The sequence below is a fragment of the Mustela putorius genome, unplaced genomic scaffold (genome assembly GCF_011764305.1).
Source record: "Mustela putorius furo isolate JIRA1106 unplaced genomic scaffold, ASM1176430v1.1 tig00003845_pilon_pilon_pilon, whole genome shotgun sequence".
Taxonomy (NCBI): Eukaryota; Metazoa; Chordata; class Mammalia; order Carnivora; family Mustelidae; genus Mustela; species Mustela putorius.
The window spans coordinates 82,699,901-82,769,570 of NW_025421998.1; the positions used below are offsets into that span (position 1 = coordinate 82,699,901).

The 69,670-nt window shown below is 47.3% G+C and overlaps 4 protein-coding genes across 6 annotated transcripts; 2 read left to right on the forward strand and 2 right to left on the reverse strand.

The window, feature by feature from the left end:
• Positions 1–10,625: 10,625 nt before the first annotated feature.
• Positions 10,626–15,844, reverse strand: GCC1 (GRIP and coiled-coil domain containing 1). The gene is made up of 2 exons (XM_004741838.3): positions 14,411–15,844; positions 10,626–13,512 (listed from the first exon to the last, which is right to left on the reverse strand). The coding sequence occupies exons 1-2, from the start codon at positions 15,440–15,442 to the stop codon at positions 12,217–12,219; spliced, it is 2,328 nt and encodes a 775-aa protein (XP_004741895.1). The 5' UTR covers positions 15,443–15,844; the 3' UTR covers positions 10,626–12,216.
• Positions 15,845–18,466: 2,622 nt separating this feature from the next.
• On the forward strand, positions 18,467–21,617 carry ARF5 (ADP ribosylation factor 5). Its single transcript, XM_004741839.3, has 6 exons — positions 18,467–18,676; positions 19,202–19,282; positions 19,635–19,744; positions 20,305–20,376; positions 20,899–21,024; positions 21,132–21,617. Exons 1-6 carry the CDS (start codon positions 18,610–18,612, stop codon positions 21,216–21,218), a joined length of 543 nt encoding a protein of 180 aa, XP_004741896.1. The 5' UTR covers positions 18,467–18,609; the 3' UTR covers positions 21,219–21,617.
• A 1,368-nt stretch (positions 21,618–22,985) lies between these two features.
• On the forward strand, positions 22,986–31,744 carry FSCN3 (fascin actin-bundling protein 3). 3 transcript variants are annotated; one of them, XM_045062954.1, is made up of 7 exons: positions 22,986–23,305; positions 24,233–24,929; positions 25,264–25,382; positions 27,838–27,997; positions 28,470–28,640; positions 28,950–29,155; positions 31,574–31,744. In XM_045062954.1, the coding sequence occupies exons 1-6, from the start codon at positions 23,165–23,167 to the stop codon at positions 29,153–29,155; spliced, it is 1,494 nt and encodes a 497-aa protein (XP_044918889.1). In that variant the 5' UTR covers positions 22,986–23,164; the 3' UTR covers positions 31,574–31,744. The 3 variants fall into 3 exon arrangements, with proteins under 3 accessions (XP_044918889.1, XP_004741897.1, XP_012906190.1); XM_004741840.3 differs by having other exon boundaries at positions 22,987–23,305; positions 28,955–29,155; XM_013050736.2 differs by lacking the exon at positions 22,986–23,305 and adding an exon at positions 23,608–23,662 and having other exon boundaries at positions 28,955–29,155.
• Positions 31,745–35,180: 3,436 nt separating this feature from the next.
• On the reverse strand, positions 35,181–39,344 carry PAX4 (paired box 4). Its single transcript, XM_045089744.1, is given in 11 exon segments — positions 35,181–35,219; positions 35,221–35,269; positions 35,609–35,769; positions 36,057–36,112; positions 36,564–36,633; positions 36,977–37,059; positions 37,272–37,397; positions 37,976–38,051; positions 38,325–38,540; positions 38,835–38,965; positions 39,332–39,344. Coding segments are annotated over 11 exon segments (1,020 nt in total).
• Positions 39,345–69,670: the final 30,326 nt, after the last annotated feature.

A 69,670-nucleotide genomic window follows, 5' to 3' on the forward strand; every position in this document is an offset into this window, starting at 1 on the left:
AGAAAGGGAAACCCTCTTACACTTTTGGTGGGAATGCAAGCTGGTGCAGCCACTCTGGAAAACAGTATGGAGGTTCCTCAAAAAGTTGAAAATAAAGCTACCCTACAACCGAGCAATTGCACTACTGGGTATTTACCCTGAAGATACAAATGTAGTGATCCGAAGAGGCATGTGCACCCGATGTTTACAGCATCAATGTCCACAATAGCCAAACTAGATGTTCATCAACAGATGAATGGATAAAGAAGAGGATACTATGCAGCCATCAAAAGAAATGAAATCTTGCCATTTGCAATGACACGGATGGAACTAGAGGGTACCATGCTGAGCAAAATGAGTCAATCAGAGAAACACAGTTATCATATGATCTCTCTGATATACGGAATTTTGAGAGGTGGGGGGGTGTTGGGGGGTAGGAAGAAAAAAGTAAACAAGATGGGATCGGGAGAGAGAAAAACCATAAGAGACTCTTAATCTCATGAAACAAGCAGAGTTGCTGGGGGGTAGAGGGGAAGGGATATGGTGGCTGGTTTATGGACACTGGGATGGTATGTGCTATGGTGAGTGCTGTGAAATGTGTAAGCCTGATGATTCACAGACCTGTACCCCTGAGGCAATTAATATATTATATGTTAATTTTTAAAATAATAAATAAATAAATAGGGGAAAAAAAAATAAAGCCACAGGGCTGTGAAGGAGATCCTAGAATGTGTGTTAATGAGGAAGTGCTCTATCACTGGGGACTGTAGGGATGAAATAGCCTGAGCGCTCAAAGCAGAGCCAGCCTGGGGCGTGAGGACAGACACCGCTAGAGCACATCCCCCATGGAGATTAGGGACACCGGCAGCCCTAAGAGTCATCACCCTCTAAACAGAGCGTGGTGGGCCACAGGGACGTATCAGGCTCACAGAGCTCCTCCCCTGCACCATCAGGGCCAAGGACTCTCAAGGACATTTATTCCCTTGAACAGGAAGTCTCTCCCATGTGGGGACACCATCAGGATCAGGGGTGTGAACCCTATCCCATTCTGTGTCCATCAGCACATTCTCTCCATAGGGACCAGAAATGCCATCTCTCTCCCTGGCTGGGGCCAGGTCAGCCTCATGTAGTGGACTTTCTGCTATTTGTAGTAGGGGAGGAGGAGAGGAAGAAGATCTAATACATGGGAGCATGAGGCAACCACTCTGAGACCTGGAGAAGGAACTGGGGGAGGAGAGCAAACCACCACCAGGAGGTACTTTTTCAATCTCTTGTCTGTGTCCTCTGATTATTCATCACCGATTTTTGCCTCTTTGACCCTCCTAGCACGCTTTTAGTAACGTTATTGAGGTATAATTCACATATAAAATGATACACTCACTTAAAAGTGTAAATTCAATGGCTGTTAAGGTTTTTAGCATATGTACAAAGCTCTTCAATCATCACCACTCATTCCAGAACATCACCCCCAGAAGAAACCCTGCGCTTATTAACGGTCACTTCCATTCTTCCCTCCCTGCTCCCCAGCCCCTAGCGATGACTAATCTGTTTTCTGTCTCTACGGATTCACCTGTTCTGGACATTTCACGTGAATGGAATCATACAATAGGTGGCCTTTTGCGTCTGTCTTCTTTCACTTGGCGTCATGTTTCCCAGATTCATCCACATTGTGGCATGTATCAGTACTTCATTCCTTTTTATGGTTGGATAATAGTCCAGTGTGTGGATTATACCACACTTGTATCCATTCAGCAAGCAGATGGAGAGCATTTGGGTTGTTACCACTTTGTGGCTATTATATGTACTAAGAGCCCTTGTATGGAAGTGCGTTTTCAGTTCTCTTGGGTATATACTTTGGAGTGGAGCTGCTGGGTCCTAGTTGAACTTTTTGAGGGGCTTCCAATGACTACACAAATTCTTTCACAAGAACAAAAAATGAATTTCTCTGCTATGGAAGCCAGTGTTCTTTTGGGTTTCGATATACATACAAGTAAGCCACATTATAACTGGTACCCTTGGCCATGAAGTCTCTAGTGTTTTGTAAATGGATACATATACACGCTTTAATTGCCAGGGTGTGTCTTGTCTGCCCCATAAGACTGGAAGTAATTTGAGGATGGGGATCGTGTTCTTTACTTTTTTTTTTTTTTAAAAGATTTATTTATTTATTTATTTGACAGAGAGAAATCACAAGTAGGCAGAGAGGCAGGCAGAGAGAGAGAGGAGGAAGCAGGCTCCCTGCTGAGCAGAGAGCCCGATGCGGGACCCCTGAGATCATGACCCGAGCCAAAGGCAATGGCTTAACCACTGAGCCACCCAGGCACCCGGGGATCGTGTTCTTATCTTTCTCCTATCACAGAGCCCGGCATTGTGCCTTGCCCACAACAGAATTAATTTAAATAATTCTGGTTATATGCATGGATGTGGGGGCTCAAAACTGGGTCTAAAGAACAGATTGAAGAGCTATGGATGAACCTTGAAAAGATTATGCTAAAAAACAAAACAAAACACAAGAACAGCTAGAAGAGACAATCATCAGCCTTCTCCCTCTAGGAGTGGTGAGAATTTCCTTTCTCCGCCCTCAGGCACAGGGCTGCACCTTTTATTCTACCATTTTAATTACAGGACACTTCGTGTTTTCTGTTGAAATTTATTTGGAGAGACACTAGGTGTTGCTGGTTTCCCATGTAAAAGAGTATCGCTAGGAATCATCCAGTAGTGTTGGGAGCCTTTATTACTGGGAAGTTAGAGGGAATTTTCATTTTCCATTTTTGCTTTTGCTAAAATTCTTTCCAGGTAAATTATTTGCCAAATATATACTGTGGTGGGCAGACTAATGTCCCCCCTCCCCCAGATGTTCGTGTCCTAATTTCCAGAACCTGTCAGGTTACAGGACAAAGGGGAATTGAAACACGGAGATGATCCTTGATTATCTCAATGGGCCTAATGTAATCACAGGGTCCGTGAGAGAGGAAGACAGAGGCAGAAGAGAGGTAGAGGAAGAGGTGACTCTGGGAGAAAGGTGAGAGAAATGTCACATCGCTGGCTTTGAAAATGGAGGAAGGGGACCAAGGGAACGCAGGCAGCCTCTCGAAGCTGGAAGAGGTGAGGAAACAGCTTCTCCCTGGAGCCTCCAGAAGGAACAGAGAGCCCTGTGGACCCCTTGATCTTAGTCCAGGGAGACCTCTCTCAGACTTACAACTTCCAGAACTATTAGATAATAATTTGTGTTATTTTAAAGTCACCAAGTTTGTGATAACTTGTTATGGCATCAGGAACAAATCAATACTTCTTTTAATATTTCCCCCCACTTCATCCTTTTAAGACTATGAATCTACTCCTACTTCCTTAGGAAGACAGTGGGATGGGGTTTAATTTCACCAGCATGTAGTTAGTTTGCCCGTGTATCATATTATCTCGTGTATAAAATGTCAGACAATAATAATTATGTTTTATAGTACACTTTTTAAAGATTTTATTTATTTGCTAGAGAGAAAGAGTATAAGCCAGGGGAGGGGCAATGAGAGAGGGAGAAGCAGGCTCCTCACTGGGCAGGGAGCCCAATGTGGGGCTTGATCCGGAGATCCTGAAATCATGACCTGAGCCAAAGGCAGATGCTTAACCGAATGAGCCACCCAGGCATCCCAATACTTTATACTTTTCTAAAAAACTTAAAATACACTGCTTGATTTTATCATCACAATAACTTTGAGAAAACTTGTAAACGCACTGTTTCCCCTTTTGACAGATTAAAAGCAATGAGTCACAGGGTAACTATGTAGCTCAGTCGGTTGGGTGTCGGACTCTTGGTTTCAGCCTGAGTTGTGATCTCAGGGTCCTGGGATCATGCCCCGCACTGGGCTCCATGCTCAGCAGGGAGCCTGCCTGAGATTATCTCTCTCCCTCTCCCTCTGCCCCTCCCCAAGCTGCACTGCACATGTGCGGGCGCTCTCTCTATATATATCTAATAAATCTTTAAAAACAAAAGCAAAAACAAAAGAGTGGGTCACAAAGTTCCCAGAGACAAGTGAAGACAAAATCGGTATCTTGTTTTTCTCTCTTTCAGGAGTGATCCTCAGCCTTTTCTCCTACTCCTTCAAAGAACTTGAGTCTCGGGGTGCTAGAAATCAAGAGCCCATTTTTCCTAAGGACATTTGTATGTTTGCAGGCATTCTGCCATCACACCTAGCACTTATGGAAAGAGTTCAAAGACATTAAGACTACTCGACTGCTATTGAGGGCATATCTCCTCTGCACACTGCACAGGGCACTAGGGATGAGGGCATAAAGAGTAGACCCACTCCCTAGCCTCCCGGTTCTGACATCGATTGAGGAATGCACACATACATTAAATAATTTCTGAAATGGGGAAACACTGGGCACTCACATTCACTTAGCAAGAAAACCGTCTCCAGATCCTTCAACAACTTTGGATTTGGGCCTTTTAAGCTTAGCAATGCTTTTCTAGAGAGGCATTGTAGGGTAATGATTAAGAACCCCAGCCCCAAAGCCGGACTTTCTGGGCCCAAATCCTGTACCTCCTGCTTGCTAGCTATGGGATCTTGGGCAGGTTACTTAACTTTTCTTTGTCTCAGTGTCCTCAGATGTAAGGAGGATGATGAAAATAATGCTTCATGGGGTTGTTTTGATGATTAAATAAAGAATAATTAAATTCATTGCAGAGAGAAGCTCTTAGATCTGGTCTTCCATACATAAAACGTAGTACCTGGCACGTTAGATTGCGACCATAGAAAATTGCTGTTGCTCTGGGTTGCATGCCAGCAACTCTGTGAATCTTCAACTTGGCAAACGCAGCCTAAGTGTAGTCGCTGTCTGTTCTCCAAAGTGTTGGCGTGGGAGGTGGGGGGTGAGCAGATGAAGGGGCAAAGGCGTGAGTGGCCAAGGAACCCCAGAAACTCAAACAAAGGAGGCCTCTTCCCTCTTTAATCACCACAGTCATTAAAACAGGGGAGGGGATACCTGGAAAATGAAACGCATTATAAAATAATCTCAAGTAAAAAAAAAGCCACCAAATTAGCACGCAGACTATCCTGTACATGCAGCATAAAGGCAAGCACTCCCGTGGACAGATACTGGAAAAAGAGCATCAAAATTAAAAAACCGGTTGCTGAGTCACACAGCAGGAATATGTTTGAATGTTGAAAAGTCATTTCAAATCGTGTTGGAATGTGGCTTAAAACTTGACAGGGCCAAGGGCGCCTGGGTGGCGCAGTTCATTTGGCATTTGACTCATGCTTTCGGCTCACGTCATGATCTCAGGGTCGTGGGATCGAGCCCTGCCTCAGGCTCCATGCTCAGTGCAGCCTGCTTGAGACTCTCTCTCTCCCTCTGCCCTTGTGCTCACCCTCTCTCTCTTTCAAGTAATCTTTTTTTTAAATAAAACAAATCAAAAAAATTTTTGACAGGGTTGAGCACTCACTCCATGATGAATCTCACTCTTCCTTGAATTCTTTGACATCCCCTCACTGGATTTCTCCTCCTTTTCTGGTTGTTCCTTATCTGTCTCCCTGTGCTCTTTTCACTCTGCCTACTTTTTAAATGTTAATGAAGCATTTAATATTAATGAAACATTAAAGGCCGCCATCCTCAGGTTCCTGCTGTAGAAGGAAACACAAATACAGAATGGATGGATAATACAGAAGCACTGTATGGAAATGGATTAGAATTGGACGTATGGTGTGAACTCATGATTTGTAAAGTGTGTGGGCATGTGTATAGCCACATGTGTATGTGAGTGTGTACATTATATGCATACATTTCCTATATGCATACATTTCCTGCCTGCTGTGAGGACCTAAAAACAAAGATACTCCAGTAACAACGGGCTGACATCACTCCCAGATATTGGTTTCTAACACCAGACTCCACTAAAAGGAACCAGGGATTCCCCCAAAGAAATCACTGGTTTCAGACTAGGGTATAGAACCCACAAGATGAGCCAGAAACACATTTTTATGCCAGAAATGATGGGAGGATGTCACCAGAACATAGGAGTTTGAAGGGACTTTTACCAAATCTGAGAAATTTGAGCCAAAATAATTTAGGAAAATAGTGAATTATAAACTGTGGAAAAATAGGAATCCATCAGTTCATGCTAATAATAAATAGATAAGTAAACTATTAAATAAGCGATGAAGAAGGCAGGGCTCTTTCTTAAAAAAAAAAACAAAAAACAAAAAAAAAAAACCAAGGACCAAAAGATAAAATGCTGGAGTTGAAAATCATTTTGCAACCATCAAGATCAAGAGAGTAATGATTGGATTATCATGGGTTGATGCTAAATTTAGGAGGGAAACTTTGATGAGGAGCAGGATATTTGCAGGGACTTAAAACATCTCCCCAGGGGCGCCTGGATGGCTCAGTGGGTTAAGCCTCTGCCTTCAGCTCAGGTCATGGTCTCAGGTCATGATCTCAGGGTCCTGGGAGTGAGCTGGGCACATCGGGCTCTCAGCTCAGCAGGGAGCCTGCTTCCCCTACTCTCTCTGCCTGCCTCTCTGCCTACTTGTGACCTGTCAAGTAAATAAATATTTAAAAAAATAATAATAATAACCTCCCCATAGATTGATTAGTACCAAAGCAGAAATACTAACCATGCAGTGAAGAAATCAGATATCTGTTGGGGTACCACAATTAATATCACCAATGAGGGGCAAAGGGATAGCATTTGCTTCTAGATGTGATATTCTGAGATTATAATATTCTGGTAGGGACTGGATCACCAGCATCTAATCATGAAGAAACATTAAACTCAAAGAGGGGGGGGTGCTGTATTATCTAAAAATGCCAATGTCATAAGAGATCATGAAAAGGCAAGGAACTATTCCAGACTAAAGAAGACTAAGGAGATATGACAACTAAATGCAATATGAGGCCCTTGACAGGATCTTTTACAAGAGGAAGACAAATCCTATAAAGAGTATTATTGAGTTGGGTGCCTGGGTGGCTCAGGGTGGTGTGGTGCTCCCTGCTCAGCAGGGAGCCTGCTCTTCTCTCTCTCTCTCTGCCCTGCCACCACCCCATGTCTCCCTCGTTTAAAAATTTAAAAAAAAAAAAAAAAAAAGTACAGGAAATCACTGTGCCCAAGGTCAGTGTGGAAAAAGTGCTAAAGGACCTCAGAGAAGGAAGCACCTGCATATGGCTAAGTATAAGAAAAATCGATATGGAGGAAGTGACATTCCAGCTGAGCTGGAAGGGATAAGGGTGTACTGCTGGGGCTGGGATGGGTGAAGGCAGAAGGAACAGTGCCAAGGACCCCAGTTTGGGAAAATGGAAACTGACCACGTGACTCCGCGTAGGCCTGCAAACCTAACACAACAAGCTTGGCCTCCAGACTCCTTCTAGTCTGGACTCAGCTCACTAAGGCCCCACACTCTGCCCCGCAAAGTTAGACAGGCTGCTGAGACAGGATTCCCCACCCCCGGGAATGGCCTGTGATATTCCCTAGACTGAAGTTGCAGTTTATTTATTTGACAGACAGAGATCACAAGTAGGAAGAGAGGCAGGCAGAGAGAGAGGAGGAAGCAGGCTCCCTGCTGAGCAGAGAGCCCGATGGGGGGCCCGATTCCAGCACCCTGGATCATGACCTGCAGCGAAGGCAGAGGCTTTGACCCACTGAGCCACCCAGGCACCCCTGAAGCTGCATTTTCAGAGGCCTGGGAGCTGTTGAACTTAAGAGAAAGACAATGGACCCTACTCTAGCTTAGCTAGTACCCTCCTCAGATACGACTGTTTGCTGTTTGCGTGCCATTACCAGCCCTGGGCCTTGGGCAATTAGTCTCCTCCTTCCCAGCCTCAAGGTCCTCATTTTTAAAATAGATAAGCTTCCCAAGATTGGTGTGATTAAGTAAAACAATATCTTCCCAGGTTTGGTGTGATTAAATAAAACAATGCAGGCCAAAAGTCAGCAAGTCTTCTTCATAGCAGGCACTGCACAAAAGGCCATTGTTGTTTCTACTTTTGCTTACAGCAACACTTGTGGGTAAGAAACACTGGAATTAAATTCCGAAAGCTCAGCCTAACTTCCATTCTGTCACTTAAATACTCTGGGGGAGGAGGGAAGCATCTAACCTGGTTTAGCACCTACTTTGTTTCGGGTACTGGGCTGGTTCTTAATGCACGTAATTTTTCTTTAAGATGAGGATAGAACCTGGAAATAGGTATCATCCCCATTTTAAGAAAACTAACTTCAGTAAGATTAATTTATAAAGTCACAGAACGGAAAGGAGATCTGATTGAGATTTCAACCCAGGATGTGTGAACCTCGTTCCTTGCTCCCCAACCATCAAGCTGAGGTAAGCAGGCTGCCTAGTGAGGCACAGAAGACAGAGGGGGAAGTAGAGGGGGTAGGAGATCGGTAAAGTGACCCATTTGTTAGCCTTCTATGTTTAATTCCCCAAGCTGTTTGCTCAGCTTTACTAGAACCTAGAGTTGGAACCCACTACAGCAATACCCAGCCCTCCTTTTGCTCTGTTGGTGATCCAAGTCCTAAAAATGAGCTGTCATCTAGAGCCTGGGGGACCAGGCAGCTTTATAAAGAAACAGTGTTGCCTGTTTAGCTCTCCAGCATAGCCACGTCACTTGCTGCAGTTTTACAGCTGGAGACTTTCTTTCCATTTGAACCCATCCAATTCAGCTTAGAGCTCAGTCTCTCCAGCCACAGAAGTCACCTGCGGAGACAGGCACTGACTCTTACAAGTCCTGAGAAGACAGCACACTCAGACTGAGCCAGCGCTGGGTACTCAGACCTGGTTTGGACACCTAACAGTTACATGACCTTGGGCAAACGTTAACACCTCAACCACTCTCCACCTGGTCTGTAAAAATGGACGACACAACACACGTGTGGAGTAAATGATGCAATGGGTATGAATGGCTCGACATGGTGCCGGTGCGGTTGGCAAGAGTTCCCAAAGACAGCCCTGCAGTGGCAGCTTCTCAAGAAAAGGCCAAGAGCCCTGGAGTTCTGGATAACAGATAGGGTCTTACATCTAGGGCATGACTGTATGGCTATTGATTCCCCAGAGAGTAGATACCCAACAAGAGATGGGAAGCAAGGAAAGCAGAAAGCCCTTAGAATGATCAACTTGCCTTCTCTGCCCCTTCTCCCTGCATTTGTTCTTCTCAGCAATCCTCCCAATTCCTGTGGTAATAAACAATAAGGTCGTCTCCTTACTTAATGTTGACACGCCTCATGCATGACTGTATCTGATCTCAATTCTTTTTCTCTCCCTTTCCTTTCTTAGAGTAACCAGCACTGGAAAACCAGTCAAGAAACTGGAAAATATACTTGGGAGGAAAATGTGGGGAGATAAAGACCTTGTGTTCTTCTTCTTTTTTTTTTTTTTTAATTTTTTTTTAAAGATTTTATTTATTTATTTGACAGAGAGAAATCACAAGTAGATGGAGAGGCAGGCTGAGAGAGAGAGAGGGAAGCAGGCTCTCTGCTGAGCAGAGAGCCCGATGTGGGACTCGATCCCAGGACTCTGAGATCATGACCTGAGCCGAAGGCAGCGGCTTAACCCACTGAGCCACCCAGGCGCCCCGACCTTGTGTTCTTCTTAAGGGTGGGGAGGCACCTAGCCTTTGCCTTTTCAGCAGGAAGTGTTCACAGGCTTATAAGTATTAATAGTTTTTTAAAAAATTATTAATCAGAACTTGACTTGCTTCTTTGCCTGTATGGTATCTTCTTAAAAGTCAAAAGCACAGGAATTATTAGTCCTAGGAAAGTAGCTGTGACCTTGGATCTTTCTGTGCTGTCCCAAACCACCTAGAAATCACAATCAAAATATGTGCTACAGGGGCGCCTCGGTGGCTCAGTGGGTTAAAGCCGCTGCCTTCGGCTCAAGTCATGATCCCAAGGGTTCTGGGATCGGAGCCCTGCATTGGGCTCTCTGCTCTGCAGGGTGCCTGCTTCCCTTCCTCTCTCTCTCTGCCTGCTTCTCTGCCTACTTGTGATCTCTCTCTGTCAAATAAATAAATAAAAATCTTTTTAAAAAATGTGCTACATTTAAGGCGATCACAATTAAGAGACGATGATTTTAGTTCAGTCTGAAATCCTGAGAAACTTTTCCAGAATACTGTAAACCCGGATTTGAAGCATAACAGAGCATTAAAAGACCTGATTACTTCTAAAGTTTCAAGCAGCAATTATGGAAGTTTCAAGCCTGCCCACCAAACCAAGTAGAAAGTGTAGTGTAGCTGCTTACACACACACCTAATTGGAGGTTGAAAAATTTGTTTTGTAATTGAGGTAGTTAAAGCACTGAGAGGTTCCTCTCTAGATTCAAGCTCATGGTTTGTTTGGGGTTTTTTTTTTCAAGATTTTATTTATTTGAGAGAGAGAGCAAGTAAGCATGGGGACGAGGAGAGGCAGAGGGACAAGCAGACTCCCTGCTGAGTGCAGAGCCTCATGAGGGGCTCGATCCCAGAACCCTGAGATCCTGACCTGAGCCGGAGGCAGGTACCTAACAGACTGACCCTCCCAGCTACCCCTCAAACTCATGGATTAATATATTATCTCCATCCTTTTTATTCACCACTTACACTCACATTCTGTGTATGTGTATATACATGTGTGTGCGCACACGTGTGCACAGGCATGCATATTGTTAAAAAAGCACGTTAAGTCAGGTTGTTCAGATTTAATGACTCTGTGGTCTGTTATCATTTGAACACATCACATCTGTTTCATTGAGTCTGCTGTTCCTAGACAGTCTAGGACATCCAGCCTCCCAATTAGAATATTTAATCAAAGTCTTCTGCACCCTAAACCCTCACAAAACAGCTGTGATGACATAACAGAAAAGATACGTATTAGTCCAGTCAGTGACAAACCATTGGTCTTTAGGGTCAAAAGATCTCTACAACCAGATCAAGAGCAGATGGAGGAAAGGGCAGAATAGGGGAACTGATATTGTCTGAACCCAACTTTTCTGAGCCCCTCCTTTCCAGACGGCCTGAAGCTCCCTTTCCTTATGTGCAGATTAAATCTACTTGTGCAAGACCAAACATTTAAAAAAAAAAAAAAAAAAACCCAGGAAGGAGGAAAAATTATAGTAATGCATGTAGAGAAGATGAGGATTGTGTACTGAAACTCTGTGACCCGATAAAGACATGGGCAAAATACCCTGGAGGCAGTAACCCATGAACACTCTGGCTTGCAGGGACATGAAGATTTAGCCAGAATGCTGTCCATGGGGGCAGCTGGCACCCCCAGCCCCTCGGCTGAACTTCCACCACATTCTTGTGAGGGTCACAGAATCTTCTAGAATCAGCAAATCCTCCTCTTCTCAGTCCCTACAAAAGCAGAAACAGCTGCGGGGAGGTGAGGAAGTTGTAAATCTCTGAGCTAATTCTTTGTAACTAGATAGGCTCAGAGTTTCCCAATCAGATCCTCCGCTGTAAGAAAGCCAGGGTTTTTTCTTAATGCAAATTCAGCACCGAGGAAAAGCTAGCAAAATCATTTACTCACAATCCCAGACCAAGCTGAGACAGACAGGTTAAGGCAGGGTCAAATGCAAGAGGCCCATGGAAACCCTATCCAGGCCAAAAGCAGGTTACTCAGGAAATCCACAGGATTGACATGGTGCTCGGGGCCCTCTACATACATACTACATACTTATAGGTATGTTTTGTCCAGACTGACCAGGCCGTACCTAGCCCCAGCTAGGTACCTGTTCCAGAATGGAAGAATCTGTGGACAACAGGGAACAATCGGTCACTATTTCAAACTTCCTGGTTCCTCTCCGGCCCTGATTTATGTCCCCAGAAAATTGGGGCAGCGGTGGACCAGACTCAGATTATGAGATGGGGCATAAACAGCCGGTCCTTGTGAGTATTTAGAAATAACTGAACTCCCTTTGGAGTCACATTAACTCCTGGTTCTGTGCTAGGAGTGTAATACTAAAACAGAAAGTCTTATTTTAAAATATTCTCACCACCTCCCCAACTTTGGCACCTCCCAGTCTTCATCTGTCCCCTGTCTTCCCTCACAAATGCACCATCCGAGTATTACTGGGACATTTTCGGGATCTCTAGGGCCCAAGGACAACGTGGCTTTCATGGCATTTGGCAGAAAATCCCATCCCACATTAAAGACTCTTCCAGTTCAACACAGTGAAGAAAAAATTATAATGTTAAGAGAGGGGGCAGCAGAAACCAGTCTGTCCCTTCCCCCACTAGAGGCACAGAGATTTCGGGAGTCCTCGAAAAGGGCATTCATCTCTTGCCAGAAGGCCACCAGCTCCCACCGGTGGGGAGGCGCGTGATGGCTTGCTTCTCCTCGGGACTGAAATGCAAGATGGTCAGGATGGCCGTGAGGGTCTGCTGGCGGCCCAGGCTGTCAGGCAAGGTCAGGAAGCGGTAGATGATGTTTTTGAGGTACTCCAGGTTGGCTCCCTCCCTACTCTGATCCCTGATGTTCTTCTCAATGTGGCTCTGCAGGGCGGCTACCTGCTCTCGGTGCCGCTCCCCGTCCTCCAGCAGCCGGTCCTGCAGCTGCCGAACCTCCCCCTCCAGCCTGTGCTTCTGCTTCCGTAGCGACGCGATCTCCACCTCCTTGCGGGCCAGCTGCTCGGCGTACAGGAAGAACGTGGGCTCGTTGGCCGCGGCCAGCTGCAGCGCCTGGGTCAGGCTGTCCGGGGCCGACACGTCGGCCGGGTCCCCGGGCCCCCCGCCGCCCACCGGGCTCCGGCGACCCGGCAGCCCCGAGGACAAGGCCACGGAGCGCAGCTGCTCCAGCTCCAAGTCCTTCTCGGCCAGCACAGCCAGGGCCCGGTCCCGCTGCTTGTGCAGCTCCTCTTCTAGGCGCAGCGCACGCTCCCTGAAGTCCAGCTGGCTCTGCTCCAGCTCCTGGCGGTGCGTGTGCTGCAGCCGGGCCAGCTCCTGCTTCCAGTCCTCGGCCTCCTGCCCGTGCTGGCGCTCGAGCTCCTCGCAGGACAGCCGCAGGGAGATGTACTTCTCCTTCAGCTCGGCGAGCTGTTCCTGGGCCTCCTCCAGCTCCTTGGCCAGATTGCCGTCCTTGGTGTTCTTGCTCTTGAGGACCACCTGGGCCCTCATCTTGTACCTCTCGAACTCCTCCTTCAGCTGCTTCAGCTCCTGTTGGTAGTAGAGTGCCGAAGCCTTCTCCCCGTCGGCAGCCTCCGAGCCGGCCATTATCTCCAGGTCACAGAGCTTCTCCACGTCCAGGGTCACCTGGCTTTTCCTGGCCGCCACCTGCAGCAGCCTCTTCAGCTGCTCCATCTTATCCTTCAGGACGTTGACATCCAGACTGGACTCCTCGCCATGGCTGTCCAGCGGGGAGCGGCTGGAGGCGGCGAGCGCCAGCGTCTTGTTCTCCAGGTCCAGCTGCAGGATGCGCTCCTTTAGCTTCTGGATAGCCAGCTGGTCCTTCTGCTTGGCTTTCTCATAGGTGCCCAGCAGCTCGGACAGCTCAGAGATTTGATTCTCCAGGGCCGCCACCCTCTGCTCTTCCACCTGAGATTGCTGGCGTAGCTGATCTTCCGCAAGGGCTGTCTGTAAGGCAAGGGGACAGATGGAAATGCGTCCAGAAAAGCCACAAAGGCCTAGAGCAAACTGAGAGAGCAAGAGAGGGGAGCAATGGGTCACAGGACTCAGATGGCTTGTTTTGAGAAGGGTCACTGGGGCTTTTCCTGTTGCTTTGGAAACTAACGAACCTTCCTATAACCTGGTGGGGTTCTGCTCCCAGAGATACATCACAGCAAACAATATTAAGAACCTCCGCGTATCTACTGTTGTTCTGCTCTAGTGTCTCCTGTCTCCTGTCATACACAAGGCTCACACGAGAACTGCGTTATCTTTGTTTGTCATCTGTTGCCCCAAATCCCAGTAAGAAATCACAGGACATTCTTTTCCTCTCCCAATATTCCTGGAAGTTCAAAACTCAGTTGGATTGCTCTCCATGCTGAAAGGAGCACTGTAAAATAGCACACCTTTCCAGAACAGGTTAACTGACTAGAAGCAATTATAAGAGGTTGCTTCTGAGACTTCTTTTTGCACCACCTCCTCCTCCCCGCAGCCACCCTACCTACAGGCGTATACCACTCCCTGTGTAAAGCATCTGCCTAGAGGCAGACACACTCCTTTCACTGCATAGCTGAAACTATACTGCCCCACAGAGCACAGCTGCTAAGATGCCAAGGCCAGAAGTTCAGAGGTGTCTTGTCCCAAACCAGCCTATACTGAGGAAGTCCACAACCTGTTGGAAGCACATTCTGTGGATACTGTCAACAGCACACCGCACCGACTTCCCAGGACTCACAGTGCAACCTCCTGAATAGCATCAACAATGGACACGGCAGCCACTTAGTTCTAATTACCAAAGGAGACAAAACCCTGATATTTCCCACTTTAGGCTAAATGACTAACATTTGAAGGAGATGACAGTAATTACCTTCCTCATTTCCTGCTGCAGCTGAGCCTGGAAATGGCTCTTCAGGCAGGCAGCCTCTTCCTGAAGCTCCCGCAGCCGAGGGTCGGGCCGATTCTTCTCATCCCGAAGAGCCTGCAGCTCACCTTTCAAGTCCTCCACCTCACGGGTCAGCTGCTTGGTCTGCAGCTCAAACCCTTCCATCTGACCAGCTGCATAAGCCCGTCCTGCCAGGGCTTCTCTGGTCTCTTCCAGCCGAAGCTCCAAGTCCTGGCGCTGGGTCCTCTCCTCCTGCAGCAGTTTCTGGAGCTCACGAAGCATCAAGGCATGGTCACTTTGCTCTTGGGCCCGATCATGCTGCTGGGTGATAAGTCGGGCTTTGGTTTCTGCTATCTGCTCCTGCAGCCCCTTCAATTCTCCCTCCAGACGGCCCCGCTCCTCTTCTGCCTTTTTACTGGTATCCTCTAAGTCCTGTTTCATCTTCTTCTTGTCAGCCAGGTAAGAAGCTTCCATGCGAGACTTCTCCTGGGTGACTGTAGCCAAAGAGCTGGTCAAAGTAGCCAACTGAGTCTTCAGCTGGTGCAGTCGTTTGTCCACTTCCCCACCCCCAGATGGTCCATCCCCACTGCTACTACTAACGCCACTCTCCGACCCGCTGGCTTCTTCGGACTTTGGAGGTGGGGGTCCACGAGCCGGCCTGTCATCCTCTACCCCAAATTCACCCTTGGTGCTGGTGAGACTTGCCGCAGTATCCAAGCTGGTGGCGGTCCCAGTGCTATCCTCGCTGTGAGTGGAACATCGGTCATCCACAGAGTCAGGAAAAGAGAGGCCTGGAGGCTGGACACCTGTGAGGCCCACATCTGCCTCATGGGATACCGACAGCACCTTAATGCTGGCCTCTAGAGCCTCCTTCTCTTTCAGGAGGCTTTTATAGGCGCGGACCACATCCTTAAGACGTGCCTGGTACTGGAGGAGCTGCTTCTTCTGCGTCTCAATGGTCTCCAGCAGGTCCTTCTTGCTCGGTCCGCCCCCGAAATTCATGCCAAACTTCTCCATGTTCAGAACGGGTTGCTCGACGTCGGCCAGAAGAGGGTCGCGAAGACCTTGGCGGGGGCAGTGAACGACGGGGAGATAACTGTTCCCGAAGGCGCTCCTCCAAGCTGTCGGAGACCGGATGCCGGACGCGGGGCAGCCTGCAGAAGCGCCTGCCGGGTCCTAGGCACCGAGAGCCGCGGCCAGTCCTATCCTAAAGGGGCGACGCCGCCACAAGAGAAGCACGCGGCCAGGAATCGCCTGTACTGTCCCAGAAACTGCTTCGCACTCGCCCGGGCCACAGCAGGCCCCACCGGCCCTCGGCCCACGGTCGGCCACGGGTTTAAATCCAGCGTACCCCCATCACGACTTTCTAAGTACAGCAGCCGGAGAACGGCGCTTCCGGGTCCCCTGGAAGTGACGACAGCGCGACGCAACAGGCTCCGCCCCCAGCGGGCGCGCGGTAGGCGGAGCTACTTCGGCGGGTGGGTGGGAGGTGGCCTGTTCTGAACCCAGCTAGGCTACGAACGCAGGGCAAGCAAAGTCGAGTACTCTGGAGTGTTCATGTTTTCGTGACGGCGCCCGAGCTTACCTTCGGGCTACGAGGAGCGAGGGTCGGGGGGCAACGCCGCACTGAGTCCTTCTCAAACACCCGGATGAGCGACGCTTCCCCACATTTGGGGCTCAGTATCTCTGTCCCTGAAGATCAACAAGTCAGACTCCCATTTAGACTACGAAACTGTAACCCTTGATAGGACAGTTTTGGCACCTGTTCGGTGTACAGTATAATAATTATTAGCACCCTTCCTGAGTTCTGCTGAGTTGATTCAACAAATATATGTGGAAGGCACCCTACGGCCATGACCTCCATCTTACGTGCCAGCTGTACTCCAGGACCGTCACAAGAGTTTTGTTATTTACCCCTTGCAGCTATTCTGCTCAGTGGGTGGAAACGCGAGACATGGGTTACATAACGTGCTCAAGGTCACACAACTAGGAATCCTATCTATATCTGTCTACCTCTCAACATATCAAGTCCTGTTCCAGGTGATCACGACGAAGAGACAAGGCCCTGCCCTCAAGGAGCTCCTATCTAGTGAGAAAGCAGAGATAAAAACACAAGTCCTGCTCTCACACCAGCATGTATGGGTATATTCAAAATGCTACAGAAGTTAAGAGGAGGGAGGCCTGTCTAGGGGAAGCAGAAAAGGTTCAGGGAAAATACCTGGGGATCTGAAGCATAAGTAGCAATTATCCATCTAACTAAAGATGAGGGAAACAAGCATTCTGGGCAGAAGGAAAAGATTGCTGGGACTCCTAGGGCATCAGAGAGCCTGGCTCACCCGGGGAAGCACTGAGAATCACCTCATAGCCATAGCTTATGGTATGTCAAGGAGGTTGGCAACAGATGGGCCAGGCACAATAGGTGGAGACACAAATTAAGGCATTTAGACTTTATCTTGGGCGCTAAGAAGACACTAAAAGATTTTAATCTTGGGTGGCATCATCCAGACTTAAATGAGCAAGAGCTCAAGGAGCTCAAGGAACAGAAGACTGGTAAGGAGGCTATTTCTGTCTTGAGGAAGAGATGGTAGTGAAACAGAGCAAGGACAGCAGGGATGGACAACAGGGATTGGCTCTTTTAATTAAAGATGTGGAACTGACCTGACTTCCTCACTACTAGTTCTGTTAATATACTGAGACTCTTAAACGCACTCTTCAACCTTGTAAAAAGCCTTCTTAAGAATGCAAGTCTGTGGCTGAAGAGTCAAGGAAAGTCATGGACTCACTCATACCCTGTGCCCAAAGCTGTTCTCTTTGCAGACTTTTCAGGTCAGGACAGGGAAGAGCCTGGAGGTCTGTTCATATAATTTGTCGTTCAAATAATATCTGTGGCCCAGATAAAATCCAGCTGCACTATGCAAAGCATTTAGATATACTGTTTCTCCTTTTGTAGAAAATAACAGGTTGTGAGGATCATTGAAGCTAAGCCCTCCAAAAAAGGGGGTAAAAGGCAGAACTGAGATTTGATTGAGACGTGGACCAACGGTACATGGTAGGCATTCAATCTTTGTTGAATGAGTGAATGAATGAAGGTTCTCTGATTCTCAGCTCATCTCACAATGTCCAGTCCATAAGCAATTGATCCTACAAGCCTACTGGCATGTAGGTTTCAAATCGCTTGACTTTGCTCCACTGAGCCGCCTATTAGATCATCCAAACCAAGTACTGTATTTGTTAAGCATTTATTAGGTGCCTGGCACTGACTCAGTCTCTATCGTAGAAGAAATTTAAATACCTGTCTTGCTTAGTGGGAAAATTACTTGTGAAGCACTTTTGTCGAGGGCGACAAGAGTTTCATCAATTCCTGGATTGGAGGACATTAAAAAATCCGGGTTCCCAGGTCTGTGGCAAAGTGAAGCGGCTTCAGAAAGGCTGCCTCGGTCAGCTGAAGGACATTGAGTCCGGGGCCCTTCCTGGCAAGGGCCTGTTTCTCCTGTATGCAGGAGTAGATTCTGCTGACTGCGAAACCAAGAAAGCCAGCTAGCGCTGGGGCACTTTCTTTTCCCACCTCCCGCACACTCCTCTCGGGATTCTACGGTCCCTTGAACCACCTGCAACGCTCAAAGCCCCTCTCTGGGCGCTGAGGGGGTCAAAGAGAAGACTAAGACGGGAGCACAGAGCTTCCGCTCCCCTAGGACGGCGGTGCATACAGTGGGTGATGCTAGTTCGCAAGAGCTAAACCTGAGAGCAGGGTGGACTGGCCGCGACGAACCAAAACCCAGGGGCTGGCCACTTAAGCTACGGGTCGGGGGCCGTTGTGAAGCACTGTAGACTCTCCTCGGCCCCGCTTGGGCTGCCGGTGAAGCAGCCACAGACCTGGCAGCGTTCCAGAAACCGGGAAAGACCGAGACCTCAATCCTCTTTAAAACCGGCGCGGGACGCCGCGAGGCTGCAGAGACTCTCCAAGCTTCAGATTTCGCCAGAGCCGGAGCCTGGGGGCGGGGAAGGGGCGGGGAGGGGGCGGGGCCCGGTCGGGGGCGGGCCCGCGATGACGTAGGGCGGGCCGGGACGCGCGGAGGCGGTGGCGGAGCCTCCTCCTCCTGCTGCTGCGCCCCATCCCCCAGCGGCCGGCCGGTTCCAGCCCGCACCCCGCGTCCGTGCCCGCACCCCCTCCCCCGGGCCCCGCCATGGGCCTCACCGTGTCCGCGCTCTTTTCGCGGATCTTCGGGAAGAAGCAGATGAGGATCCTCATGGGTGAGGCAGATCTAGCGCGCGGCCCGGACCGGAGCGCCGGCCCCCGCGCAGCCCTCCCGCCCCCGCGTCCCTCCGAGCCCAGCTCAGCCGGGTCTCTGACCTGGAGTCACCTGCCTCCTAACCCCCCGGGGGTCACTGCTCTCGGGCTGGTCGCGGTCTGCAGTGCCGATCCCCGGGCCTGAGCCCGGGAGCTGCGGGCCTGGGTGGGGTGAAGCTCCCTCCTCCCCAGCCCGGCTGGGAAAAAGGGAGGATTCCGCCCTTGGAGACGACTTTTAAAAGGAGCGCAGCCCTCCTCCTATGCCCTTTCCCCCCTAGCCATCTCCCGCCTCTCGCCCGCTTTGGGGCACGAGTTGGTGCTCACCACCCAGACTGCTCTTAAGGCCTCGAAGGTAGAGAACGGAGCGCACCTGCAGGCGCTTGGGCTCTCCGCCCCCGTCTCCATCGGCTGTCCTGGCTTCTCCCCTTTCCTGGTCTCTAGAGGGCTCCCTCGCTCCCGTCTCCATCCCTGTGCCCCTCTCCTTGCAGTTGGCTTGGATGCAGCCGGCAAGACCACAATCTTGTACAAACTGAAGTTGGGGGAGATTGTCACCACCATCCCCACCATAGGTGAGTTCTGAGGCGAGGCTGGGAGGAGCGGGAGGCTGGCAGCAGGCCTTCCCAGGGTTTGCTACCCATTCTGCCTGAGGCCCTTATCTCTGTGCAGGGAGCTGACCCTGACACCAGACACTGCTACCTGAGAAGTGGGTCACAGTTACCTTTAGTTGCTGCATGGTGCTGAGGCAGGTGTATGTGACCTAGCTGGGCCTGGTCTGTAGACTGACTGTTCTCTGGGGTTCTCTTCCCATGGGACTTGATCATTGCCTTCTGGTTTTATGTCCCCAGTGAATCCACCTAGATTTAGAGAGTTCCTTTCTTTCAGGACTTGGTTCTCATATTTTTTTTTTCCAATTATCTCCAGGCTTCAATGTGGAAACAGTGGAATACAAGAACATTTGTTTCACAGTCTGGGACGTGGGAGGCCAGGACAAGATTCGGCCTCTGTGGCGGCACTACTTCCAGAACACTCAGGTGGGGTGGGGCTCTCCAACCCCAGGAGAGAAGGTGTTAGGGCTACGACTGAGATGTTGGCCTAGGCCTGTCTCACAAGCCAGGGGGAAAAAAACCTTCACCTCCCATCTATCCACAGTTGTAGCCTTACCTCTCCTCATCCTTCAGGAATGCCTTTAGTTTTCTGAGACTTAGCTACCTTAGCTTCTGAGAAGCAGAACTCTGGGGCCATGCTGCCTCATTTATTTGTTTATTTATTTTTAAAGTCAGCTTTTTCTTCCAACGTGGGACTTGAACTCACAGTTCTGACTGAGGCAGTCAGGCGCACTCATGCTGCCTCATTTAGCTCTCGTCTGGTCTTTCCCTGGTCCCTTGTGCTTCTTCTAACTACACTGCTTGCCTGAGGGCAGAGGCTGTATCCTTCACATGGTGTCTCCGGTTGGTGCCACCGTGTTTGCAGAAGCTTAGTGAAAAGTTTTAAGATGAGAAGGTTTAGACACAAAGATGGGAAAAAGAAAGAGCCAGACTAGGGTATGTCCCAGCTGGGAGTGATGGCTTGTCCGTTCTTCCTTCCCTCCCAGGGCCTCATCTTCGTAGTGGACAGTAATGACCGAGAGAGGGTCCAGGAATCTGCTGACGAGCTCCAGAAGATGGTGAGCACCAAGAGCCCTGGGAATGGAGTCCCCGTTCAGAGACAGAGCTCTGAGATCTCTGAGCTGGGGTGAAAGTCAGGAAATGTCTCACAGGCCTTGACTGTGTTTCTCTGTGTGGACGCAGTCGCAAGGCATACCTCACTGTGTTTTAACTGGAGTCAGGTCAAAAAGCCCAAGATTGACTTTTTCCTTGAATCCTCACGTCTTCACATCCGAGGTGTTGGTGGGGAAAGGGGAATTATGTGTGGTGGAGAGAAACATCCTCTTAACATTCTTGTTTTTCCATTGAGAAACGTTGCCATTTTGACTAGGGCAAGTCATTTGAAAAAGGCTCTTTTTGGATTTAAGGCCAGATGGCTGCAAGCTGACTTAGGAAGCTTGTGTTCAGCTCAGACTACACGATATTACATTTTCCCCACAAATATGTTAGAAGGCAGAAAGGGAGGTTTCCCTGCCCAGCGGGAAGGGGAGGCCTGGAGACTCTGCCAGGACGCCGGCCTCCATCCCCTTCACCCGTCTCAGCTGCAGGAGGACGAGCTGCGGGATGCCGTGCTGCTGGTGTTTGCCAACAAGCAGGACATGCCCAACGCCATGCCCGTGAGCGAGCTCACCGACAAGCTGGGCCTGCAGCACTTGCGGAGCCGCACGGTGAGGGTCCCGCATGGCCCAGGGTGCCACGGGGGGGTGGGGGGGTAGGACGTGAAGGCGTCCCCTCATCTTCCTTGCTGCTGAGCTCTCTTTCCTTCTCCCCACAGTGGTACGTCCAGGCCACCTGTGCCACCCAAGGCACAGGCCTGTATGATGGGCTCGACTGGCTGTCCCACGAGCTGTCCAAGCGCTAACCCACCAGGGGCCGGCCCCTGCTGCCCAGAAGCTCCCGCGTGCACCGGGGACGGCCAGATTCCCGGACTCCTCAGGCAGTGCCCTTCCCTCCCACTCCTCTCCCACAGACACGGGCCTCCGCTCTGGCTCCTACCTGCATGTTCTCTCTGTCGTTGGAGCCTGGAGCCTCACTGTCTGGGCCGAAGGGGTCCACTCTCCTGCCTGCTGGGACCTGTGGAAGGGGGACTTCTCCAGGGCTAAGGCCCCTTCTTCCAGAGGAGGAGCAGGGATCTGGGTTTACTTTCTTTTTTTTCCATTTCGGGAGTCCCCTTGGGGCCAGGTGGGGAGGGAAGGTGAGGGCTCTGGTGGTGCTATGATGTGGCACTGGACATTGAGTAATAAATTTGCTGTGGTTTGTACATGGTGTTGTCTGTAGCCTAGAAGTGAGGGGGCTGGGTTGTTGGATACAAAGGGACAATGCGATAGGAAGGAAGCTCAGAGCCCTGGAGACTACAGAGCGACCCCCTCCCCACCGCATGCACACACCGGCTCCCTTCATCCAGCTCAGCTTCGCCCTCCTTATTCTTGAGGCTACAAGCACTCCCCAATTCCAGGGGGCCTTTGCTGAGGGTATCTACTTTCATGATTCTGTAAATCTCTTATATCCTGGGCCTTTCCATCTCCTAGCTACTTAGAATAGTGGTTCTTAAAGATTACTGTGAACATTAAAATTGGGGGGCAGTATTTATTAACAATAGCACCCCGAAGGGCACTTCAGAAAATATGACTCATTAAGACTGATCTGAAGCCCAAGAATATGCATCTTAGAAATTACACAGGTGATTCTGTCACTACTACTCTGTTAGCCTTATTCTATGAAACACCATAGGGTTCTTCTAATCCTTGGGGATTAAAGTTCCGCACCGTGTGAGGCAACTCTTTCTACCTAAAAGACACCTCTGGCCCTGTACCACCTCGCCCCCACAGCAGGAAGGGGAAAGTATGTGCATGGAACCAGGAGTGTAGGTGGTTCTCCAGGTGTGGTTCACTCTGCCCGTTCTTCGAATCCCTGCAAAGCTTAAACAAAACCTGCCCTTGCCACCGTTATTTCTTCTTGCCGTTCTCCTTTCATGGTGGTCAGTTTCTCCAGCTACTGGCCTGATTTTCTCCAGGAGCTTTGTAGGAAGTGAGTCCCAGAAGCTGTTGGCCAACAGGGACCCTTTGAGGGGAAGGGCTGGGATCCTTAGGAACAGTGAGGCAGGGGATTATGAGGAAGATGCCCAGGGCTCTCCCTACCTAGGACATTTCCCTTCCCCTGTTCTGAGCCAACCCTTCCTGATGAAAATGAGTCATTTGATCCTTGCTGGTTATTTATCTAGGGTTTTCTCACACCCCCTGAAAAGCATCTTCTGAGACATTTTGGCTTCATTCTCTCAAGGGCTGTAAAAGTTAATAAATTTTTCCTGGATATCTTGAACTCGAAATACACTTGAGTCCCAAGGGAGCCAAGCAGACCTCACTTCGTGAGGAGGAAAGAGGTTGGTTTTTATCCTGTGATTAAAGCGAGAAACAAGCAAAGAATGGAAGACACTTGCCTGTAGTCACAGGTTATCACTGGCCCAGGTTGGTGTTCTGATTCCCAGTCTTAGCTCAGCTCTGTTGGTGCCTGGAGTTGCACAGGGAGCTTGACGCCAGAGGCCCTAGACCCACTTCCTCTGGGCTGCGGATTGACCATGGCCGGGCCAGTGCCCTTTCCCCACTATGGATAAGAGGCAGCCCTCACAGTCACAATGCTCCCGGGTCACAGAGGCGCTGGGCCCTAGGCCAGCCTCTGCCTGAGAAATTCCCTCTGGGAACGTCTTCTGGTGGGTACTACAGGCCTGATTCCAGGCCCTATGGCCTGTGGAACTGCACCACTGGGGGGAAGGCTGGGCCGGACAGAGTCATCACCTGTGGTGCCGGCCCCATGGAGGAGGTGGAGTGGACTCGAAGACCCAAGCCTGAGGAGCTAAGGGTTGGGCTCATCAGCTGGGCAGGATCCTACCTCACTTTTGAGGCATATAAGAACACGGTCACTGCTACTGCAAAGGGCTTGGGCCGGAGACAGGTAACCAGATAAACCTGTACGGGAGTCCTCTTTCCTAGTGGCCAAGCTCTGGTGTGTGTGTGCGTGTGTGTGTGTGTGTGGTGGCTGAGGTACACTCGCTATCATTTTCCTAGCCTTTGCCATTACCAGCCCAAGACCCTCCTACCCCAGGCTTTTGCTCACAGGTCTCGATCCTTCCCTCTCCCCCTTTCTCAACCTGTTCCGAGAGGCAAAGCCTCAGCCCTTGCTGCCTTGCCTTCTCTGGCTGCTTTCTTCCCTCCACCCCAACACCAGGTGGCTGTGTCATCACAAAGAGGAGAGGTGAAGAGCCCAGGCTGGAAGGCAGGACTGTGGGCCTCCAGCGTGCCAGGGGCTGTGGTGGGTTTGGGGGGGGGTGGGTAGCGGAGCGCAGTGCAGTTAGGGATGGACTGATTCTTTTCGGTTATGGGTTGTGGTTTGGGAATCCTTATCCCTGGAGCCTGGGCCTGCCCACCCCAATGTAAGAGGTCTTGACTTTCTCCTGCCCTGCTGGGGAGGTGGGCTCTGGGGAGGGGAGTGTTAGTTAACATGCTCTCCAGGGGCAACAGTGAGGAAGAGAGAAGTCAAACTTAAACCAAAACACTTCTTAGAAAATTAGGCATTGAAGGAAGCCACCAAGTAACAGAGAAGGAGTTTTACCTTCAGTGAGCTGGGAGAGGCAGGTCCTTAGAACTTTTCTTGGGATCTTGAGAAGCGCCCTGATTCCAGTAGGAGAGGTCTCCTGAAATCTTTTGATCAGTTGGATGAGAGGGTGGAAAAGCTGGCAGTCTCTGTGGAGGCCGATGTGGAGGGGAAGGTGGTTGGTCGCCATGAAGGTCCTAGGGTGATGCCAGGCGTGATGGCATTGGACACCCTGGCCTGGTCATTCGGCAATACTGATCTCCTGCCTCTCCCTCCCACCGCCTCCAGACCTGGGAGATCTTGGTGAGCAATGAGCATGACGCACAGGCGGTGGTCCGACTACGAGGCTTGCAAGGCCTTTACCTCCTGTGCGAGGCAGACGGCAGTCTATGCTACGGCCGGCCCAGGACCAGCCACCACGGGTGCTTCCTCCTGCGTTTCCACCGCAATGGCAAGTGGACCCTCCAGTGCATAATTAGTGGCCGTTACCTGGAGTCTGACGGTGAAGATGTGTTTTGCAACTCCAGGGTCCTCTCAGCCTACCACATGTGGACCCCCCGTCCGGCCCTGCACGTCCACGTGATCCTCTACAGCCCTGTGAACCACTGCTATGCCCGGGCTGACCCCACTATGGGCCGTGTCTGGGTAGATGCGCCCGTTCCCTGCCTGGAGGAATGTGGCTTCCTGTTGCATTTCCAAGATGGATGCTACCACCTGGAGACCTCAACACACTTCTTCTTGTCCCACGTAGACCGGCTGGTCCCCCAACCCTCAGCACAGACGGCTTTTCACATGCAGGTGCGGCCGGGAGGGCTCGTGGCCCTGAGCGACGGAGAAGGAGGCATGCTGTACCCGCAGGGCACACGCCTGCTTCTGGGCCTGGGCTCCAATCCCCACAGGGGTGAGGAGTGGTTCGTCCTACAGCGATGTCCCACCTGGGTCAGCCTCAGGTCCAAGACTCGGAAGTTCCTCTCCATCATCTATGGCAAGTGCTGGGTCTAGGACAGCTGTGGAGGGAGGGAGAGCTGGCTCCTGGAAAGAGAAAAATGTATTGGAGAGCAGCAGATATTTTGGAAGCTGCTGATAAGGAGGATCCTAGGGTCCCAACAGGATCTCTTAGACCATGGAGTAGGGTGATAAGGCAGGGACAGGGACTTCAGGGAATAGCTTGGGTCTTCTCCAGGCTCCTGTGGTCTGCAGAAGGTGGTAAAGGCTGACGAGGGGAACCAGAGGGAACCCAGACAGAAGGTGTGGAGGAGGGGCTAAGACTGAGGTTGAAACCAGACTCTGGCTCCTTCTGACATGATCTTTCTCTGCAGATGTTGAGGTATGCGCTGCCTCTGAGCACATAACCCCAATGTCCTTGTTCCAGTTTGAATGTGACGATGAGAGCCCCAGCTTGCAGCTTCGTGCAGCCAATGGCTGCTACCTAGCCCAGGTGAGACCTTGGCCTTCTGAGCAAGGGAATCCTTCATTTCTGAGCTCTCCCATTCTAGACATACTTTCTCCTTCTTCAAGGCAGGTGACCAGAGGCTGAGGTGGAGGACGGTGGAGACAAGGGTGGAGACCCTGGTCAATTTTTAACCAATGGGCCCAATTTCATTCAATGGGGCCTCTTTGAAAAAAAAGAAGAAAGAGGGGCACCTGGGTGGCTCAGTGGGTTAGGCCGCTGCCTTCGGCTCAGGTCGTGATCTCAGGGTCCTGGGATCGAGTCCCGCATTGGGCTCTCTGCTTCTCTCTCTCTGCCTGCCTCTCTGTCTCCTTGTGATCTCTGTCTGTCAAATAAATAAATAAATAAATCTAAAAAAAAAAAAAGAAAGAAAGAAAAACCAATTTTACGGTGGCACAATTTATATACAATCAACTGCACTCGTTTCAATGTGCAATTCAAGAAGTTTTGACAAATGTATACACTCGTGCATGTATATGCACATCTATACACCCAATCACAAGTTAAAGATTATTCACATCACTACATAAATTCCCTCTTGCCCCTTTGTAGTCAGTCCCCCTTTCCTCTTGCCCTCTCCTCCACCCGTTACTGTTCTGTCGCTGCCGATTAGTCGCCTACTCTAGAATTTCCCATGAATGGAATCACACCATGGCACCCTGTGTATTCTTCCTTTCATCAGCATAATATTTTTGAGATTCATGATCCATGTATCTGTAGTTTATCCTCTGTTATTACTGAGCCGTTTCCCATACTACTACTCATCAACACACACATGATTTATTTATCCATTTACTTGTTGATGAACACTTGAGTCCTCTCCAGTTTGGGCTATTGTGAATAAAGTTGCGGGGCACCTGGGTGGTTCAGCCGGTTAAGCCTCTGCCTTCAGCTCAGGTCATGATCCCAGGATGCTGGGATGGAGCCCCATGTCAGGCTCCCTGCTCATAGTAAATAAATAAAATCTTTTAAAAAGTAGAGTTGCAAGGAACATTTGCATTCGAGTTTTTTTGTGGGTCTGTACTTTCAGTAATCTTAGGGGTAGAAATACTGTGTCACATGATAAATGTGTGTTTATATTTTTATTTTTTAATTTTTTTAAGATTGCCTTTATTTCCTTGAGAGAGCAAGCTAGAGAAAAAGAGAGAGAGAGAGAGAGAGATCAGGCACAAGCAGGGGTGTGGGGGGAAGGGTGGAGTGAAAGGGAAAAACAGACTCCTCGCTGAACAGGGAGCCCAACGCAGGACTCGATCCCAGGACCCTGGGATCATGACCTGAGCCAAAGGCATACATTTAACCAACTGGGCCACCCAGGTGCCCCATGTTTATATTTTTAAGAAAATGTTAAATAGTTTTCTAAAGTGAGTATTCTATTTTACATTCTTGCCAGCAATGTATGAGTTCTAACTGTTCCACTTCCTCATCAACACTTGATATTGTCTGTATTTTTTATTTTAGCCACTCTAATGGAAGTGCAGTGACATCTTAGTGTGCCTTTAATTTGCATGTCTCTTGTAATTAGTAACATTGAGTATCTTTTCATGGGCTTATTGGCCATATGTATATCTTCTCTGTGAGGTGTCTGTTCAAATCTTTTGCCCACTGGGTTTTCTTATGATCAAGTCATAAGTATTCTTTCTTATGTTCTAAAGTCAAGAGTTCTTTCTGTGTTCTAAAGGCAAGTTCTTTGCCAAATACAGGTATTGTGTTTCCTCGGAACCTGTGGCTTGCCTTTTCATTTGCTTAATAGTGTCTTTTGAGCAGCAAGTTTTTTATTTTGATGAAGTCCAGTTTCTCCACTCTGCACACGATTAGTGATTTTTTGGTTCCAATAAATCTTTGCCTGCCCCAATGTTGCAAAGACTTTCTCCTAGGTTTTCTTGTAGATGTTTTATGGTTTTGCTTTCATTTTTATGTCTTTGATCCATTTGAAAATTATTTTGGTATCTGGGCTGAGGTTTATTTCTCTCCATGTGGTTATCCAGGTCCTTTTTTGATAATGGACTCTGGGATATAGCCAAGACTGGGGAAGAGGGGGGAGCTGAGACCACAATATGTTTTCCAAAAAGGATGTGAAAACAGGGCACCTGGGGGGCTCAGTTAGTTAAACATCTGCCTTTGGTTCAGGTCATGATCCCAGGATCCCGGGATAGAGCCCCTCATCAGGATCCCTAGGGAGCCTGCTTCTCCCTCTCCCACTCCCCCTGCTTTTGTGCATGCTCTCTCTCTCTCTCTCTCTCTGTCAACTAAATAAATAAAATCTTGAAAGAAAGAAAGAAAGAAAAAAAGAAAGAAAGAAAGAAAAGAAAGGATGTGAAAGCATAAAGCACATGCCCTGGGAGAATGAAGAAAGTCTGCGTGTGGGATGTAGGAATAAAAACGATGGGAAGAAAGCTGAGATTTTGTCCTTGTTTCTCTTGTCTGCTCCCTGTAATCTCTTCAGAGGCGCCACAGAACAGTGGTGGCTAATGGGCACCCCATGGAGCCTGATACCTTCTTCCGAGTGCACTGGAATTGTGGCAAGATCATCCTGCAGTCTCCCAATGGACGCTTCTTGGGCATCATAGACAATGGCCTGCTGATGGCCAATGCCACCATCCCAGGTGAGGAGAGAGGCCCTCCTGCCAGGTTATCCCAAGTCAGTGATGCTTTCAGAGGGAGCTGGGCTGTAATAGAAAGAGCACTGGAGCTGGGGTCTGTGTATTTGCTGAATCACTGAATTTGCTGAATGACAATGAATTTTTGTCATTACTTGGGCAAACACATCTTTGAGCCCCAGTTCCATTGGCTCCCTTCCCAAGGGGGGTGCTTTCCAGTCCACCTGCCTCCCAGGAGTCTTGTGAAGATTAAATAGATTCACCACCCTCTCAAAGGAAGGAAGGATATTAAAACCTCTTGGGCTCTACACCCTATTAAGTGTTTTGACAGACATTTCATAAGTACCCAGCCCAAGATCTGGCACCTAGTAGGTGTTCAGTAATTGTTTAAATGTTGATAACCTGCAATTAAGTGTCCCTCCTCCTGGAAAGCATCTGGAAGCAGCTCATCCAGATAACTCCTCTCTGTTTCTTCCAGGCCCCAATGAGGAATTTGGGATTCGATTAGCTAACCGGCCCTTCCTTGTACTGCGAGGTCGTTATGGGTACGTGGGCACGTCCTCAGAGCATGACCTCATGAAGTGCAATATGGACCAGCCCGACTGCATCCACCTGCTGCCTTGCCGCCAGGGCATCTACCACTTCCAGGGTGAGGAGCTTCTCTTCTCCGTGAACTTCTCCTGGGTTCACGGTCTTGTCCTGCCTTAGCCCCAACTCGGACTCCAATGTCTTCTGCTCAGAGCCTACTCAGCAGAAAAGGAAAAATGGAGTTTCTCTTTGTTTTCACACGTCAAGGCCCCCCGAGTGGGTTGGTAGACCCAAACCCAGCCCTCCCACGTTTCCACAGATGGACCTGCCTACATAGGCAGTGGGGAAGTCAGAGGGGCTGGCGTACTTGCCGGGAGCCTCCTCTAGCCATCCAGTGGGAGGACTTCATCCTTCACCCTTCCCTCCCCAGCACAGGGTGGATCCTTCTGGTCAATAACATCCTTCGGCACCTTTCGTCCTTGGGGGAAGTTTGCTCTCAACTTCTGTATAGAGCTTCACGGGAGCAACCTGCTCACGGTGCTGGCACCCAATGGCTTCTATATGCGATCCGACCGAAGCGGCACCCTGTTGGCGGACAGCGAAGAGATTACCAAAGAGTGTATTTGGGAGTTTTAGGTAAGATCAAGTGGGTCAGGACTAGGAGGTAGAGGAGAAGGAGCTGAGGAGCAAGGAAAGAAGGGAAGTGGGTGAGCATGAGACCAAAACACACCCGTGGACTGACTTCTGTCCCACAACCGGATCAGCTCCAGACATTTATTCCAAATCCAGACTCTCCTCTCAGGGCTTCTGGAGACTGACTTGCTAGACAAAGAAGGGGAAATCAGATCTAGGTTTCTGACGATGAGACCACATTGACGTGTGTGCCAGCAAGCTTGAGGGGGACAGAATCAGATGTATCTCTCTGTGTTAAGATGCAGAGCTTTGCCCTACTCTTAGGGAAGATGGGTAACTTTGAGGGTATGCCTTCTAAACTATGCACTTTCTATCCCCACACCCCTGGATCCCTGGTGTGCTGATGGCTTCCAGATATTCATCTGCATCTCTGACCCTTCTCCAGAGCGCTAACCTCCTCTCTTTCCAACTTTCTGATTGACAACTGACTTGACTTTGTCCTGCCATCCTCTCAAAATCAGCCTCATCCCTCTCCCTTCTGCAGATGATTCTTCCGGTCCTTCCCCATGGCCATCTAGAGCGTTGCTATCCTCCCAGATGCTCTGGATCGAGATCTCAGCACCATCTCGCCTTCCTCCCTTTCATTCCCTTTACCAAACCCTGAAAACTCTTGGGTACTTCCATAACCATGACTTGAGCACTTGCTCCTTCTTAACTACCTTTGCTACCGTGTGAATCCAGGCTTTTCACCCAAAGCCTGCACTGTGATGAGGGCTCCCCAGCAGCACTCACTGCCTCCAGATCCGTCCACCCCATCATCTCTTCTCCATGCCAAGTTTGCTTTCCTAAATCATTCCCTGTTCCCAGGTCTTCAGGACACCTCACTGCTCTTTGCCCTGTTTCCTCAGAGCTGACCTCACTTCCCTGGCTTGGAAGGGCATGAGGATGTTGTGGGAAGAAGAGCTTTGGTTTTAGTATCACATAGACCTGGAACCTTGGGGAAATTGTTTTAACATTTCTAGGCCTTGGTTTCCCTATCTGTAAAATGGGAATAATAGCTACTTCACAGGATGGTATGAAGGTTAAGTAGCCATATGGATCTAGATATGGACCCCCACTATATATATTCACTCCTTTCTTGCATTTTCTACTGATTTCTTTTCTTTCTTCTTCTTCTTTTTTTTTAAGAGTTTATTTATTTATTTATTTGACAGACAGAGATCACAAGTAGGCAGAGAGGCAGGCAGAGAGAGAGAGAGGAAGGAAGCAGGCTCCCCACTGAGCAGAGAGCCCGATGCATGGCCCGATCCCAGGACCCTGGGATCATGACCTGAGCCGAAGGCAGAGGCTTTAAGCCACTGACCCACCCAGGCACCCCTCTACTGGTTTTCTAAACAAACCCTTTGCTAGGGCCAAAGTGGAAAAAAATCAAATGAAATTCCACCAGGCTTCTTTTCTTATCTGTTTCATAAAGGGTTTCAATGGAACTAAATTTTGCAGGCTCCTTCCAGGCCATGACATTCCAGTAGACAATGTATCATAGTGGTTAATAGCTCATTCTTAGACATTGAACTGGGTTCTCATTGGATTTTTATCAGTTAAACTTGTTTGACCCTGGAAAAATGAACCTCTCAAATCCTGTTCCTGGCCAATAAAAGGGGAATATAGTATATATCTTGTAGGATTTTGTTGTGTTATGAGAAATAATGATTATAAAATGTATAGTAAGCAGCCTGGAATCTAGTGCAGGGTCCTTTATCAGAAACCTTCCCCAATCCAGTTGAATTCTTAATAAATCTTATCTGTTGACTATAGTATCCCTTTGAATTCTGATGCTATCTTTTATACCATTAATCTGATTAAAAATAATTTTTACTGCCAGGGCGCCTGGGTGGCTCAGTGGGTTAAGCCGCTGCCTTCGGCTCAGGTCATGATCTCAGGGTCCTGGGATCGAGTCCCGCATCGGGCTCTCTGCTCGGCAGGGGGCCTGCTTCCTCCTCTCTCTCTCCGCCTGCCTCTCTGCCTACTTGTGATCTCTCTCTGTCAAATAAATAAATAAATAAAATCTTTAAAAAATAATAATAATTTTTACTGCCTTTGCCTATAAACTAGTTTCACATACATCAAATACACATAAACATACAACTTCACATTCATCAAGCATGGGACAAAACAGGACAGTCAGTCGCCTAAGTGTCTGACTCTTGATCTCAGCTCAGGTCTTCATCTCAGGATTGTGAGTTTGAGCCCTGTGTTGAGCTCCATGATGGGTGTGGAGCCTACTTTAAAAAAGAAAAGAAAAGAAAAATAATAATGGGACAAATCATTTTATTCTCTCTTTTCCCAGTTGATCTTACCAGATTTTTCCAGCAAATCAGCAAATCATTGACTCAAGGTTTCTGTTTCCTCTTCCCTTTCCAGGTCAATGGGATGCCACCTATGGAAATCCAAATCCTCCAGGAGAAACTACTGCACTAAACACAACAGGAACCCCAGAGTCAAGATCCATGAGAATATCTGTTACACAACTTTCCCTACCCAGTTTAGCAAAACACCTGTTTTGAGCAACAATACACAAAAGGCCACCCCCAAGACCCCTTGTGTGCATCTGACTCAGTACAGAATAAGGGTCTGGAGGTGGGTGGAGTCCAAGGCCCCAAGCCCCCTGCAAGTTCAATCCGGAAGAGGCAAGACCAGATGGTAACCAATGCTTCCACTGATCTTCCCCCATCCCCACAGGACCACTAGAATTTTTCCAGTAATCATGTGAGAAGCCAGTTTTGCCCTGAAGGATGCAGAATCCAGAAATGATTAGATGTCCTTTGGGTTTTGAAAGAATGAGGGATTATGAGTCCTATGGGCACAGGGTAATGATCGTGACACATCTTATGCATCGATAGCCTGAAATATACCAATCATCTCACCTTTGATCTTGTCAGTTGGGCAAGACAGGTACTTTCCCTGTCATCGCCCACCTTTTACAGGAGTTGAAGTGAGGGTCCCATGACTGGGAGCTCTGACTCAATTCTTCAATTAGGGGATTATAATGTCCACTACTCTTTCCATCAAAACCGAGCTTCCACAATGAACATCATTCTTGTACTGTCTTTATAACTTTGGCCTTCATCTATCAATCATCTGTTCTATCAATGTCTTCATTGACATAAACTTTTAAGTAATTTTATTTAGAAAGGAATATTTTAGAGGTGCCTGGGTGGCTCAGATGGTTAAGTGTCTGCCTTTGGCTCAGTCATGATCCCAGGATCCTGGGATCAAGCCCCACATCCATCTCCCTGCTCAGTAGGAAGCCTGCTTCTCCTTCTGCCTGCCCATCCCCCTGCTTATGATCTCTCTCTCTGTGTCAAATAAATAATAAAATATTTAAAAATAAAAAAGGACTATTTTAATCACTATCACAAAATAGGAGACTCACTTGCCGTAAATAGAAAGGGACCTTAAAAATAAATACAATGAAAACTAAGTGCTGTTATCAAATCCTAGTTAGATTTCCCTCCCCTGCCCAAACCTCAAAACCAGAGGTTCTCTTTCCCTCTGTTATAAAAAAGGTTAACAGTTGTTACAGAGGACCAAAATGAAAGCTTTCTCTTCAGTGCAATGAGATTTGAAAGGAAGTCAAAAGGGGAATAATATTCTCATTTCTGACTAAATATTATTTAAAGCAGTGTCTACATGCCTCCTGAAATGTCCTCAAATACCAACAGTGATGTCTGACCCCCACTTCGGGAAAATTGCACCGTACTATAATGGGTGCCTGGGTTTTCAATATGTTAAGAAAAGAAGCTAAAACCACAACATGGGAGAGGTTCCATTTGCATAGAGGAAAATGACCTCGGGTTTTTGTAAGTATGTTTCTCCTCAAGAGATAGAAAATAATTCTTTTATTTTTTTAGAAGATTTTACTTATTTATTTGACAGAGAGAGAGACAGCAAGAGACAGCAAGAGCAGGGGGAGTGGGAGAGGGAGGAACAGGTTTCCTGCTGAGCAGGGAGCCTGATGGAGGTCTCCATCCCAGAACCCCGGGATCACGACCCAAGCCAAAGGCAGATGCCGAACAACTGAGCCACCCAAGCACCCCAAGAGATAGGAAAGAGTTTTGTAAAAATTTTAATCTAACAAGCAAAGCTTTAGAACACTAGAGCCCAGGGTATCCCTTTCCTAGAGAACATTAAGAATAGACCAGAGATATGAGTTGAAATACAGTACACTCTTCAGAGAGACTGGACGTTGGGGTCATTTAATGCAGAATCTTTTCCTCAGCATTCCATAAATGCATATACAAACTTAGATGCACGAGCATTCATTTGCACGGAGATACACACACACACACACACACTCCACATAGTCTGTTACCCCCATTCCCCACAAGTGGCCATCCACCCTCCACTTGAATGTGCCCGGCAATGGGGCTTCAGTGGGCAGCTGCCTTCATTGCCAACCTCAGTCCTACAGCTGAGTGAATGGCTTGTTCCCAGACTGTACCGTGCAGATTGTCACCCCCCAAAACCTCACCCATTTTCCCGGGCAGTCTGTCAGCAGGGACAGGGGTAGGGTATGCTCCATCACCCTTGGCATTTCCCTTGAGAGCTATGCTGGCCCACAGAACTTTCTGTGCTGATGGAAATTCGAGATTGTTCTAGAATGTTTATCATCTGATACAGGAGCCAGGGGACACCTGTGACCATTGGGCATTTGATATGTAACTGGTGTGAATGAGGAGCTAAATTGCTCATTTTACTTAATTTTAGTTACATTTATATAGCCACATGTGACTGGTGGCTGGTTGCTGAAGAGCAAGGCACTAGAGTATTTGATGATGAGATAACTTCTGGGTGAGTACCCCTCCCAGATGGGAGAAACCAGACTTGCCCCCACTCCTCTTACCTGCTTCCCACCATCATCATTCTATCCCCAGCTCTTCAAAAGGGAACAAGCCTGGAGGAATGAGCCCCTCCCCCTTCAAGATATCCCTTTCTTCACCCCCTTTTCCCCCTATTCCTCTTTTTCCCTACATACCAACCCTTCCCAGGAGGAACCTAGAGGTTTCTCTTCAGGGAAACAAAATTGAGAAGACTTGGAACTTACTAGAAGAAGAAGCAAGCAAACCCGCCCCCCCCCACCCCAAGCATGAATAAAGGGACAAAAAGAGTATGAATAATGGCTTTTCCACTCTGCTGCTTTGCCAAAAATACATACACAATTAAGGAAGTAACGTGTATTTTCTTAGATTAACAAAGTATTGTAAATTTTCTTGGCCATTGTAGCTATGTAAGATAAGTTCCTTATTTGGGGGGAATGCCTTGGGTACTTAGGGTGAAATCCCATGACGTCTGCCATCAGTGTATGGCTGTGTGGGTGGGTGTGCCTGTCAGTGTGTGAGCACCCAAACACTAATGTAGGTACGTATTTACAGACCTACATAAGTAGGTATATATACAGACAGATAAATATATAGATTAGACAGACTGGATAGTTCCATAGACATACAGATGCGTTAAAGAGATGAGAGCTAGATACATACATACGTAGTTACATATATAAATAGATCATATAGATACATAGATTAGATAGATTGGAAGATGGGGGATAGAAAGATAGGAAGATAAAGATGGTAGGTAGCTCGATAGACATATAGATAGAGATAGAACAAACTTTATTGTTAAATACAGGGGTGGGTGTATAAATATTCATGGGAAAAACACCAACAGGAACTACTGCTAATTTAAAAAATGTTTTTATTCCTGCCAAGTCGAGGCCATTCAAGGCCAGTGTGAGTAGTGGGTGGGCACGGCTTCTCCAGCTCCTCCAAACAGTTGTGCTGCATCAGGGGCGGGGTGGGGGGTGGGTGCAGTGAGGCAGGGCCACAGGTGAAGAAGAGTCATAGGAAGGAGGGGGCAACAATAATGTGCTTGGGCGGGATGATACTAGGTCCTCCCCACCCCATCCCCTTTCCACTCTGGCCCTCCTCCCTCATTTCAGGTCTTACAGGGGTGGGGAGGAGGGCCAGGGTCAGAGCAAGACCTCAGGGGCACCAAGACTGGCAATGGGGGCAATGGAAGGAAGGACAAGGGTGGCAGAGCAGGACTGAATCCAGGGAGCTCAACTGCAGGAGGCAGGTAGCCTGCGGGGACAAACAGAGGGTGAGTTTGGTTTGCTGCTGTGATCCCACCCATCAAAGTCACTGGTGGTATATATATATATATGGATAGATGTATGGATAGATGATGGATAGATGTACTCAAATCCCAATCCCATCCTCTTTTCCTGCTAAGGCTGTCAGTGGTACTATAGACCCTGGGGGTGCTAGTCTCCAACCTTGTAAGCATGCAAGGAATGAAGAAAGCTGTGTCAAGATTCCTTGATGACCCCGACTGAAGATTCCTGCCCTTTTGTGGGTCAAGAAGTAAGCCCTCCCCCATACCGTGCAGCAGTGAGGCCTAGCTTGTGGATTCTTACCCCAGCAGGGCTTGAGAGAGGCCTGGGGTGGGGTGTCACTGAGGCACCTGTCTGGTGCTGTCCCCCAGCACAGCTGATAGCAGGAGGGACCCAAGGATTCAAGGGCAGGCAGGACCGCTGTGGGCACACTGCAAGGTGACTGCTAGAAAAAGCAGAGACCCCCCCCCTCCCCAACGCACACACACACTGTCAGTGATGGCTCCTATTCAGCAGACCTGGGGCTCTAATTCTGCCCCCGGCCTCTGGCTGTGTCCTGTACAACTCCGGAGGGCACCATGCACACGGTAGACTAGGAGGATGGTGCTTTCCAAAGTGTGCAGTGTAGGAACTTAGAACAGTCAGGAATTCTAACTCAGACCTCACTGAGAATGGGAGAAGCAGTGAGCTCTTGTCTTCCCAGGTCACCAATTCCCCTCTCTTCCTGGATACCTGTGCTGAAGTGGCCCCTGGGGAGGTACTTGGTAGACTCAGATCCTGGGAAGCACCTACAAGGTGAGAGCAGATCCACTCAGAAGGAGGAATGGGTCTAGGGAGTCGGGAGGAGTGGGGAGCAGCAGGGAGGTCCTAGGAAAGGCAGCAACTTCTGGCAGGGATGGGAGGAGATGGATGCTACAACCCTAAATGGCCTCCTCCCCAAGGCTGAGCCTTGGGAAAAACTGGGGAAGAAGGATGGTAAGCAGGGGACAGTGCAGACCTGAAGAACAGAGACTCTGAATGCAGAGTATCTAACACAGGGCCTGGCACATGGAAGATGCCGAGTAAATGTGTGGTGCATAGATGGATGGATGGATGGATGGATGGATGGATGGATGGATGGATGAATGGATGGTTGAGTAGATGGATAGGTGAGGGGAAGGATGAATGGATCCAATGCATGCATGGACGCATGGAAGGATGGGCGGGATGGATGGAAGGATGGATATGCAGAGAAATCACCTGGAATCTGCATTTCCCACTTGAGCTTCTCTTGTCGGCGCCATTTGGCTCTTCGGTTGGAAAACCAGACCTGGGGGAAGGTGGAAACAGCGTAGCTGGCTGTGCTCCTCAATCAGTGGTACCTACTGCTCTTGCCACACTTTAGTGGTCTGGACCTAGAGCGCAGACCTGATGCCCTCCCTTCCTGCTTTGGCCTTTGTTCTCTGTCCCCTGCCTCACCTCAAAGGCTTGGAGTGGGGAAGAGAGTGCAATCAGCAGAAGGAGAACAAGCAGGGTCTTGGGTCTGATTTCTGCTACAAACAAATCTGTTTCCACCTTCTTGCCCCCTTCTCCACCTCGCCGGAACCCAAAGTCTTCTCATCAGAGACTCTCCTCTTGCAGTCTGTGTGCACCGTGTGGCAGAGCTCACTCACCCTCACGGTATCCTCAGGCAGAGAGGTGGCAGCGGCCAGCTTTCCACGGGCCACTGAATCGGGATACTGCCCACGCTGGAACTCTGCCGAGATGGAGGCTTGCGTAGTAAGGGCACAGGGAGAGGAGCAAGGCCCGGGCCTCCCCCTCAGGCTCCACTTCCCCCTACTACAACCCTAAACCCCCTTCCTTCCCAAGCCAGGGCCACCCATAGCCTCGCCCACAGGCCCCAGGGGCATTGCTTCCATGGGTCACCCCAAGCACCCTCTAACCCACCATCTGCCCCCACCCTGGTACCTTTCTCCAGCGCCTCGGCTTGGTCTGGGGAGAAGATAGTCCGATTCCGGTGGCCAGTCCCTGGGTGGGGACCCCGGGGAGCCTCAGAGCCACCATGGGGAGTGTGAGGGGTGGGAGCCAAAACAGCTGTAAAGGGAGACAAAGGCTTGTGGTGGTTTGTGATCGTGATTCTTCTCCTATGATGTGGTTCCCAAGCCCCTAGGGCTATGGACAGGGACCGGCATGAGTAGAAGGGCAGAGCCATGCTGGTGGAATATTTACAGCTCCTTGAAGTTAACTTCAGAGCCACTGAGTGGGGGGCACAACCAGTGCCATGGTCAAGTGCATGCTTAGGGTTTGGGAAAACAGCAGCAAGGTTGGTCCAGGTTCAGAATGTAAAGGGTGCTCTGAGAAGCTGTGCATGAGGCAGAGGGAGGGTGTGGAAGGTCCAGTCCTTCCTCTTCCTCAGCAGATCCTGTGAACCTGAGGGTCAAGGGACCTGGGTTCTGTTCCAGAATCTGCCAACAGCTAGCTGGTATCCTTGGATAAGTCCATTTCCTTCTCTGAGCTTTGATTTTCTTCTGCCCGGAGAGAGCAACACTCCCTGCCAGGCCCTCCTTATTGTCTTTCCACGAGGGTGACAAGAAAGAACAAGAAAGGGCTTTGCAAACCGTAAAATGCCAATGTTTGCTCTGAGCATCCCTGGGGGCATCTCCAAGACCCACCTGGAGATCTGAACTGTGCCCAGGGCAGTCTCTGGTCCTCCTGGAGTGCCCGCAGGACACGGTTGATGGAGGAGACCTGGGGGAGTTGAGGTGTTGAGTGAGGAAATGGGGTGGGTAGACCCAGGGTTACATCCTGAATCCTTTCCCCAATATCCTTTCTCTCTGTCTGGGTCCCCACATCATTCCCAGGGCAGCCTCTTTTCTTCCCATGCTTTCTTCTCACTTTTCAGAAGAGAGCCCCTCAGCCCTGCCTCCTCAGCCTGGGATGGCCCCACTGCCAAGTAAGAAGGGGTCTTCTCCCCGGATGGCCAGTTTGCCAGCCCCGGTGCCGGGAGGGGAGAACACTTACACTGGGAATCTTGTCCTGTGTGCAGAGCCCTTCGGCACAGAGCTGGCGTTGGATCTCCCAGGCAAAGAGGGCAGGACACTCACCCTTCAGCTGGGCAATTCGAGCTACCACAGGGGGTGTGGCCAGACGTGGCTTGCTTCCCCCGATCCCCTTGGGCTCCAAGACACCAGTGCGGTAATAACGTGCTAGGATCTTGCTCACACAGCCATTAGATACCTGGGTCAGGTGAGAAGCAGGGACAGATGATGGTGTGATTGGCGGAGGGTGAGAGTCCCTGAGGCAGAAGGAGGCTACAAGGCAAGGCAAAGTGAGCCTTACTGACCCAGGCCACAGAGTTGAGCGTTCAGCCTTATCCCTGGGAGCTTGAAGATCTCCACCCCAGACCCCGAGGGTCTCCCAGAAAGTAACCCAAGCCCCCAAAACCCTCAGAGTCTACAACAGCCTCAGACTTGCCTTCAGAGGATGCTGTGTCCCTGCTCCTTGTCCCCAACCCTGGGTAAACCGTACTACCTTAAGACTCCGGGAGATGTCACAGGGGCGCATCCCGCTGACTGCCAACTGCACGATCTGCTGCCGGGTGCCCAGGGGCAGGGGTCGGCCATTCACAAAAAGCCCCCCCAGCTGATTCACACTGCTGATCCCTGGGCATAAGAAGAAGACGTCCACACACCTCCCCTCTGCTCAGCCCACCTGCTGCATGGAGGACCCTGCTGGGGAGGGTTTCTCAGGCCACACAGATCTGGCTTCCCATTTCCCATCACAGAGAAAGTCCCCCCACCACCCACCAGGGTCCCCCAGCTCCCACTTTCTTTGCAAGGTGGCTCATGGGTGAGTCTTTGCTTCGAGAGCAGTTGTGCTGACCCTTGTGATCTAAGGGAGGCAGGTGGAGCAAGAAGGAGTGCCTGGATGAAACTCCCCCAGAACGCTGTCCAAGGGCAGCAGGGCCCTGAGAGAGCCCCTCCCCCCTTACACCAGCCTGTTCTTCCCACTTCTCCCAGACATCTCACCATCCTGCGGCATGTTCCCGGCCAATGCTCTGCCCAGAAGGGCGGGAACTGGGAAGACTGGGGAGAGGGATTCCTTCTAGGAGCTCCTTCTTTTGTCTTGGGGCCGGATCTGCAATGACCAAGGTTATTTGGGTGGAGTCTCTTGCTCAAAATGGTCTTGGATGGTAGTGTTTTGTGATAGAGGATCAGGTTTGCTGCGAAAATTCAAATTCTCTCTACTTATACCCTGCCGTAATGAACCAACATATCACAGGGCCAGCGGCGTACTGGATCTTAAGGGCCTGGAGGATGGGAAGGCTCTCATTTCTCACACTTTTCATTGTAAGAGGTCAGGGAAGTAGAAAAGGATTATGCCTCCAAATGCTCAGGCTTTCCCTTTTGCAAATGGGCTGCTGTTGTCATTGACCCCTCGAAAGCCTTCTCTGCCCTGGGGGATGCGCTTAGGCGCATCTTATGTTCAGATTCAACAGGGCTAAAACCCAAAATGTAGAATATTCTGCCCAGCCAGAAGAGGGCACCCGTGACCAAAGATTCCATTTTCGCTGGTCTGAGCCTAGAGACCAGGTTCAACACTGCCTCCACTATCATGCATCTCCTAAGCTTAGTTTCTCCAAACTACCAACCAGAAAACTTTCCTCAGAGCACTTCAGGGAGAGTCTTGCTCTTGACTTTAATTTATTATTATTTTTTTAAATACTCTCCAGGAAGCTCTAGGGAAACATGGGGGCTCCGCTCCAGCGCCGGCACAGAGGCTCTGGTCTCATCCATTAGAAGTAAGGATGAACTAGAAGTAAGGATTACTAGAAGTAAGGATGAACAAGCATCAAGTTCAGGCTTCTCTTGGAAGATACATCTCTTGGCATCTTCTAACCTGCTGCGGTTGTTGGTTCCTATCAATTCTGGAGAGTTCTAGATTCTGCAGTGAAGCAGCTTCACTCTCAGAGACCAACTGTCTGGAATCAGACATGCGCTCATTGGATTACCACTCATGAAAGCATGTTGAAAGAAGAAATTGAGGAACAGGAGAGAGTTGCATGCTGACTGACACAGAACACAAGAGGCAAGAGAGACAAGAAGAGACACAGAAACAAGAGAGTCTCTGAACAGTCAAAGATGCAGCTCCTGGGCCATCATGCCTTTCTTGCTTTCACCAACAAGTAAAGGAAGTAGAAACCACCTCCTTTCTTGCCTGGTACCCTGGCAGGGCTGGAGGTCACCCCAGAAAACAGCTCATGCATAGAACTTTCCTGCAGGAATTATGCCATCTTGGCTCAGCTCACTAATCGGCAATTATTTGCTGAATAAAGTATTAATCATCAGCACATGGCCAGTTGTTCAGTATGAAGGGAGTGAAAAGAAAAGGAACAAGGAGATTACAGTGCAGCTGGGAAGCAGACACAAGCACTGGAGAAACAAGGAACTTCCCAGAGTATGGAATCCAGAGCTACTTTTAACTGAGTGGCTAAATTGACTTTTACTCATTCCTGTCCGGGGAGGTAGAGACATATTCCCTTTCAAGCTCTCATCAATCCAGAGAGCCAGGAAAGAAGGCAGAAATCTTTCCAACAAGAAAGGTGAGACACAGATTGGGGTTCCTACAAATCAGGGGCCACCCAGGAAGTAAAACTCAAGTAGGGTTAGAAGTCAGTCCCTCACCAGAAGCGAAAACTTCAGCTCCCCCATCCTGAGGCTCTTTGTCTTCCCCCATCCTTGCCTCGTGTTTGTGTAATTGCCACCGAAGCCATGGAGAAAGGAGAGCCAAGCTGGGAATAGATAGGTCTCTGCCAGAGTAGGGGGATGGGAGCTCAGGATATCAGCCAAACCCTTGCTATGACAGAGTGTCCCTTCTAAGGGACCAGAACTCAGAGGAGGAGTGGAGACTCAGATTCAACATCCAAACCCAAATCATCTCCAAATGTAAAACCCACAAACAGAAACCCCATTCCCAGCAGCCACCCCACTGCTTCCCAATGTCCATAATAGCTTGTCTAATAAAAGGGCTGGTGCTCACAAGATGGCAAAGCAAGGTAGGGAGTTGGAGGGGCAGGAGGGGTGCTAGGCTGCCAAGACAGAGGAGGAGGGAAGTGGGCTTGGCCACACAAAGACATGGAGACAGCATGGGAGGCAGAGCAGACAATGAGGCTGCAGGTGAGCTACCTGTGTAGAGGCAATGCAGTGGGTGCTTCAGGGGGAGGGTCTCAGCCTCCTATGCTGGGCTTCCGAGACCTCTGCAGGCTCCAGGGGTGATGGTGGTCTGGTCCTAGGAACAGTCTCCACTCTGCTCCAGCTCCAGTCCTGCCAGGGGGTCCAGAGCTCCAGAGAGACCGTGCTCAGGAGCAGAGGGCAGCCTTCTGGGAGCAGCCAGTGATGTCACAGGCCATGAGCAGAGGAGAGAGGAGGAGGGAGGTGTGTATGGGGCTGACTGACACTGGCCCTGAGGCAGAGCAAGGCACAGTCAATGACCCATTCTGTCCTTCCATGGAAAGTCCTTGGAGCCCACCTGGTGTCCACCTGCCACCTTAAAAGCAGGTACAGAGCCATGTCTCATGCAGGCCCCCTGGGCCCCAAGCACACCCACTCAGGGGGCCAGGATCCCTAGAGGGAATGGGGTAATATGCAAGATGGGGGAATTTCAGGCTGTATCCTCAAGGCTTTGAATGCACAGGAGCCCAAGGGTGACTTCCAGAACCTCATAGAACTTCCCAGCCAGAATGCACATGCGCGGGTTTGGGGGTCCACTCCTGGGTTTTTTGTGTTTTATTGTAAAAAATAAGTGGATATAGATTCATCCCTAATACCGGCCAAGCTGCCTCCTAAATCTCTGAGAGAATGATGGTCCATGCGGAAAAGCGTGTGTCCCAAAGCACCAGCTCTCTCCACAGAGCGCCTTCACCAATTCTCTAACTGGCTCCTTGACTGAGGTGACACACCTAGGATAGATTTTCGCCTAGAATTAGGGGCACCCTGGATTGAAGAGCTGTGGCAACAGTGGTGGTGGTAACGAGCCTCCAAGGGTAGTGAAGTGACAGGGTGTTTAAGAGGAGGCGTGAAGCTTGGGGGTCATTCTTCCATCTCTAGACATTATCAGGCTCCATTCTACTAGGGAGTTGGTGCTTTTGAACTCTCTGTTACGAACGATGCTCCGGCGCCCATTGAGGACACCGCAGGTTATTGGGATGGTTGTTGAGGTGGGGGAAACCCGTAGCTGGCTAGGTGGTTCTTGGGGAGCAGGGTGCTGAAGGAGAAACATGGCCCTAGCAACGGAAGTTTTGTTACTACGATGGTCTTGGGCAGATCCTTCATGAAGAACCCAACATGGAAAGACCTTTGGGTCCATTCCATACCTTGGATTCTGTGAAACCCTCTCAGAAGTCAGGCTGAAAGTAAGCAGGGTGTAGGGCAATAAGACTTGACCCAGAGGGTGGAAGAATAGATTTCATGGGTAAATGCTTTGGTTTGTGGGGATTGGGGATGGGTGTTATACATTCAGCCTGATCCTAGGGTTGAGAACTCTTGTTCTCAAAGCAGGGCCAACTGTATCACGGAAATGGGTGTTCTATCTTACCCCCACAAATACTCTCCTTCTCTTCTAGCCTCTTCCAGCTTCCTCAGGCTGGGCTAGAGCCCCGGGCCATGAGGGGAGACCATAGCAGGTGGCTTCAGCACGGTGGGGAGGACAGCACATCCACTAGTACCTACAGAGCCCATTCAATCCCTGGGCATCTGGGACTGCCTCCCATTCTACTCAGCCATGTCTGGGTGACAGAGGGTCCCACAGAAGTCCTAAGGCAGCCCTGCTCTTAGTCCCCCTTTCCTGCCTCCACCCTTCCCCCCCACATCTGCCCCTGCGTCTGGGGGCGCAAGGCTCCATGTCCTAACTTGCTATTCCCACAGACAGCTGCACGAGGGGTGGAGAGAAGGGTGTCAGAGGGAGAAGGGACAAGCCCTGGCAGATGGCGGTGGCAGCGATTTCCCCCATAAACTACTGTCTCCCCCCGCCTTTACAACGTGCTCTTGGGTCTGAACAAATAGAGGCTTTCGACCCAGAGTTGATGGGGGGAGGGAAAAGAGAGTTAGGGCCCCGGCAGGGGGGCCTAGCTAGCCCAAAGGCTCAGCCACTCAGCCCTCAGAGCCCAGCGCACCAGACTGTTTGAGGAGCAAATATCTGCCCGCACTGTCTGACTCTCTCAGCCTCCCCCACCAGGTTTGGGGCTAATTGTCCCTCATTAGCTGGGCCCAGGCTGCCACCAGCCCCCGCCATCTGCTCGAAATTATACATTAACTCAGAGGTCTTGCCACCCGCCAGCCAAGCTGCGCGCCCCTCTCCAGGCCGCCCGTGGCCATCCCATTCTGTCCCTCACCCTGATGTGGAACCCTAACTCCTGGCTTCTTCTGCCCTCAGGAACTCCTAGTATAAGGTGGGGTGGCTGTGGGAAAAGATCTGTCCTCAGGAGAGGTGGCTGGAATTCCCCTACCCTCCCCAAGGGGCTAGAAGACAAGACAGGCGCCATGCGTAAAGCTGGAGAGGGCAGGGCGCAGGGAGGGCTGGGATGCGGGAGGCGGTGGCGGCAGGCAGCTTTGGTCTCACACCTCACCTGGGATATCTGGCGCTCCCTGGGGGAGGGGACACCAGTTCCAAGCTGTTTCCACCCCTCCCTGTGGCATCTGTTAGTAGGCTGTAAGATTCTGTCTCCCACCTTCCCTCTCCAGCAAGCACCACCTCAGCCAGCCCTCTGCTCTCCAGAGCGCAAGGGCCACGCGCCTCCTCTCCAAAACCACTTTCTGGCAGCACATGACCCTAAGTCAGTCATAGTCCTTTCCTTGCTACAAAAGTAGGAGGAGTCTTCAATTTCCCTGCATATTCCTAAACTTGGCCTTGAGCTTGCAGCCCCTCCCCCCCCCCACCAAGCTTTACGTAGTCATCCTGCTCTCTTCACCCAGACCCAGCTCTAACACGTGCAAATCTCTGCAATTTTCGCTCAATTTCTAGAATGCTGGCTATCCGGCTCCCTCCCTCTGAATGAGCCAGGGAGGCAGTGAAGAGTGCATTCTCCCAACTGTGGCTTTGAACTGGGGCATAGAAAATGCCTCCTTTCCCCCTCGTTTTTATCAAGAGCTGCTAGCCTCTGAGTTCAACCCTTCTCCATGTTTCTCTTAGAACTGGGCTTTGCAGGGTAGGGTGGTGAGTCTGCACTTCCCTAAAGAGAGCTGGGGAGTTCAGGGGTTAAAACTGAGCCCCTAGGAAGGCCAGGCAAGGAAACCCATGGGGGTATGAAGGGCAAGGTAGGAAGAGCCCAGCCCAGAGCCCCCAGGACCAGCACTGGGCACCTCAGAGTAGAGCAGACTGGGGCAGACAGATGACGCTCACTGGCCACCTGTGAAGAGTATGTCCTTGGGTCCCCATGAGCGCCAGCCCCTGCCAGCACAGGAAAGTTGCTGCGTCCTGGCTGGGGTTTTCACACCCACCCAGTAACCTGAAATCCAATCCGTTCCCTGGAGACTGCCAGCTCTGTGCTCCCCAACACTTCCCTCTCCCTCCCCTCCCCCACCTTGCCTGGGGGAGAGGATCTAGGAAGGCGGATAGCAGTCCCCTTTTTATTTTTTTTTTTAAGATTTTATTTATTTATTTGACAGACAGAAATCACAAGTAGGCAGAGAGGCAGGCAGAGACAGAGAGGAGAAAGCAGGCTCCCCGCAGAGCAGAGAGTACATGCTGCTCTATCCCAGGACCCTGGGATCATGACCTGAGCCAAAGGCAGAGAGGCCTTAACCCACTGAGCCACCCAGGCGCCCCAGCAGTGCGCTTTTTAAATACACTTGAATAAACTTTATTTTTTAGGACAGTCTTAGATTTACAGAGAACTTTCAAAAATAATACAGAGAGTTCTCACACACCCTATTATTATGAACATCTTATAACAGTATCGTATACTGTAATTGTTGTAATAGACCAATACTGATACATTATTATTAGCTAAAATCCATTCTTTATTCAGATTTCCTCAGGTTTTCCTTATATCTTCTTTCTGTACCAGGACTCCATCCAGGACACTACTCTGCTTTGGTCACCATGTCTCCTTAGCCTCGTCTAGGCTGGGACGTTTTTTCAGACTTTATTGTTTTCGATAACTTTGAAAATGTTGAGAAATCAGGTCTTGTAGAGAACATACTTCAATTAGGATTCGTCTGATGTTATTCTCATGATTACACTGGGCTTGTGAGTTTCGAGGGAGAAGACCAAACAAGGCAAGTGCAATTCCCATCTCACCATGTTAAGGGTACCTGCTGTCAGATGACTTATCTCTGTTGATATTGACCTTGATTGCCTGGCTGAGGTCATGTCCGTCAGGTGTCTCCACTGAAGCTACTGCTTCCTGAAGACCTTGCTCCCCATCACTGCTTTTCCGAAGGAAGTCTTTGCGCACAGCTCCCGCTGAAGGAGTGGGAACTTAACACTTTCAGCTCGAGGGCGGACTATCTATGTAAGTCATTTGGATTTCTTCTGCCCAAATTTCTCTCTTTTCTCTCATTTATTTATTCAATAATTTCTTTATAGCAATATGGATTTGTGAATAATTACTTTATTCTTGGGATTTTTTTTAAAGATTTTATTTATTTATTTGATAAAAAACAAAGTGAGAGAGGGAACACAAGCAGTGGGAGTGGGAGAGGGAGAAGCAGGCTTTCCGCAGGGCAGGGAGCCCATTGCAATGCGGGGCTTAACACTAGGACCCTGGGATCATGACCTGAGCCGAAGGCAGACCCTTAACAACTGAGCCACCCAGGTGCCCCTATTCTTGGGATTATAATCCAGTATACTACTTTATACTTAAATTGTTCCAACTTTGGCCATTGGGAGCCCTTTCAGTTTGACTCCTGTGTCCCTTTGGTACAGCCCCATTATTGTGGAGTTTGGGTTTTATCCTGTGTGTGTGCGTGTCTGTGTGTGTGTGTGTGTTTCCTTATTTTTAGACACTGCAAGATGATCCAGGCTTATCTTGTGTATTTCCTGCCCTGGGTTTAGAATCAGCATTTCTCCAAGAAGCCTGGTAACTTTTGCTGGAGAATGGTACAAGAATCAAGGATTTGGATACTAATATGTTTGTTTCTACTGGGCTGTCTGTGCCTGTAGGTTCTCTCAGCTGACAGAGCAGAGAAATAGACGTGTGTGAACTAACCCATGTCTATAGACATATCTATAAACAGTTCTGTATGTAACCCTTTGAATCTATATTAAACTAAACATGAGTTTATGTTTAACTAAACATGATATCTCCAATTCTAATCTGTTATTACGTGAATCCTCCTTGTTTCTGCGAACTCTGTAATATTCATGTAGCCTTACAGATTCCACTCATTTCCAAAGTTATTTAAATCAGCACCTCCCCCCATTCCCTTCACTGTATGTACATTCGTACAATGTACATTTGTAATACAATCAGGGTAATTTTGTCACATTCTGCATTTCATCTTAAGAATCCCTGATCTCTGCATCAGTTTTTTAAAATTTGCATACAGTAAGGTTCAGTCTTGGTGTTATAAAGTCCTATAGCATTTGATAAATCCATAATGTTATCTACCCACAAATACTGTTATTATGCAGAATAGTTTCACCACCCTAAGAAATCCCTGGTGCTCCCCTATTCAATCTTCCTTCCTGTCCCCAAGCCCCTGGCAATCACTGACATTTTTACTATCACTGTAGTTTTGCCTTTTCTAGAATGCCACACAAAGGAGACATGCACTATGTGGCCTTTCCAGACTGGCTTCTTTCTCTTACTAATATGCATTTAAGTCTCCCCTATGTCTTTTCACCGCTTGCTAGCTTCTTTCTTTTTAGTGCCGAATAATATTCCATTGTCTGGATGTACCACAGTTTCTTCATCTGTTTACTTACTGAAGGACAGCTTGGTTGCTTCCAAGTTTTGGCAATTATAACTGAAGCTGTTACAAACATCCACGTTCAAGTTTTTGTGTGGACAGAAGCATTCAGCTCCTTTGGGTAAACAACAAGGAGGACAGTCGCTGGATCATATAGTAACAATAGTTTTGTGAGAAACTGCCAAACTGTCTTCAAAAGTGGCTGTACGATTTTGCGTTCCCACCAACAATGTGTGAGTATTTGTTGCTCAATATCCTTGCCAGCATTTGGTGGCGTCAGCATTCCAGATGTTGGTAATCCTGTGTTTAGTGGTTATCTCATTGTTGTTTTAATTTGCATTTTCCTGATGACATATGATGTGGATTATCTTGTCATGTGCTTATTTGCCGCCTGTGTATCTTTTTTTGGTGACATGTCTGTGAAGTCTTTGGCCCATTGTTTAATCAGATTTTTGTTCTCTTATTGTTGAGTCTTAAGAGTTCTTTGTATATGTTGGATAATAGTCCTTTGTCGGATGTATGTTTTACAAATATTTTCTCACAGTTTGTGGCTTATCTCCTGAATTGTTTCCCTGACACCATCTTTCAAAGAGCAGAAGTTTTTAATTGTAATGAAATCCAGTTTATTAAATCTTTCATGGATCACATCTTAGGTGTTGTATCTAAGAAGACATCGCCATACTCACAGACTTCATTTTTTAGAGCAGTCTTAAGTTGACAGCACAATCTTGAGAAAGGTACAGGGATTTCCCACAGACCTCTTGCCCTCCAACATATATAGTCTCCCTCATTCAATATCCCCCATTTGCTACAACTAATGAAATTCAGCTATTGGTTTTGTAGATATTCTTTTCTTTTTTTAAAAGATTTTATTTATTTATTTGACAGACAGAGATTACAAGTAGGCAGAGAGGCAGGCAGAGAGAGAGGAGGAAGCAGGCTCTGTGCTGAGCAGAGAGCCCGATGTGGGGCTCGATGCCAGGACCCTGGGATCATGACCTGAGCCGAAGGCAGAGGCTTTAACCCACTGAGCCACCCAGGCGCCCCAGTTTTGTAGATATTCTTTATCAAGTTGAAGAAGTTCCCCTGTATTCCTAGTATACTGAGAGTTTTTATTTGAATGGGTATTGGATTTTGTTAAATGCTTTTTCTACATCAGTTGATAGGACTTTTTTGTTTTTCAGCCTATTGATGTGGTGGATTATATTGATTGATCTTTAAATATTGAACCAGTTTTGCATGCTGGAATAAATCCACTTGGCCGTGGTATGTAATTCTTCTTTTTTTTAAGATTTTATTGACTCATTAGAGAGAGAGAGGGTGAGCACGAGCAAGGGAGGGGCAGAGGAAGAGGGAGAAGCAGACTCTCCACTGAGCAGGGAGCCTGGCACAGGTTGATGCCAGGACTACCCCCTGCCCCCCCATCAAGACCCAAGCAGAAGGCAGATACTCAACCAACTGAGCCACCCAGGTGCCCCTATAATTCTTTTAATATATTGTTGGATTCAATTTGCTAATATTTTTTGAGGATTTTTTCCATCTGCGTTAATAAAAGACATATTGGTCTTTGGTTTTCTTTTCTCATAAGTTCTTTATACCCTTTGGCATTTGGGTAATTGATGTTGGTCTCATACTATGAGTTAGGAAGGGTTCCCTCTCATAACCAGCTCTGAGAGTGAGGGCAGGCAGTATCCAGCAGATGTAACTCATACTGAGAGACACACAAAGCTCACCTCCTGTAAGTGTATCCAGAACACTATGACACAATATTTAGGAGGAGGACTTTAGGGGTGCCTGAGTGACTCAGTGGGTTAAAGCCTCTTCCTTTGGCTCATGTCATCATCTCAGGGTCCTGGGATCGAGTCCTGCATTGGCTCTCTGCTCAGGGGGGAGCCTGCTCCCCCCCTCTTTCTGCCTGCCTCTCTGCCTACTTGTAATCTCTGTCAAATAAATAAATAAAATCTTTAAAAAAAAAAAGAAAGAAAGAAAGAGCAGGACTTTAAACCCACCAAACCTCAATTTCTATTCCGTCTCTGCCATGCTATCTACATGATCTTGGGCCAGTTAACTGTTAATTTAGCAAATAATTATTGAACACCTACTGTATGCCCAGCACTGGGATAGCAGCAATGAGTAGTCAGAGAAAGACCAATTCCATATGAGTTTACTATATGCGGAATTTAGGAAACAACAAATGAGGAAAGGAGGGAAAAAAAAGTAAGAGAGAGGGAAAGGGGGAGAGAAGTCAAGAAATAGACTCTTAACTACAGAGAACAAATTGATGGTTATGGGGGGAAAGGAGCAGGTGGATTGGGAGAAATAGGTGATAGGGACTAAGGAGGGCACTTGTGATCTTGTGAGGAGCACCAGGTGATGTATGGAATTGTTGAATCACTATATTCTACACCTGAAATTAATAGAACACTGCATGTCAATGACTTTAAATTAAATTAAGTTAAATTAAATTAAATTAGAAATATCCTAGCCCTTTTGGAGCTTTCTTCTTTTTTGGGGCTTATATCTGAAAACTTTTTTTTTTAAGATTTTATTTTTTTATTTGACAGACAGAGATCACAAGTAGGCAGAGAAGCAGGCAGAGAGAGAGGAGGAAGCAGGCTCCCTGCTGAGCAGAGAGCCCAATGCGGGGCTCGATCCCAGGACCCTGGGATCATGACCTGAGCCAAAGGCAGAGGCTTTAACCCACTGAGCCACCCAGGCGCCCCTGAAAACTTTTTTTTTTTTTTTAAGATTTTATTTATTTATTTGTCAGAAAGAGCACAAGCAGGGGAGCGGCAAGCAGAGTGAGAAGCAAGCTCCCCACTGAGCAAGGAGCCCCATGTGGGACTCGATGCCAGGATCCTGGATCATGACTAAGTCAAAGGCAGATACTGAACCAACTGAGCCATCCAGGCATTCCATATCTTAAAACATTTTTGTACTTCAGTTTTCTATATCTATAAAATGGGATTATAGTAGTATCTACCTCATAGGACTGTTGTATTACATAAGTTAATATACGTAAAGAACATTCTGTACAGCGATTATATTATTATTGTTACTACTGCTCTTACTACTACTGTTCTGTGCCAGTAGGTAATCCCATTATCTACTAACCGAGTTCAGTAGTTCTAGTCTAGATTTCCAGCCCCACCCTTGTTGTCCGTACTTGGCACTCTTGTCATTTCTGCTTCTATGCTTCTTCAGTTGACCCTCCTGATCTCTGGGTTCAATAAACCTATTATATGAAATCCCTTTCCTGACGTAGAGTTACCTTACCTGGGAGAGAGGTGGGTGGCTATCTTTCTCCTGTCTTTGAAATATCGTAAAAGTTTTTCATTTTTGAAAGAGAGGGGATGAAGAACAAAAGTCATCTATGATCCAAGGTCTTTGCCTGTATGCTTTCCAAAGGTTGTGGGGGGTTGGCCAGGCCTAGGACAGAGTGAGAGAGGACTGTGTTAATTTAAGCTAGTCATCACTAAAACTAGACCTGTAGCAGGTCCTACAGAAGAAAACTCAGTGTTCCAGCTTGGGTAACTTTCCATTGTTTAGGAAGACCCAAAGGCAATTGGGAAGAAAACTCCACCCGCTCCACACACCCCCCAAAGATAAAGATCTTACTTCTGTCTCAGAAATCCAGAGCTCTAACTTTTATTGTGCCTCCAAAGTTCTCCGAAGCAATAGCCACTCAGCCCAGCAGAAGTCACTACCCTACCCAGAGATCAAGCTATGTAAAGACAGGTAGACACAAAGAAAGTCTCATTACTGTCTCTGGCTTGGCACCATCCAACACAATAACTTGATTCTGAGCGACGCATGGTCCAGGTTTCAGCCCTAGTCCCAGCTGGCCGCCCTTTACCGCCATCCTCAGCTTGCCTGATTCCGCCTTCCTGGCTGGTCCTCAGGTCCACTCTTGGTCCCACAACAAACTGCTCTTACTCTCAAGTCTCCACTACCTGGAATCAATGATTTTAGCCTTCCCTACGCTGCTCCACATACAGCCCCCCTTTTCTTCCCTGGAAGACACACAACACTCATGCTCAGGGAAAGCCTCTGTTGACCCTCTAACTCTCTTTGTCCAGAATTTAGACTGCTGACGGCAGCCCTAACTCACTCCACCCACCATGGCGGTTTTTCTTCAGCTTCCTGGTCCCTTGAGTTTTTTCTCTTAGTTTTCTTTACATTTTTTGAAAATTTAATGTATAATAATTGTTCCGACCGAACGGTGGTTGGAGAGAAGGCTGATTCACTATTGGACCCCACTGATGAAGTTCCCGGAGGAGCGCTGGGTCTGCACGCGGGCTCCCCCTACAGCCTGCCTAGTGCCCTGCACTTGGTGGGGACACAGCATGACAGTTAACCTTGGGTGACCCAGGCTGTCCTCCTCACAGTTGCCCTGAAAGCCCGAGCGGCCTGACTGGCAGGCGGGTCAGCCCCAGGTCAGAAGCAGCAAAGGAAACACCGACTTGGGCAAGACCTGGCATCTGCGAGCGTTCTGAGGCGCCAGGTCTCTTTTCAACGCCACATCCTCCCCAACCCTCTCCTGCATCACCATCTTTCTGCCTCCAGGGAAGGAATTGAAAAGACAGGTTCTGTCAACTCCCTTCTCCTCTCCACTTCCCCTTGCCTTCCATGCTATTTGTTATGCTCCACAAATAAGTGAAACCATATGATAATTGACTCTCTCTGCTTGACTTATTTCACTCAGCATAATCTCTTCCAGTCCCGCCCATGTTGCTACAAAAGTTGGGTATTCATCCTTTCTGATGGAGGCATAATACTCCATAGTGTATATGGACCGCATCTTCCTTATCCGTTGAAGGGCATCTTGGTTCTTTCCACAGTTTGGCGACCGTGGCCATTGCTGCTATAGGGTTTTGAAGAGGGAGAACCAGGTGGTGGATATTAGAGAGGGCACGAATTGCATGGAGCGCTGGGTGTGGTGCAAAAACAATGAATACTGTTACGCTGAGAAGAAATTTAAAAAAAAAGAAAGTAAAAAAAAAAAAAAAAGGTTCTGGAATCCAACAGAGTAAAATCTTTTAGGTATTGTTGCCACTGTTGGAGGAAGCTTGGATTTGAGAATAGAATTCTCCTTTTTTTTTTTTAAGGAGAAAACAGGGAATTTATTTTAAAACAAACAGTAAAAATATCAAATTATTTAACATAATTGCTCAAAGGCACTAACTCAGAAAAAATTGTAATTATGTAGAATCTGTAGTTAAAAATGCTGATTTTACCTCTTGTCCTTTTTTTCCCCGTTGCATGAAAATATGCATAACATAAAGCTTACCATTTTAACCATTTTTAAGTGTACAATTCAGTGGCATTAAGCCATAACATTCACAGTGTTGTACCACTACAATCATTCCCCATCCAGAACTTCATCCTAAATTCTGTACCCATTAAACTGTAACTCTGCATTCCTCCCTCTCCCAACCCTTGGACCTCTACACTACTTTCTTTCCATGAATTTGCTATTCTAGGTACCATATATAAGTGGGATCATGCAGTATTTGTCCTTCTGTGTCTGGCTCACTTCATTTACCATGCTGTTTTTGAGAAGGGGATTCTTGTGCATTCTTCTACTTGCCCTCATCTTCATCACCCCGGTCTCAAAAAATTGAAGCTGATTTTGGAGCTATTGGTAGAGCCATGGGGAAGAAGAAAGGTATCTGTCTATGAAGATGATGGGTAGAAGCAAAACAAGTCTGTAAAGAGTAAACTTCCTTAGGGTTCTGAGTTCACACATCTTGAGTACTGGGAGAACCCCCGTCGAGAGAGAAGACAAGGCAAGAGAATGACATTCCAAAGAGATACCAAGTCAGTCCACAGAGATATCAAGCAATTCAAATAAGAAGATGGCAGCTTATCTCCCTCAGATGCTGGGGGTTCTCTGCACTAGAGGGTGAGTCCCCTGAGCTCTAGTCTCCTTAGGCAGCTGACAAAGATGTAGAGAGAGAATAGAGGAATGAAAATGCTCAAGTGAGTCCTGCCTCCTAGCTTTCAAATTGTTCCTTTCCCAATTCATTCCCACCTTTTAAAAATTCATGGAGTAGCCGATGAAAGGAAACAGTTTGGAGTAGGAAGAAGTAGTATGTGGGAGGGGAATGAGAAAGAGGAGACGTGAGAAAATCTATGCTCTTGACTCCCTGGCATCTTCTGTCCTGACCCATCAAGATATGGTGGGAGGACACCATTGGCAAGCGTGTGGAGGGCTAGAAAAATTGATATTTAGTCCAAACTCTCCCACTTATTTGCCACTTACTTGTCAGTTTTCTATGAATAAACTAACTGTAGATCATTTTGTCTTGTTATAGGGAGGCTTGTTGTTCTGGAGCCTGGAGGTCTGATATCGAAGTAAGAGCAGGGCCATACTCCCTCTGAGGCTCTGGGGAAGGATCGGTGTCAAGTCTTTCGTTTAGCTTCTGGTTGTTCATTGGCTCATGGCTGAATGACTCCAGTGTTCCCATGGTGTCCTTCCTGTGTATCTGTCCTTTCACAGGCATTCTTCTATTAGGACACCTGTCATATTGGAATAGAGGATCACCATACTCCCGGATAACTCAACTTTAACTGAATTAATTACATCTGCGATGACCCAATCTCCACAAACAGTCACATCATATGGTACTGGGGTTGAAGACTCCATCACATGAATTTTGGGGGGACAAAGTTCAACCCATAGCAAGACTGAGTCCATTGTTTTAACCAGGACCTCTTCTACTATAACCTCTTAGCACTGGAGCTGGAGAGAGATAACCAGGCCCTTCCTGGCCACATCCCAAGAAGAGAGCATCTTCCACTCTGTACTTCCTGTCTGGTCCCCAAGATGAGTTCTACCCTGCTTATTGGGCAGGGACTCTAGAGCAGCAAGGCAATAATTGGCTGTCACAAACATGCCATTTCTCCTTTCACCCTCACTTGCAAGTACTTCTTGGTAGACCACTCCATGGGGCCAGCACCACTTCGTCCTGCTCATCATGTTCTTATAAGTGCTTTTAGAACTCATTTTAGGTTCATCCTGTCTCTCCCTGGAATTTCTAGGCCCCAGTAAGGAGGAGATCAGGAGCTGTCCAGGATCCATCTGATAAACAGCCTTCAACTTAACTGATTGCCTCCTGCAAACACCTTGACTATCCTATGACATCCAGAATACATCAGTTGGGATAGAGAAAGAGGTCATAGGCCAATCACTGGGCTGCCAATAAGGCTTTGCTGGGCAGCCAGAGGGCAGCGTTTGATCACCAAGTATCTGGAAGGAAAGAATCCCCAAGAGGGGGCAAAAGCCCTGGAAATGGAGATGGGACTGGAACCAGCAAGGACCATTAAAGTGAGCCTCCTCCTTAAAAATCATTCCCAGGAGGCACCTGGGTGGCTAAGTGGGTTAAGCCCTTGCCTTCGGCTCAGGTCATGATCCCAGGGTCCTGGGATCAAGTTCCACATCTGGGCTCTCTACTCAGCGGGGAGCCTGCTCCCCCCCCCACTCTCTCTGTCTGCCTCTCTGCCTACTTGTTATCTCTCTCTGTCAAATTAATAATAAATAAGATAAAATAAAATTATTCTGAGGACTTCAAAACCTTCTCAGATATGGTCAGCTCTGTCTGAACCCAAGAGTTTACAAGAGAGACTCCCTCTAAGCTCTACTTTGTAGGAATAGAAAATCTCTTGGCAGAGAAAGGACAATCAAGTTAGATAAAAGGGGGAAAAAATTTCCCAAGGAGCTAGATAACAGTTTCTGTAGGAGGAAAGCAGAGAATTGCCACAGTGGCTTGTAACAGTGACTCATCTTTCCAGATTTTTTGTTTCTAGGACTGAAATAAAAAGGATCATTTGGTGGAGAAAATAAAAGACGGGTGAGCAAGCAGACGGGTGAGCAAGAGGCCTAGAGAAATAAAAAAAGAATGGGCAGATAAGGTGAATGTTATTAAATGGAACAAGTTTTTGACAATGACTTCAACCTTTGGGTGGGGTGGAATGGACTCCAAGAGGCTTCCGAAACAATGATTCATGAATAAAAATTAACTGATAGAGACGCCTGGGTGGCTCAGTCGGCTAAGTGTCTGCCTTTCGCTCGACTTATGATCCTGGGGTCCTGGGGTTGAGCCCTGTATAAGGTTCCCAGCTCAGCGGAGAGTCTGCTTCTCCCTCTCCCTCTCCCCACCCCCTTGCTTATGCTCTCTCTTTCTCTCAAATAAACAAATAAAATCTTAAAAAAAAAAAAAAAGGATTAACTAAGAGAAGGATTAAGAGCTTGAATTTAGGAGTCAAACAGACCTGGGTTGAAATCCTGTCTTCCTGAGCCTCAAGTTTATTGTCTATATAATGGAAACATTTCCTCCCTGGGATTCTTAAAGAAATCTCATGAGATTCTATGATAATATATTAAAATATCTAGTACTATGCCTGCTGCATTGTAGAGACTGAATAAAAGGTCGTGTTTATACCTTGCTTACACACCAATAGAAGGAAACATAAAGCTTCCTTGTTATCAAACATGAGGAACACGTGGATTACGCAGGCACACCTGAGTAAAGGAGTAAATACCGACATAAATGAGTCTTGCAAACATGAAGCAGTAGACAATAAAACTTCTTTTTAAAAAATTTTATTTATTTATTTGATAGAGATCACAAGCAGGCAGAGAGAGAGGGAAGCAGGCTCCCTGCTGAGCAGAGAGCCCAATGTGAGGCTCAATCCCAGGACCCTGAGATCATGACTTGAGCCGAAGGCAGAGGCTTAACCCACTGAGCCACCCAGATGCCCCCCAAAAAACCTTTTGCAACAAAGTCTTTTGCAATTTTTCCCAGGCTGATGGCTTACAGTCACGTGGGACTCACTCCCATTCCTTCTTTCTCACCTAGGGCAATTCTGATCTTGAAGTTGGAAAGTGTAGCTATCAATCATGTTGTTACTGAGGAGAAGCAATCTGCTTTCTTCCCAGGGTGCACTCGAGGTTGTGTTGGCCAGCAGACAGGACTGGCGGGACCAAGTCCTACAGAGTAGCCACACTGAGTGATTAGATGTTGATATCCCTGAATGAGTGATTAGAATTGAACTTCTGGGCTCTTCTCTAGTGTCACACAACCAACACTCCCTGTGGGGTGCTGACCCTTAAAAAACACTCTTTCTATGGAGGCTGGGGGCAGGAGGGAGGTGAGGGTCCCTGTGAGCACCCAAGCATTTCCTCGTTGCCTTGCTGGGGAAAAGTTCATCTGTACCGCCAACCTCCTAACCAACTGCTACCCTTTTCTGTGAGCATTTATTATGCTCCTGCTATGTTTTGTCTCCTTTTTCGTCTCTTGCATTTCTTGGCCCTAAAAAAAAGTTTTTACATTTTAGGTTGAAAATCTTAAGGGATTAAAAAAAAATGCTTGGGGGTGGACTTTTTGTATTGGAGGCGTTTAATTCCAACGTGTTTATTTTTATTTTGGGGAAAGAGATAAAGTCATTTAGGAATGTCAAGGAGTCCTAAGAGAAAAGATGAATGGGGGGAAGAGAAGAAGAGAAATGAATTATTAGGGGAGACTGGGCAGCAGTTAACACTAGAGTAACTGAACAGATTTTCCCATTGGTCTGTCATGGCTTGGAAGAAGAAATTGGTCTCACATCTTAGAGAAGAGCGGGCTGGAAATCTAACTTCACTGCAATTCCATGGGTAGTAACTCCTGAGAAGAGAAACCATTTGCCTTCCAAGGGAACTCAAACAATAAGATGTAAAGGTCTAAAGTACAGTTAAAATGTAGACACCCTCATGTTTGCCCCTAAATCTGGGAATCCAGAGTTCAGAAGAGTTTATCACCTTGTCCTGGCCACAGGGACTAGATGGGAATGGAAAAGTTTGCTTGTTTGGCTCTCATAGTGAGATAGGTGGAGAGCCACAGGCTCAAATAGAACTTGGTTTGGAGGAGAGGTCTGAGATGGGGAGAGTTTTACAGAGTTTGGGTCTCAAATGATTAAGTTGGACCAGGCTGCTTGAAGAATAAAGAGTTTCACTCTTCTAGGGTGATAGGAGTTTTATTTTATCAGTTGGCTTACAATTAAGAATTTCTAAGTTCTGGGAGCAGGAGAATATTTCCAGAATTAGGTCCTTTCTCACCCTCCTACCTCATTTTGGATTAGGATAGCATGTCAATGGCTACAATCCCAAAAGATGAGTTGAGGGAAGACAAATGAAATGATGTCAGATACCTCCTGGGATTGTTACTATTAATATGACTAGTAAAATAATAAAACTCCTACAAGATGATACAGGAGAATATCTTTATGACCAAATGCCAGATATACATATGTAAAAATGCTAACCCATGAGGCATCTGGGTGGCTCAGCTGTTAAGCATCTGCCTTTGGCTTGGGTCATGATCCCAGGATCCTGAGATCGAGTCCCGAGTTGGCCTCCCTGCTCTGTGGGAGGCTTGCTTCTCCCTCTCTCACTCCCCCAGCTTGTGTTCCCTTTCTTGCTGTGTGTCTCTCTCTCTGTCAAATAAATAAATAAATCTTTAAAAAAAATGAATAAAAATGCCAATCCTCATTTAATATTTCCCTCATTAGAAATTAGGGAAATGCAAATTAAGACCATAATAAGATACTACTGTATGGGAATCTAAGTTGGTACAATGCTCTAGAAAAAGCTTAGCATTATTCACCTAAGTTAAAGATATTCACGGGCTGCCTGGGTGGCTCAGTGGGTTAAGCCTCTGCCTTCAGCTCAGGTCATGATCTCAGGGTCCTGGGATCGAGTCCTGCATTAGGCTCTCTGCTAGGCAGGGAGCCTGCTGCTTCCTCTCTCTCTCTACTTGTGATCTCTCTCTGTCAAATAAATAAAATCTTTTTTAAAAAAAGAAGATATTCACAACATATGACCCCCGATTTTTCCCTAAAGACATTCATGTGCACGAATGTTTATTTATAATATCTGAAAATTGCATACAGCACTGCTCCAGACACTGTTACTGTGTTTTAAACCACTCCAAACACAGAAGCATAAAACTACCATCATTTTGTTATGCTTAAGGATTCTGTGAGTCCGGAGTTCAGAAAGAAAGGGTCTAGAGGTGATAGCTCTACTAATGTGGTTTCTGCTGGGAGGCTTGAAGGCTGTGACTCAGTGGTGAGGGCCTGGACTCATTTAAAGGCTTTTTTACTCTTGCATCTGGCTGTTGATGCCAGCTATTGGCAGGAATTCCTCTGGGGCTATTGGCCAAAAACACATGAATGAACCCTCTCTCTGCAGTACCTTGGACTTTCCCACAGCATGGTGGCTGGGTTCCCAATGCAAGCATCCCAAAAGAACAAGGTAGCAAATATCCAAGGCATATTTTATGAAGTGACTTAAGAAATCATTTTCATTGTAGTCTGTTGGCAGAGGCTGAGCAAAGGCCCACCCAGATTCAAAGGGAGAGACATAGACTCCATGTCTTACTGGGAAGAAGGTCAAGGTCACTTTGTAGGAAGAACACATATGTTGAGAGATATGGCTGTGGCCATCTTTGGAACGTACAACCTGCCACAAACCAAATACCCATCCAAGTAGAATGGATAACTATATTGTGGTATAGTCACTACAATGGAATATTATACAACAATGAAGATGAACACACAACAGCTACATGAAACGACATATATGTGTCTCGCAAACGTGATGTTGAGCAAAAGAAGCCACGGGAAGGAATACTTATTGTTTAACTGCAGTCATAATTTTTTTTTCTGCAGTCATAAATTTTTAAAAACACAAAGAATTATAGCATTTTGAGATACATACTTAGAACAGTAATTAGGAAAGTGGGTTCTGGGGATGCTGCTGTCATTTTCTTGACTTGGGTGGTAATTATACTGGTGTTCACTTTGTGATAAATCACTAAATTGTACCTTGTTTGGGGTGTCTTCCTGGTGTCTTACAGTTTACAATAAAATAAGAAAATGATTTTTATGATCATATAATGATTCTTTCAAAATAAGAAATTAATCTCTTGGCTCTGAGAACTAGGTTTAGTTGAAAAAGAATTCGCTATGAACTTTAGACAGTAGCTAGCAAACTGACAGATCATTAAGCTCTGTTAAAAATTCTGTTGGGTTGGGGCACCTGGGTAGCTCAGTGGATTAAGCCTCTGCCTTCAGCTCAGGTCATGATCTCAGGATCCTGGGATCAAGCCCCACATTGGGTGCTCTGCTCGGCGGGGAGTCTGCTTCCCCCTCTCTCTCTGCCTACATGTGATCTCTCTCTCTCTGTCAAATAAATAAATAAATATTTAAAAAATTCTGTTGGGTTATTTTTAATGCTGATATTTCTTCTTACCTTGTTATAATCAATACGCAGAATTCTTTCACATCCTGGTTTTTACATTGCACCATAAAGGCAGTTTACACACATGTCATTTTTAAAAAAGATTTTATTTATTTATTTGACAGAGAGAGATCACAGGTAGGCAGAGAGAGAGAGAGAAGCAGGTTCCCTGCTGAGCAGAGAGCCCAATGCGGGACTCGATCCCAGGACCCCAAGATCATGACCTGAGCCGAAGGCAGCGGCTTAACCCACTGAGCCACCCAGGCGCCCCCACACATGTCATTTTTAATAACTACCTAGTATTTCATTGTGTTTACATACCATACATTTCTTGGTTGTTTTCATATCTTTGGGACTGTGAGTGACTTCAAATGTTCAAGATCACCACCACCACCACCACCATCATCATCATTATCATTCTCACCAAACTTACTTTTTTAAAAGATTTTATTTATTTATTTGACAGAGAGAGAGAGACAGCAAGAGAGAGAACACAAGTAGGTGGAGTGGGAAAGGGAGAAGCAGGCTCCCAGTGGAGCCTTATCTTACAGATAAGGAAACTGAGACTTGGAGAGATTAAGTAACTTGCAAGTTTTGCAAAGTATACGTTTCACAAACAGCTCATATTCTGACAATCCCAGTACCCTTACTCCCTGCCCCTCTGTCAGAACACTTGCTTTGGACTCCTCCCATCCTGACCTGAGACATTTTTTCCCCTGGGGATTTCCCACAGTGGAATTGCCAAGTGGAAAGTCTTGAGCAATTTTAGAAGGCTCGTATACATCCAGATTATTCTCTATACACTTTGAACCAATTTACAAAGAGATTGCGTAGGATTTAGTGAAGGGTCAGAGTCATGTCAAATTTAGGGAATCCAATTGTACAGCCTCCCCATACATCTTCCCTCAGCAAAATGGTATGTGCTAGTGAATGCCTTAATATTATTTTCACTTGACCCACTTAGAATATTATAGGTCTAATTTCCCTTTCTTAAATGTTTTGTTTGACTCTCAGTACCTGGAAAGAAAGAATTAGTTACATTTGCCCTCTTTTTTTCAAGCATATTTTTTTTTCTTTACAGTGATTGCAGTGTCCTATCAAACTCTCACTGAATTACTATCCAATAGTATTCCTTTAGATTATATATGACTGTTTAAAAAGATTTTTATTTATTTTTTTATTTGACAGAGATCACAAGTAGGCAGACAGGCAGACAGAGAGAGAGGGGGCCCTGATGTGGGGCTCGATCCCAGGACCCTGGGGTCATGACCTGAACTGAAGGCAGAGGCTTTAACCCACTGAGCCACCCAGGCACCCCTATATATAAACTTTTTATAAGAAAGAGCCACACTTCTGCATGTTTTTCAAAACTCTCCTAAAAACATCACCCGTTATCTTACCCACTGATTACTCTTTAGGTAAGAGTCATGTAATAAAAACCTTCCAGAATTCAACGTCAAGGGAAAAGTTTGTCTCTTCCTATAAAATAGTGCACTTCCTTTAATCAGACAGGGAGACGTATATAACCTTAATGTGTCTTTTTTATTTTTGCCTTTGTTGCAAATACCTCTAATCCAAATTTAAAGTTCAGGCATCATAATCATCCCATACTAGTTTTCTGATACTAAAAGGGAAGCTCCCAGAAGGCAGAGAGTTTTTCCATTTTGTTTCTTGTTGCAGGGTCAGAGCTCCAGACAGAGGAAAACTGCTCAAAAGCCTTGTACTGAGAAAGATGCTTTAAAAAAAAAAAAAAAAAAAAAAAAGGCGTGTAAACATCACAGAACTCGATGGTCGTTTAGCCTGTCTGAATTGCAGCATAAAGCAACATCCTGTCCTCTGAAGTACTCATAAGAGAGCAAACTCTATTAGCTGCTCTCTGCTGAGCAACAATTCTAATTTTAGAATTATCTTGCCTTTTCATAAAATCATATCATATTGGAATTTATGCCACTCTCGAATACGTGAAACAAAGACTTGGGTAATGAGAAAACAGAGGTGATTTTCTGACATCAGAGTGTGTCTGTGGCATTTGTGTGGAATGTGGCTGAAGTAGGATGTACTTTTACGTGAAATAGCTGTCCTTTGAGTGAATTAAGCTGGAGGAGATCCAGAAAAGGGCACCTGATAAAAATGCCCATTCATGGGGCACCTGGGTGGCTCAGTGGATTAAAGCTTTTGCCTTCGGCTCGGGTCATGATCCCAGGGTCCTGGGATCGAGCCCTGAGTCCGGCTCTCTGCTCAGCAGGGACCCTGCTTCCTCCTCTCTCTCTGCCTGCTTCTCTGCCTGCTTGTGATCTGTCTGTCAAATAAATAAAATCTTTTTAAAAAAAATGCCCATTTGTCCTGGAGTTCACCTTGAGCAGACCCCAACCATGAGTCCCTTCAAGCTGCCACCTGAACCCTGTCCTCTTGCCCCAGCCCCACCGCTGCTCTTTCACCCCCAGCAGATGTCAAGCCTGCCTAGACTCTGGTCGCTTAATGCTGGCAGCTCCAACCCCGCACATTCCAGCTACCCTGTCTTTGTTCCCCAAGCCCAGGGCCCAGTCCGCTATTCCTCTTCTTGGCCCCACATTCCGCACCATCACCACTCATCCTGATCCTAACCTCTTGCCATTCTTCCTCTTGATCACTTGGGCTCCTCTATGCTAACAGCTGACCCTGGCTGTACTGGTGGGGACATGCCAACCCGCTCGAGAGTCCTGGCTGGGTTTGGATCAGCTGCTGGCTATTCCAGGCCACAGACTCTCCAGAAAGGGCCTCATCTTTAGTCCTGGGGCCATGGCTCCCACAGGGACTCATCCCGTGTTTTGACTTCTAAGTTCTAACTTTATGTGCAAGATTGAGAATGTCCAACGTGACCATCTCATCGTCCTTCTCTTCCACAAAATGTCTCTGCATCATTCCATGATCTGTCTCCCTTTGCTCTTGACTCTAAAGGACAGGTCTGTTGGAGTCCCTGCTGATGGCTAGAAGAGCTGCAGCCAGCCTGGGCCCTTGGGTGACTATGTGACTGGGCTGTTCTGTGAGAGAGGGTTATACCTCTGTGTTACTCAAGTCACCAAACAATTGTGAGTTCTTCTGTTTCTGCAACTGGTCTACCCTAAGACAAGGGGCAAACAGAAGTTAATGCATATGTGGTGGCCAGGGCTCCAGAAGAGGCGGGGACACAGGCAATTGGGGCAGGACTTAAATAAAATGCACACCTTAGGGGCACCTGGGTGGCTCAGTGGGTTAAGCTTCTGCCTTTGGCTCAGGTCATGATCTCAGGGTCCTGGGATCGAGCCCTGCATGGGACTCTCTGCTCAGTGGGGAGCCTGTTTCCCCTTCTCTCTCTGCCTGATCTCTCTCTCTCTGTCAAAATAAATGAATAAAATCTTAAAAAAAAAAATTCACACCTCAGATGAACTATCTTGTGTCTAGAGCTGTCCAAAGATGACAACCCCCACTATAATCCCGGCTTCTGCCTGAAATACCCAGACATTCTCAGTTTCAATTTCCAGAAAACACAAAAAAATATGTGATGGAAATTAGAGACGAAAAGAGAAAAGTACATCAGTCATCTCAGTCATTCAAACAAACTGACTACTTCAGTTTTATTCAAAACACACTTACTGAGTGCTTATCCTTTACAAGGCAGTGCAGGGCCTACAGGGAGCACAAAAACCAACAAGACTCATAGGAGCCTGTTACAAGCTCCCAGGCCAGCTCAACTGTTGCACAAATAACTCTGACACAGGAGGAGTATAGCGCAGAAATTGGGGAAGGTGGAACCCACGGGGCCTGGGATACAGAGGAGGCGGAAGTCATTTCTATTTGCAGGTGTCTCAGAAGATTTTGTAGGAAAAGCGGTAACTGCACCAAATAGAAGGACAATCTGAGTGGAGGGAATTGGGCCCTGGGTACAATCAGACTGAGGTTTCTGGTACAGTAAGAGCTGCTGGGGCCACCGTGAGCCACACAGGGCAATGCAACACGTGCCTCTGGCCTGCAGTAGACAGAAGGCTTTTCCACGGGCAGAGAAGGCAGAACAGTGGAGGGAGTCCACGATCCCTCCACTCCACAGAGGCAGGGCCTTTTGTAGAGGAGGTGATAGGGAGGGCTAAAGTCCAGAGACAGTACAGATGAAACACAGGCTTACTGCTTTGGGCTTTTTTAGTCTAGAAAGAAGGAGCGGATGGTATTTTTCCTTTGAGAAAGGGAATAGGGCTTAGAAATAGGCCAGAGCTCCAGCAAGGGCTGACCAGGGCCAGAGGCAAAGAAGATGCCCAGTGCTCAGGCCGTCCCAGCACCCATGCCGGAATCCTTCTCCTTTGGCAACCGAAAAGCCTTCTCAACCTTTCCTGCAGCAGGGGAAGGCCTAGGTCAGGGACTTCTGGGAAGGCTTTTGCTTTCCTGATAAAAATGGGCAGATATTTCTGGTACTGGTCTCTTTCCTCTTTCTTGCCTTTTTCTTACAGTTTCTGGAGCTGAAGCAGGTATTTTGCAACCACAAGGGAAAAGCTAGGAGGATTACGGAGATGCCCACCCTGAAATGGTTAAGCTTCTGAACAAACGCCTCCAACCTCTTGATCTGTGAAAGAAAAATATATACTTAGCCTGTGGGTCACGTAGTTTTCTATTCCTTGCTCAAACGTTCCTAACTCTCAAGTTTGCTAGCCAGCGACTTCAGGATTGCAGGGATAGAGAGAAAGGAATCCTTCTGTTCCGTCCTAGCTTGATCGTCTCAGTTTGCAGAGAGGGGACCGTGATTCAGAGCAACAAGCTATCTTGTGATAAAGAAGGCACACTGGCTGGAGCTGTCCTTATGTCTTTTTTCTTAGAGGTTCAATTATGGCAGGGAGGGTCCAAGGTGACAAAACATGATGGTGATTAAAATGATGGCTGTAGCTGGAGAAAAATCAATATACGATTATCTAAGGCTATTGAGAACCTAGAGGCACTGATGAACAGCGTTTGGGAGAATGGAATTAAGGTTGATCTAACCCTCAAATGACAACAGGACAGGGTATAAAGTCCATTCATTAACTAAAAGTTTTGAAACCATTGCCCAAATAATTATATAGTTGCATAAATGCACATGACACCTTTATAAATCCTTTATGTTGACGTACTATGTAGAGAGGGCAATTGGGAAGAATACATTATCTTTCTTAGGTTGATATGAATTTTGTTCTAAGGTTCATAAGGTTTGAGAAACAATGTCTAAGTCTCAAGCACAGGATAAATTGTTTCTTTTCTTTCTTTTTTTTCCGAAGAGGACTTAAGTTCTTCTTTTAATGTTATATACTTATTTGTTGTTTCTTAAGTTTTTTTTTTTTTTAATGATGCCTTATGTTGCCATGCATTTTAATCAGTTTTGGAATACATGAGGAATATAGAAAGCACTTAATTTAAAACTTACGTAGAAAATGATGTTATCAGATATTTAAGTTTAATCAAGATTCAAGTTTAATGACCTAGACCGGTGCTGTGTAATACGTTAATCACTAGCCTCATGGGGTGGTTTAAACTTAAATTAATTAAAATTAAGTAACACGAAAAATTCAGTCCCTCAGTTGCACTAGCCAAATTTTAAGGGTTCATCGGCCACAGGTAGCTAGTGGCAATTGTGTTGGGCAGAGCATACGTGGAGGGCTGATCTGGACAACTTGGGTTTGTGAGGCTTTTCTTTTAAGTAAATGTACAGTGAAACTTTGTATTAGTCAGTGTGAATGGCCATTACAACATACCACATAGGGACTGGCTTAAAAAACAGAAATGTGTTCTCAGAGCCCTGGACGTTAGAAGTCCAAGATCAAGTTGTCAAGGTGCTTCTGCTGAGAACTCTCTTGCTGGCTTGCGGATGGTCATCTTCTCAATGTGTCCTCACATGGCCTTTCCTCTGTGCATCTGCAGGGAGAAAGAGAGAAAGAGATCTGCCTTCGGCTTGGGTCATGATCCCGGGGTCCTGGGAACTTACTCTTACAACCTCATTTAACTTTCATTTTTTCCACAAAGGCACTGTCTCCAAATACAGTCACTCTGGGGGTCTGGGCTTCAACATATGAATCTGGGGAAGACACAATTCAGTCCACAACAAACTCAAAAAAGGAGGAGGAGAAAAAGGAAGAGAAAGAGGAAAAGTAGGTGAGGGCCAGATGGTAAGGACCTCGTGTCCTACTCGGTGGAGTTGAAACCATCTTGAAACAGAAAGTGAGCCACTGCAGTGTTGAGGAGGGATTCTGTGTGACGAGATTTGCAGTTTAGAAAGAACACCAGGTTATCGGTGTGGGGGGATGGGTTGAAATTGGAGGTGGGTCAAGGAGAACGGAGGCTGGAGCTACTCTAGCCGTGAGTTTTCTCCCCAAAGGAAGCTTACTAGAGAGTTGAAAACTCTTCCTTCGCCCAGCCTCTAGATCCTACATGTGCTGGTCTCCAGTGAGGAGGGCCTGTCTGGCCATCTTAGAAGCAGGCTAGTCAAATAGTTATGAGCAGATTATGGTCAGAAAGTTCTGGGCTCAAATTTTGACCCCATCCCTTATTAGCTCTTGACCTAGAGTTGCCTGCTTACCTCTTGTAAGCATTACTGTCCTTTGTAGAAAGAGATTGATTATATCCATTTCATAGGGCTGGTCTACGGATTAAATCATGTAATGCAGAAAAAGCAGAAAAAGCTCACTCTCAAATAAAGAAATAGTCTTGGGGCGCCTCTATGGCTCAGTGGGTTAAAGCCTCTGCCTTCGGCTTGGGTCATGATCCCGGGGTCCTGGGATCAAGCCCCACATCGGGCTCTCTGCTTAGCAGGGAGCCTGCTTCCTCCTCTCTCTCTCTCTCTCAGCCTGCCTCTCTGTCTACTTGTGATCTCTGTCTGTCAAACAAATAAATAAAATCTTTAAAAAAAAGAAAAGAAATAGTCTTAAAAATAAAGAAAAATTTCTCTCAAAGGAGTACAGGAAGCAAGGTGTTTTGTTTGTTTAAATGAATCTTGTCCATCTCTAGAGTGTGTGTGTGTGTGTGTGTGTGTGTGCGTGCGTGTTCTCCACCACACAGAAGGAGTCACCTTTAAGGACCTGAAGTCTCTCTTTCTCTCTCTTTTTTTGTAAGCAGCTCCACTTATTTGAGAAAATAGCTTGTAAATAAATCATTGGTAAACATTATAAAATTAAATACATTTTCAAAATCTTGCCATTATACATAAAAGTCACAAACATAGATCCTTCAAAAAAATATATATATATTCAGGGCACCCTTGATATAAAACACCTGAGCCCTGTCTGAGGACCACTTAGAGACATCTTACAGCAGGTGTGTTTTCTGTGTGGGGGTGGGAGTGAGGGCTGCTGGAGGGAAAGAAATTTGTACTCTGGCTTTTTACCCCATCCACACGCATCTGTATTTTGATCCTTCTCCAAGGAGCTGCTTTATAACTGAGAGACAGCTTAGGCACTTCTAGGCCTGGCTCCAAGCAAGGGATTGGGGTGTACAATTAGGACCAGGAGAGCTAGAGTTCTTATTACATTCCACTGACAGAAACCAGTGAAGCAATCTCCTCCATGTTTCCAAACTAGCAAACCCTCCTGTATTAGCTTTCTTGAGAGGAAGTGAGGCTTTCTCACTTCTACACCTGCTCAACGCTCAGTTCACCACTCTAGTCTGATGCTGCCTGGGCACAGAAGTGACCTGAATCTACTTCTAAGGAAGAGCAAAGTCTCTTTCTTTCCTATAAAAACAAATTGATCATGACCTTTAGAGTCACAAGAACTGGTGTCAAATCCTTTGTCAGCCACTTACTAGCTCTGTGACCTTCAACAAACATCCTACATGAGTGTCTAGCTCCTTATAGGTAAAATGTGTATGATAATGCTTTTCTCCCATTCATTTATTAACCAATATTGACTGACCAGCTATCTGTACCAGACACTGGGCAGGGAATTCCACTGTAAATAAATCAGACTGAGTCTCATGGCATTTTAGAGGGCAAAGAGACAATTATGTTCCAATCTGACAAGTGCCTTGATAGACCAAAAATAGGAGGAAAAAAGAAGTAAACCTGTCATTCTTCTCAATGCCTTTCAGGGGAGGCACTGTGATTTCTAAGTGGGAAATTAAAGGATGGAGAGGTGGTAGCCCTGTGAAGTGAGTGGGGGAGGAGAGGAGGACAGAGGGGTGGAAAGAGTGATGGGGCAGACACGGAAGTATGCAAAAATGCCTGAAGGCAAAGGAGGGCTTCCTAGAGAGAACAAAACCAAGTTCACTTGGCTTGTGTAGCTGTTTGACAGTAGTACTATGAAAGGAGATCTGGTGTGAAGAAATCATAGGAGGGAATTGAGGATAAGAGAAAGTGGCATAAGAAAAGTCACTTTGGGGCTCCTGGGTGGCTCAATTGGTTAAGTGTCTGACTCTTTGATTTTGGCTTGGGTTATGATTTCAGGGTTGTGGGGTCCAGCCAGGAATCAAGCTCTGCATCAAGGCTGTATTGGGCTCTGTGCTCAGCAAGGAGTTTGCTTCTCTCCCTTGTACGTGTGTGCTCCCTCTCTCTCAAATTAAAAAAAAACAAAACAAAACAAAACTTAAAAAAAATGTCACCTTGGCTGCAGCAGGAAGAATGAATGGGGTGTGGGTAAGGAAGACTACTGTTGGGAAACTCTATTATAAGCCTGTCTAGCAGTCCAAATAAAAAATATGTCAATATGCCAAGTTTAAGCAATAGATTTTTAATAATTACCATGAAGCATTTAACACATAGATGATTCAGACAGTGTTCTGTATTTAACATATACTAATTCATGTAACCCTCAAGACCAGAACAACTCTAGGAGGTAGGTTCTATTATCATCTTTATTTTACAGAAGATGCAGCCATCAAATAGAGACACTATATAACTTGGTGGTCTGTTTCCAGGGCACGTGTGATTGATTATGCCCCTGTGGATCTAACAGATTTCAGAGGTTGACTAAGAAGTGGGAAAGCGATGATCTCCAGATTTCTGGTTTGCAACTGGGTAACTTTTGGTGTCATTATTTGGGTTGTGACGCTTACTAGGGAAGGGTGGGTTTGGGAGGAAAGATACTGAGTTCCTTGTGAGACATGTTGAATTTCAACTCCCAAGATGACAGCCATGGGCAGATATCCAGAGTATTGCTGAACACAGGATTTGGAGCTCAAGAGAGATTTTAACAGGAGTTATATGCCTATATTTGGGAATCTTTAGCATGCAGTCAGGGGAGTGGTGAAGATGTCTTAGGAAGAATGTTTCCAATTAGAAAGGAAGATGCCTTGAGAAGAAGCCAGAGGAACATCCATATTAGAGTAAGCAAAAGAGGAGTCATTCACAACGGAGATAAGGAGGAACAGCTAGATAGATGGGAAGAATACGAGGAATATGGGAAGGAAAAATGTATTTCAAGGAACAAATATTGTCAAATTTTATAGAGGGCTCAGCGAAGTGAGGTATGAAAATTATTCACTGAATGTAGTGAGTAGGTTAGTATTGACCTTCAAGAGAACAGTTTCAGTAAATTAATAAGAGCAATAGAGTGCAGTGTGCTGATGATTGAATGCGGGTGAAGATGAGGGAGGCAACAAACATAAAAAATTTCGCCAAGAGGGTTTGCCTGTGGGGTGAGGGGAGAAGATCTACTAAAGAGAGGGATGTGGAATAAAGGAAAGATTTATTTATTTTCACTATGGAAGAACTTTGAGAATATTTAAATGCTAACAAGAAGAGTCCAGGATTACCTGAGAAGCTATAAAAACAGGAGAGGGAATTATCTATGAGGAGAGTCCTTGGGGCACCTGGCTGGCTCAGTCAGTGGAGCTTATGAACCTTGATCCTGGGATTGTGAGTTCAAGGCCTGCTCTGGGTGTGGAGATCACTTAAATGAAAAAAAGAGAGAGAGAGAGAGAGTCCTTGACAAGGTGAAGAGGGTAGAACCAGAACGTAGATGGAGGGGTAGAACTAAGCAGTAGGAGGATGTTTTTTCTTTTTAACAAGGGAGAAGATGAGGAATGAGAAGGAAGGTAAATTTTCAGATGTGGTGTGGGAAATGAAGGGTGTTCTTGATGGCTTTAATTACCTCTCCCAGGTAGAAGGCTTATCACTATGTGAGAGTGTAGGAGCCAGTGGAATTGGAGTTAAAAGGAAAAGAGGTTTAAAACAGACTGGTTTTTATTTTACTATATGCCAATGGAAGACAACA

Coding starts and splice junctions, on each gene's coding strand:
- GCC1 (XM_004741838.3), bottom strand. CDS start 15,442: ATGGAGAAGTTTGGCATGAATTTCGGGGGCGGACCGAGCAAGAAGGAC. Junction 13,513..14,410: donor TGCAGCAGGAAATGAGGAAG/GTAATTACTGTC, acceptor CTTGCCTTACAG/ACAGCCCTTGCGGAAGATCA.
- ARF5 (XM_004741839.3), top strand. CDS start 18,610: ATGGGCCTCACCGTGTCCGCGCTCTTTTCGCGGATCTTCGGGAAGAAG. Junction 19,283..19,634: donor CACCACCATCCCCACCATAG/GTGAGTTCTGAG, acceptor AATTATCTCCAG/GCTTCAATGTGGAAACAGTG. Junction 19,745..20,304: donor ACTACTTCCAGAACACTCAG/GTGGGGTGGGGC, acceptor CTTCCCTCCCAG/GGCCTCATCTTCGTAGTGGA.
- FSCN3 (XM_004741840.3), top strand. CDS start 23,165: ATGGAGGAGGTGGAGTGGACTCGAAGACCCAAGCCTGAGGAGCTAAGG. Junction 25,383..27,837: donor ATGGCTGCTACCTAGCCCAG/GTGAGACCTTGG, acceptor TAATCTCTTCAG/AGGCGCCACAGAACAGTGGT. Junction 29,156..31,573: donor AGTGTATTTGGGAGTTTTAG/GTAAGATCAAGT, acceptor TTCCCTTTCCAG/GTCAATGGGATGCCACCTAT.